Source organism: Triticum urartu, chromosome 2A (assembly GCF_056163025.1).
Source record: "Triticum urartu cultivar PI428250 chromosome 2A, HENAU_Tu73, whole genome shotgun sequence".
NCBI lineage: Eukaryota > Viridiplantae > Streptophyta > Magnoliopsida > Poales > Poaceae > Triticum > Triticum urartu.
The window spans coordinates 650,572,534-650,644,622 of NC_141874.1; positions in this window are offsets into that span (position 1 = coordinate 650,572,534).

Genomic DNA, 72,089 nt, shown 5'->3' on the forward strand with positions numbered 1-72,089 from the left:
TTTGCACCAGAAATTCTAAAATATTATATAAAAATTCATATCAAATTTTCAGGGTATTTGGAGAACTTTTATTTTCGGGACATTTTTTATTATACAGATAATTCAGAAAACAGACAGAACATACTATTTTTGCTTTATTTAATCTAAATAACAGAAAGTAAAAAGTGGGTACAGAGAGTTGTGCTTTCTAAATTCATCCATCTCATATTCATCAAAATAAATCCATTAACAAGGTTGATCAAGTCTTATTAACAAACTTCTTCCGAATGACATGAAACCGGAGAATTTTTTAATAACACTAGGTTACCTCAACGGGGATATGCACGTCCCCAACAATAAGAATACCATATTTGTTTATCACCGGTATGTTCCTTGCCCGAGATTCGATCGTCGGTATCATCATACCTAGTTCAATCTCGTCACCGGCAAGTCTCTTTACTCGTTCCGTAATGCATCATCCCGTGGCTAACTCATTAGACACATTGCTTGCAAGGCTCATAGTGATGTGCGTTACCGAGAGGGCCCAGAGATGCCTCTCCGATACACGGAGTGACAAATCCTAATCTCAATCTATGCCAACTCAACAAACACCATCGGAGACACCTGTAGAGCATCTTTATAATCACCCAATTATGTTGTGACGTTTGATAGCACACTAAATGTTCCTCCGGTATTCGAGAGTTGCATAATCTCATAGTCATAGGAACATGTATAAGTCATGAAAAAAGAAATAGCAATAAACTAAACGATCATAGTGCTAAGCTAACGGATGGGTCTAGTCCATCACATCATTCTCTAACGATGTGATCCCGTTTATCAAATGACAACACATGTCCATGGCTAGGAAACTTAACCATCTTTGATTAACAAGCTAGTCAAGTAGAGGCATACTAGGGACACTTTGTTTGTCTATGTATTCACACATGTACTAAGTTTCCGGTTAATACAATTCTAGCATGAATAATAAACATTTATCATGATATAAGGAAATATAAATAACAACTTTATTATTGCCTCTAGGGCATATTTCCTTCAAGTGACACTTCATTGGTCACTGCAACACCTTACTTTTGTATATTATTTTTATTGAGAGTGGGCTTATGTTGTTTATTAACCTTGTGATCAAGGGGGGGATTTTGGAATTGATCTCGAGTTATTGTTAACTGAGAGAAAATACGGGAGAGAAAGTATCTTCCCCTAATGATTGTGCTGTCAACTGAGGCACCCATAAATAACTTTGGTTTTGGTTCCTGCTCCACCTAGCACCACATATATAAAAAGGAGGTTGTGCCCTCTAGGGTAAGCAGAGACACGTATGGGTAAAACCCACAACTCCTAACAATTGGTCCTAAACGGGGGATAGGTGGGCTGAGAGTGTCGCTTCCACCGCCAGCCGCCGCAAGGCCAGTGCTGGCGGTGCTCCTCCTTCTAGCTATGAATTCCTTCTCATGACCTTCTTCCTCGACCATCTCCATGTTGTTGGAGCAAGGTGTAGCCATGGACCATGGGCTACACAAGGGATGCAGTGAGTAGGCAGAAAGCTATGCACCCGTAAGAAATACCAGTCCTTTTGTCATATGCACATTAGGTGTTCTAATGTTAGGATTAAGATCATGTGATGTTTATCCCTAAAGGCTGTTTCTAACACTCCTCATTCCCAGAAGCGAGAAAGCCACCCCAACTATTAAATAACAGTTTCTACAGTAGGCTACCCCTGCAATTTTACAAAACAACTCCTACATTGCCTTATGGATACTCATAATCGAATGATGGATTAATGTCTGTTGATGCGTCATTCGATTATGAGTATCTACAAGGCGTGTTGGTGGTGGTTCCACTTAGCATGGTTGGTAGATCATATTGAGAAGATTTTGGTCTTTGTAAAGCTCGATGCAAATCTGACCTTTCGTTTGAGGGTAAAGCAATCACCAAAATTTGATGTACATCAACGGTCTTGAAAGTTTGCGAGATTAACTATTCATCCCTCTTCCATGTGGATGGATCAATGAGATTGCAGACTTTAGAAAGCAATTGGTTACCATGTCTGGTTGCAACCTTTTTGTTTGCATATTTTGGGATCCGTCGTTATAAATACTAGATGATACCCCGCACATTGTTGCGGGAATATTATGCATAACATTTCAGTGTGATTCATTGTATGAAACATGAATATTTGAAGCAATGATATAAAAGGCTAGAACTAAAAATACATATAATTTATTATGTTTGATTACTATATAAATGTAAAATGTATAAATAGCATAATAGAATGAAAATTCTCATGTCTGTTTGCATGTTGAGATGTGTCTTTTTTCATGCATATTTCATGGTCAAAGTGGCATGCTTGCATGTTAAAAGACATATGGTAGTGGGGGTGGGTCTTTTCTCATGCATGTTGTGTGATAATGTGGCATGCTTGCATGTTGAGAGAAATAGTTAGTGGGGGCTAGCTATTTAGATATAGAAGATTTGTCTTTTGATGACCATCTCTTACTCCTCATACATCTCCACGTTTGATTATGCTCATCCATGCCATAATACTTTGCCAAGTGTATTAATGGTGCCTATTTCTTAAATGTTGCATTGAGCGAGTGCCAATCTAAAGAATATTTGGCTCTTAGAATTGTAGCCCAAAGGGAGCCAGGATAGTCTAGAAGCCACCAAGCATGTTGTTCTAATTAAACTTAGTTTCAGTTTGGCTGTCATGGCAGTGTTTCTTGTTTTGGTGCCACGGTAAGCATTTTCGGCTGCCATGGCGACGCTTTTAGCTCAATAACTTGTGCCATGGCAGAGGTTTGCATGCTCATTGCAGTAGCCCATAGCTAGTTGGTTAGGTGGCTTAGCGATCTATTCGAGCCAGCCTGGTCGTGGGATGGCGCGGCTAGGTAGGGAAACTGGTTTAGAGGGTGATGGCATAGTCCATGCCCGCACGATCTGCCTTGCAGGATGGCACGAGCCACAAGGACCACCACGGGCGTTCGCATCATCGTTAAGGCCTTCTCTCTATACTGAAGAACAAAATGAAGAAACTAGAAAGTTGTGCATGATTACTTAGCATAAAAAAAATTATCTCTTCCTCTCTCCGTGTGTGTGTTTCCTCTCTAGCGAGCCAACGGCGAGGTCCGTCTGACACATGTTTCTCCGTGTCCCTTCTGCATGTTTCTCCTCCATGCTTCTTTATTTCCTTGTATCGCTTTCGCATGTACTTTGTGGGCTATTTGCACTTTGCTATTCTCTTATCTTATTTTAGTTGATAGGAGGGTTCAGCTTTTTTTAATAAGATAGCTGCCCAAAGCTTGCGACATACCTACCCCCTAGGCGCAAATAGAGTTAAGTCAGATAAAAATAGACTGTACAGTCCAAAATTAAACCAATTCAATTTGTCTCCAAGAGACCAAATTTGCTCGAAAATAACTAAAATTTGAGACTGATAAATTTATTAGACTTAGTTTAATAGTTGTACAACTAAATTGAAATTTTGTTCGCATGTTGCAAAAAAGATGCTCACGTTTATACTTTCAAAAATATTAATAAATAATTATATTCCAAAAAACTAAATGTACCATTAATTTTTTCAATGCTCATCGCGAATTTGAAAAATGTTAACATAGTGCATTTTTTGTTAGTGTAATTTTGAAAAATGTTGATATGATTCAAACGAAATGATTGTGACACTTCAAAAATGTTCAGGCGTTTCAAGAAAACATATGTGGGATTAAAAAATTGTATGTGATGTAATAAAATATTTGTGTAATTCAACCAAATGTTTTGCACAATTCAGAAAAAAAAAATACTCCCTCTGTCCCATAATATAAGATGTTACTACATCTAATATGTGACTAAATTGGATGCAAAAAGATCTTATATTACGGGGCGGAGGGAGTACGTTACAATGTAAAAAATATATTCGCGTGTTCCAATAATATGTCTATGATTTTTTAATGTTTATACAATGTAAAGATTGTTTGCATAGTTTAACTAAATGCACTTTATCATTGAAAAAATCAATGTGACGAAAACTGATTAACATGTATTTGAAGAAATGTTTAAAACAAGTATTTGAATAAAATATTAATCATGTGTTTGTAAAAATGTTAAACATGTATAAAAGTGTTTTACATATACACAAAAAAATGTACAACATGTATGAAAAAAGTAGAAATCAAAACACATATATGAGAAACTTTTAATCATGTATTTGAATTTTTTTAAATGTGTATAAACAATGTTTATGATATATACGAAAAAAATGTAAATGCGTCTGAAAAAAGTTGACATGAATTTAAAAGGAAAAAATAAAAGTTCCCAAAGAAAAGAAGAAAAACTAAAATAAAAACACAAATTGAAGAAAACAGAAGAAAAGGCGAGCCAGCTATAATGCTAAGCCGGGCCATTAGCCTCGTACAAAAGGCGAGCCGGGAGCTACATATTGCTATTGCGTTGACCCACTGGGAGAAGCCCAATTACTCTACGCGAGGCTATGTACCAGCCCAGTAACAATGACAAAAGAACACATAGGGTGAGGCTATGTGCCGGCCTAGTAACGACGGTGCGGCTATGTGCCGCCTATAGCGCCTCCTAGCATCGGGTCGCCTGCAGGGCATCATTGCTGGGTCGGCTGAGTAACGACGTGGCCGTGCCAAGCTGTCGTGACTAATATTTATATTGTTTTTTCTTCCCTGTGTTTCACTTTTTTATTCTTCTTGCCTTATTTTAACTATTGTTTTCATTTATAAATATTTCTAATATGTATCTTACAAGAGGAGACTTTACATTAAGGTTTCAAAAATGTTAATAATGCACTTTAAAATGTTAACATGTATAGAAAATTGTTTCCGATGTAAATGAAAAGTATACAGATGAGAAAAAATAGTAGTAAATATAAATGATGTTCACAAAAAATATTTGTGAAATGTCACATGCTTAACAAAAATGAATGTGTTGAAAATATGTTTATAAAGATAAAAAAAGTGTTCACATGATCCAAGAAAAATGTTTTGTTAATTCACAAAAATGTGTGATATATTTACAAAAATGTTCAGTAGTTCCAAAAATGTGTTGGTGACATTTTCAAAAAATGTGTGTACCATATAATTTTTTTGCTTAATGCTAATAAAATGTTGTGTCATCCCATCAAAGTATTTATTTGGCAATTGGCATCTTAAAGTATTCCCTCTGTTGGGGATATTACTACCAGTATGACCCGCCCAGGAGGGGCCGGGTTAGCCCTAATGGCGGGTTACATAAGAAGCCCAATATACATTCAAGATGATAAGTTTATTAAACATATAGAAGGCCCAAAGGCCTGGGCCGGCTTAAGGCCCGATATTGTAAACCGCCGTATGTAAGGAAAGACTTGTAAAGAAAGGCATGTAAAGGAGTCACCGAGCCGGACACGATTATGAGCCGGCCGGGACTCTGTAGGCCACCAGGCGTCAACCCATGTATATAAGGGGACGACCCGGTGGCGGCTTAGGGCAAGAAACAACCAAATCGATAACCAAGCCGGCGAGTTGAGCCCCTTGGAGATTGAAACTTCAGCAATACCAATACCAACTAGACGTAGGCTTTTACCTTCATCGTAAGGGCCGAACTAGTATAAAAACTCTCTCGTGTGTCCTTTGTCCCGATTAACCTCTTTAAGCTTCCTAGTGCGATGGCCCTACGACTAAGTCCTTGCTCTAGGACATCTGCCGTGTCAACTCCACAACAGTTGGCGCCCACCATGGGGCCAGCGCGCGGTGGATTTGTGTTCTTGAAGGGCAACTTCGAAGGGCTCAAGGGATACGTTGTGGGCTGGATGACCAAGAGTCGTCGCGGCAAGCTTTACATCGACGACGAAGGCTGGGGCCCCGAGGCCGGCTCAGTCGAGTACGGGTACCGGATCCCCTTCGGCAGAATTCACGTCTTGATCGGCCGGATCGACGAGTCGGGCCCTGAGCCGGACGTCCACACCAACCTCATCGAAACAGCTCAACGCGCCAAGACCACCCGTGTTCAATCTATCATGAAGCATGCCTTCGTAGGCTGCATCCACGGCGGTGAACACTCCGAAGGATCGGTGGAAGGCGGGGAGACGGACATCTGCTCTGATACTGTATCATCAACCGGCGAGACGGACTCGTTGTACCAGCTGCAAGATGGCATGCTCGGGGGTTGTTCTGATGGCAGCAGTATTCCGGACCCCCTTGAACCGCCGAATTGGGCCGGAGTCTTCATGGCGGGGACGCAGCCCAGGCAGAACTCTACTACATCGGCAGCATCAGCTACTGGGTCGGCAGCAGCCGGGTCAGGAGACGTCGCGCGCCCCCCGGCTCAGATTCTAATGGACCTCATGGATCAGCTGACGACTCTGTTAACCGCTGTGGTAGAGCCGACGGATAAAGCCCAGCATGACGCAAAAGTGGCACGCGCGCGGGAGGAGATGGTGCAAGCTAAGGAAAATCTAGCCGCGGAGGAAACCCGGATGGCAGCAGAATGAGCAACTCTGGATGCTCATGCTCAGCAACTTCAAGCAGAAACTTTCCGGCTCTTGGTGGATCTTAACGCATCAAACGAGGTCATGAGGAGGAGGCATCAGAAAACTCAGTCGCGTCTGCCTCTAACGCTGGATCCGAGGAACCTGTTCCATACACCCGGGGCTGGGGGGAGCCACCCGGTGCACCAATTCAGCCACGCGCCATGAAGCCACCTCGTGTAAATACAGATCCTCCTTGTTATGTGTCAACACCTCCGGGTCACTTCTCCAACCCCCTGGAAAATCTCATCGCAGCGTAGGCTCGTTTGGCGGCTCTCCCAATGAAAGGCGACTCGCCAGCAGCAATTGAAACCCCGAGGGTAAGAGAACTACTTCAGACAGCTCTAGCCTAGCAGGATGCATACTCCTACAGTCGAGACAGGATTCATTCAACTCCTCGCCCAAGCCGGAGCCCGAGTTACAATAGGCACATGGAGTCCGCAGAGATGTCAAGTAATGCTCAACGCCACAGCCGGCCATATAGGCATGAGCCGGTGTGGGCTGGAGCCCTTAACTTGGCGGATCAAGAGAGGATTCGTCAAGAGGCGGAACGAGCGGCTCAAATAGCGGCAGAGCAGGCGGCTCATCAAACCTTTCCGGCTTATCCAGCAACCTCGGTTGAGGCAAGAGTGGCCACAAGAACCGGAGGTGTGCCTTGCTTGATACCGGCCATACACAATGAGCGGTTACCAAAGGATTTCAAGGGGCCTCGTAAGGTGCCTAATTACACGGCTGACCTACAGCCGGGGGCTTGGATTGAGAGTTATGAGATGGCTATAGAACTGTTGGAGGTTAGCGACACTGCAATGGCCAAGTATTTTACCATGATGTTGGATGGAACAGCTCGGACTTGGTTGAAGGGATTGCCACCCAATTCTATCGGCTCATGGGCAGAGTTGAAAGTGCGGTTCATCCAGAACTTTAAGGACACGTGTAAGCAGCCAATGTCGATTGTGGACCTGACCAATTGTAAGCAAGAGGATGGTGAATCTACAACCCATTGGGTGCGCCGGGTCAAGGAGATAATACATTCATCTAATAAGATGGATGCCGGCTCAACAGTTTTGATGTTGGAGAAAAATTGTCGTTTTGAACCTCTGAAGCAGAAGCTGGGGCGGCTTAAACGCGACTGTAATGACATGGGAACATTGATGGCGGCTCTTGTCAAGTATGCCGATTCTAATACCACCAAGGACCCGGTGTCTGACAAAGAAAAGGCAACGAAGGGAAAGAAGAATGGCAACGGCAAGGGTCACCAGCATAACCCGGCGAATCAGGGAGGTAATAAACATAAGGCTGATGAGTTTGTTGGTAATACTAATGCGCAGGGTGGTAATCAGCAGCGCAAGGGAAGACAACCCCCTCGATCGGGCGGGTCAGGCCCCACCCTTGAGCAGTTGTTGAATGAACCTTCACGATCATGAAAGCATTTAAAAATTCAAATGCATTTGATGGGGGTCACGGCCCAAGTGGCGGTTCAGGTGGAGGCGGCTTCCAGGGCCCGGGCGTCGGTTCAGGCGGAGGAGGTTTTCACGGTCATGGTTATCCTGGTCACCAAGGAGGATATAATCAGCAACCCGGCCAAGGGAATCGGCAGCAGCAATCCGGTTATCAGAGCAACCCGAAGAAGTTGAGTAGTGGACAGTATCATGTATTTGCTACTAGTTTATGTAAGAGGGACCAGAAACTTCACAAGAGGGCCGTCAATGCCGTTGAGCCGGCAATTCCACGTTATCTATGTTGGTCAGAGCAGCTTATTGTGTGGAGCAGAGAGGATCACCCGCCCCGGGTTGATAATCTGGGTCACTTGGCTTTCGTGGTAGCACCTCAGGTTGGTGGGTACAAATTTACTAAGGTGCTCATGGATGGAGGAAGCAACATCAACATCCTCTACTATGAGACGTTCCGCCGGATGAGATTGACGGATAAAAATCTCAAACAATCCAACACTGTTTTTCACAGTGTGGTACCTGGTAAGTCGTCATACCCAGTTGGTAAGATTGAGCTGGAAGTAGCCTTTGGGGATGAGTATGACTCCAGAGTGGAAAAATTAACCTTTGAGGTGGTTAAGATCAAGAGCCCATATCATGCTTTGTTTGGGCGGCCGGCTTATGCCAAGTTCATGGCTCGGCCGTGTTATGTATATTTGCAGCTCAAGATGCCGGGTCATAAAGGCACCATTACAGTACATGGGAGCCGGAAAATAGCCTTGGAATATGAAGAAGGTGATGCCGCATATGCTGAATCTGTTTGTGCAATAGAGGAGTTAAAATTTTACAAGGATCATGTTGACCCGGCGGACATGACGTCATTAAAGAAACCCACAATAGAGCATGAGCCGGAGTTAAAATTCAAATCAGCTGATGACACTAAGATGGTTGACTTTGTACCTGGCGACTCATCCAAACAGTTCATCATCAGCGCAAACTTGGATCTGAAATAGGAAAGCACGCTCATCGAGTTCATCCATGAGAACCGGGACATCTTTGCATGGAAATCTTCAGACATGCCGGGTGTCCCGAGGGAACTCGCTGAGCACACTCTTAATATCGATTCAAAATTCAAACATGTCAGACAGTTTCTCCGATGGTTCAATGAAGAAAGGCGCAAGGCCATTGGAGAAGAGGTGGCCCGGCTCTTGGCAGCCGGGTTCATTGTGGAGGTCTTTCACCCCGAATGGTTAGCTAACCCGGTGCTTGTACTCAAAAAGAATGGCACCTGGCGTATGTGTGTGGATTACACCGATCTGAACAAGGCTTGTCGGGCTGATCCTTTTGCTCTCCCCTGTATTGATCAGATCATTGATGCTACGGCGGGTTGGGCACATTTGAGTTCCTTGGATGCTTATTCCGGTTATCATCAGATTAAGATGGCGATCAAGGATCAGGAGAAGACCGCTTTCATTACTCCTTTTGGAGCTTTCTGCTATGTGTCTATGCCTTTTGGGTTTAAGAGTGCCTAGGCGACTTACCAGCGGTGTGTGCAGAATTGTCTTCATGATCAAATTGGGCGTAATGTTCATGCTTATGTGGATGATATAGTGGTAAAATCCAGGAAGGAGGAAACCTTGGTCACAGATTTGAAAGAGACTTTTGATAATCTCCGGGTCTACAAAATGATGCTTAACTCGGCGAAGTGTGTTTTTGGAGTTCCAGCCGGCAAACTCTTGGGGTTATTGGTGTCCAACCAAGGTATTGAAGCTAACCCGGAGAAGATCAAGGCAATTACATCCCTAGCCAAACCAACATGCATCAATGACGTTCAGCGGCTGGCGGGTCGTATTGCTGCTTTGAGCCGTTTCATAAGCCGGTTAGGAGAAAAGGCAATGCCTCTGTATCAGATGATGAAGAAAATAGATGTTTTTGTTTGGAGCGATGCTGCGAACGCTGCTTTTGAGGATCTGAAGGCACAGCTGGCTGAGACGCCGGTCCTGGCTGCTCCAATTGAGAAAGAGCCGCTATTATTATACGTGGATGCCAACTCATGAGTTGTTAGTGTGGCTATTGTGGTAGAGCGCAAGGAGGCTGGCAAAGAGCATCCGGTTCAACGGCCGGTTTATTATGTCAGTGAAGTGCTAATTGAGTCTAAGTAACAATATCCACATTGACAGAAGCTTGTTTATGGGGTGTTCATGGCGAGCCAGAAGCTTAAGCATTACTTTCAGGGACATCCAATCACCATGGTTAGCTCTGCTCCTTTGGAAGACATTATTCAAAACAGAGAAGCCACTAGGCGAGTCGCCAAGTGGGCAATTGAGCTTGGGTCTCATGGGTTGAAGTATGTTCCACGTACTGCAATTAAGTCTCAAGCCCTGGTTGACTTCATCAATGACTGGACAGAGATGCAGATGCCATAAGAGAAGCCAGACAACACGTATTGGACTATTCATTTTGATGGGTCCAGGCAGTTGGAAGGCTCGGGGGCTGGAGTCGTGCTAACTTCTCCACGAGGTGACAAATTTTGTTATGTGTTACGGTTGATACTTCCTTGCACTAACAACGCAGCAGAGTATGAAGCCTTGCTCCATGATCTTCGAGTGGCAAAAGAGATGAGCTTGAGCCGGGTCAGATGTCTTGGCGACTCGGATCTAGTGGCTCAACAGGTATCTGGCAAGTGGGATTCCAAGGACCCTCTCATGGCGGCTTATCGCCGAGAGGTTGATGCCGTTGCAGGACATTTTAAAGGTTATCAGGTGAAGCACATTGACCGTCAAAAGAACGAAGCAGCTGATGCTTTAAGCCGGCTGGGGTCTCAGCGTAAGCCGGTGCCACCTAACACCTTTTTGGATGTTTTGCATAACCCCTCTGTCAAGTTGCCCACAGAAGAAGATTTAGCTGTTCCTGACCCGGAGGCGCAGTTGGTAGCAGCTCTTCATGTCATCCCAGATTGGACGGTACCGTTCTTGGCTTACATGACCCGGGGAGAGTTGCCAGCGGATGAGACCCTGGCTCGATAGATAACCCGGCGATCTAAGTCCATGACGATTTCAGATGGAGAGTTATATCATCGCAGTGTTTCCAGAGCGTTTCAGCGGTGTGTTTCCCCCGAAGAAGGTCAAGAAATCCTTCGTGAGATCCATGAAGGCAATTGTGGTCATCATGCCGGGTCAAAATCTTTAGTGGCCAAGGCATTTCATCACGGCTTTTACTGGTTGACGGCTCACGCTGATGCAGAAGATCTGGTCAGTAGATGTGATGGATGTCAGAAATTTGCACGACGAGTGCATGTGCCGGCTCAAGAGCTCCGGATGATTCCAATCACTTGGCCGTTTGCGGTCTGGGGACTTGACATGGTGGGACCTTTCAAAAGGTCTAAGGATAAAAAGACACATCTCCTGGTGGCAGTTGATAAATTCACCAAGTGGGTTGAGTCGAAGCCTGTGAGTAAATGTGACGCAGCCACGGCGGTTCAGTTCATGAAAAAAGTGATTTTCCGTTTCGGTTTTCCACACAGTATTATCACTGACAATGGCACTAATCTGTCCAAAGGAGCTATGAAAGAATTTTGTCAACGAGAACACATCTGGCTCGATGTTTCTTCTGTAGCTCACCCTCAATCCAATGGTCAAGCTGAGAGAGCCAATCAGGAAATTTTGAAAGGGCTCAAACCCTGGCTTATGGTTCCTTTACAACGAACGCCGGGTTGTTGGGTAGAGGAATTACCTTCAATGTTATGGAGTATCAATACTACACCCAATAGGTCTACAGGTTACACACCTTTCTTCATGTTTTATGGAGCGGAAGCAGTGTTGACTAGTGACATCCGTCATGACCCGCCCCGTGTGGCGGCTTACGTTGAGGCTAACAACGAAAAAGCCAGACAGGACGCACTTGACTTGTTGGATGAAGAAAGAGACTTAGCAGCGGCCCGGTCAGCAATTTATCAACAAGACCTGCGTCGTTATCACAGCCGCCGGGTTAAGTCCAGGACTTTTCAGGAAGGCGACTTGGTGCTCCGGCTCATCCAGGATCTCTCAGATGCACACAAGTTATCCCCACCTTGGGAAGGACCCTTTGTGGTCAGTAAAAATTTAAACAACGGGTCATATTACCTCATTGACGTTCGAGAGCATGCAGACTCACGTAAGTCGGAAGAGGAGACCTGCCGGCCATGGAACATTGCTCAACTTCGGCCATATTACACCTGAGCCACCGGCTCTCATCATGTACATACGTTCATGTTGTATATACTATGATAAGCAATAAAGTAAGGCCATCGGTCTCTTTTCTTTTCAAAGACTATGCATTTTTATTTACAAATGACTATTAAGGAGCTGATCATATTTGAATCAAGTTTAACCTTTTTGGTCCAGCTTATGATCGTATCCGAATCTAGATGCAAATCTCATGGTCACTTGGGGGCTTCCTGTTCAAACATAGGTCGTATTCGAACCAAAGAGAACATAGCTGTCGTAACCCTCTTGATCGGCTCAAGGCCAAAACTCACTGGGGGGGCTTCTTGATCGTATCCAAATCATAGCTTAACCCCTTTGAGTCCGACTTGGATCGTATTCAAATCAGGGTCGTTAAAAACCTCTCAAGGTCATTTGGGGGCTTCCTGTTCAAACATAGGTCGTATTCGAACCAAAGAGAACATAGTTGTCGGTACCCTCTTGATCGGCGCAACGCCAAAGCCACTGGGGGCTATATGGTCGTATTCGAACCTTAGATTAACCCCTTTGGTCTAGTTTACTGGTCGTATTCGAATCAGAAACCCCCAACCTTTTGAATACAAGATTAAAATTATGCTTGTTATCTGCCGCTTGCCTTTTAGTTTGTTGTTGTTTCAATATTACAAATAAATTAGCCTGGTCTTCTTCACTGGCTCAATTATTGGACAACACAGCCGCCCGGGTCATTCAAGCCGATGGTTCAAGGATCAAAAGGTATGAGCTACTAAGGTATAATGATCATTGAGTATTCAAGAAGCATTAACTTTTCATAAACATTGAGTTATCAAATTCAATCACCCGGATTATTTAAACCGGCGATCTAAGGATCAAAAGGGACAAGGTATGGTCATTACTTATACACGCTTACCTGTTGCGTTAACTAAAAAGTTCATATTAGTCCTTATCCATTATTTATATTTGTCTCTGCTCTTATCAAGGTAAATATATTGGCTCTACATTAGGTGTTTAAACCTGTTTGGTTCTAAACCGCCATGCCAGTCTTTTCTTTGTATTTACAGGAACAGAGTTCAAACATTGCAGAGACAAGCATTAAACGATGCATAAGGAAGCATTAAACATTGGCATCTGGAAACACAGATTCACATATAAGTATTTTATGCGCGATGGCATAAGCAAACATGCGGTGTTTTAACAACTAAAGTTATTACAAGGCTTTATAAGCCCATGAAGATGATCATTGTCCCTCCCTCGCCGGTTCACCATCTTGAGTCTGCTGGAAGTTGGGTTTTGACCAATCAAAGCCGTTCACGGCAAAAAATTCGGCTTCATCGTCAATAAGGCCGACCGGGTCAACCTCCGGGGCAAGTGTATCTTCTCTCACTGGTGGGATCAAGTCTGTTACTTTATATGAGGGAGGGGCCATCTTCTTATTCTCACTATCAAAACCCGGCTGGTACTTGTCCACATTGGTGTCATCTCCAAGACTAGTCGCCCGAGGCCGGACTCCGCGGATGCAGGCTATGAAGTCATCCTGATCAAAAGGAGACCAGTCCTCCTTCACGGTAGGATAGCCCCTTGCTACATCCGTCGGGTCTAGGTCTGGCACCCAAGCCTTGGAGCGGCTTAGGGCAGTCAAAGCTTCGGCTCGTGCGCAGGAGTGTTTTACTTCTTGGAACCTGGCAGGAAGGATGGACAGCTTCTTCAGAATGTCGCTGAGTCGGTTGGGTCCTTGATTAGCAGGAGAGATGGCAGCCAGAGCCCGTTGTACGCCGATATACAATTGTTCAACCAGAGTGTATACTGCCTTCAGCTTAATCAACGGGTCTTGGCTCAGATTCTTACTTCGCGGACCTGCATAAATTTTTTACAGAGTCAGTTGGCGGATTATACTCCGGTTTGGCAGAAAATATACGAAAGGTCAAATCAGGCAGCTTACCAAAGATAGCAGTGACCATCTGAGACACCCGGCCCTTTAACCCGTTCAGCTCTGTTGAAATTCCTTTCAGAGCTGTTTTGGCTGTCTCAGCTCGTCGGGTCAGAAGTGTTTTCTCATTTTCCCAAGTCTTCTCCTTGGCAGCAAAGCTGATCTTCAAATTTTCCGTTGCAGAAAGGCTTATTTGCAGTTTGGAGGTGGAAGATTTGATTTCTGACTCCTGACTCGCTAGCTGGGTCTTTGCGTCAGTCAATTGAGAGTTCACTTCAGACAAGGCATTCTATGAAACATTCAAATAAGTCAAGACTTGGTTTCAAATTCAAATATCCAAATTCAAGATTCAAGTCTCAAGTACTTTACGAATAAACCACTTGACACTTGGGGGCTAATGTATGCCAAATCAAATTATTACGACTCTACAAACATATTTAAAGTCCCAAGTCCCTTACAAAGTAACAGCACTTGGCACTTGGGGGCTAATGTATGCAGTTCAGCGAGTTTATCAAGGTTAAGCCAGAGTGTTAAGTACTTTGAAGACGGTTTTAAATTCTAAAGTACCGATTCATTAATGATCAAAATGAACCGGTCCTTGAGGACTATAGGTGAAGTTTTGTTCTATCAATATCAGGCAAAGATTCAGAGGTAAAAGTCTTGGCCTATATTTTAAGTCTACAGGTTATTCCGTTTCTCTCATAATCTGAAGACTTGGGGCTGAAGGAATACTAGTAAACCGGAAACAACGTACCTCATACTTCAACTGAAGCTGCTTGACCATCTCGATCTCAGACTCACGACTGGAGTGTACATGACTGAGATAGCCGGATAAAATGTCACTGGCATTGAGACGGTCATAGTTGGCAACGTCAAAGCGAACCTTCTGCCTCTCCAATGCCTCTTGCTTTGTTGTGCACCGAGCCACCACCGTTGGGTTCCCCGGATCAACAAAGCGGCTCCCAGTAATTTGAACATCTTGAGCAGGTGGAGACGGCAGGTCGGTTGAGTTTGACGGTCCAGCTGTAGAAGGATTCATAGTGGCTTCGTCAAAAGACGGCTTCGGAGGATTTGCTTCATTGACAGTAGGCGGGTCTTCTGGAGCGTCAGTTAATGGAGAAGGCGGCCTAGCCGGGTCAGATGCCAGCACTGGCGGGTCTTCCGCCGGTTTTGCTGCCTTCACCTTCTTGGATTTAGCCTGGCCGCTAAGGAAAAATATTGCAGGATTGTCGGCATAAAGATACAATTGAGCAACCCGGAAGAAAGGAGGATTTATGATTACCCAGGAGCAGTCTTGAAAGCCGGAAATTGTGTTTGTGATGAGTCGCCTGAGGAACGAGACACCTCCTAAAAGGATAAAAGAAAAGAGTTAAAAGAAATACAAGGAGCAGGATTCATTAAAACGACTTAAAGACAGCAATAAGTAAACCTCGTTCGGGCGTTTCCGAGGGGTTTGTTGAAGGACGACAGCCGGTTCATCTTCAATCCCAACTTCACGGCGGCTTTCATGTTGCTGCTTTTTCAAATGAAAGTTGGGATCCAAGTGAGCTAAGGGGTTAGAAAACCTTACTTTACGGATCACTCGTCGAACTTTGTGTCTTGGTAAGGGCTCTGAGTCGGAGGAAATGATAGTTACCTCTGCTTCCCCGGCCTGACTGGCCCCAGTGTCATCCTGGTAAGGATCAGTGTCAATAAGATTGTTAAAAAATTGGCCAAGGGAATCAAGGGCTACCTCCGAGTCAGACGTGTCATCAAGTTTCATTAAATCTTCAGCAGTGGTCTTCTTTTTCTTCTTCAATCTCCGGGTCGATTTCTTGGCGTTCATGGCGGCGAGTTTCGCCTTCTTGGCAGCTTCGTGATCATATTTCACTTTCCAAAAATCAGAATTGGCCTACAAAGACAAGAGGAAGGATCAGTGATAAACAATACGGCTGGACAAAATACAAAGGAAAAAAGATCAGAATATCCTTACTTCTGGTACCGGGTTAAGTTTACAGAAGGGATTTAGCCCAACAATATTGCAATCTACATACTTCCCATTCACCAAAAGGTTTGACATTGAGACAATGTCTTCCTCGGTTAGTTGAACTGAGGTATGACGAAGAGAGTCGTCCGGGCCTCCACCATATTCATACATCAATTTTGAACGACGGCTTAACGAAATAACCCGCCATGAGATCCAGCAGCGGGTCAGATCAACTCCGGTTAAAAAGTTCCCCAACAAAGCGTTGATTCTTCTGATAGATGGAAGCAGCTTCTTCCGTTCAGCAACGGTAAGTTTATCTGGCAATGCGAACTTGGAGTCAAGACGATCTGGGCGGTAACCCGACAGTGGCTTCTCGTTGGCGGGTGAGATGTCCTGACAGTAAAACCCAGTTTGGTTCCAGTCCTTTGGGTGACTTGGTAAAACTATGAGAGGGAAGACAGCACCCTGCCGGCGCTGAATTGAGATGCCTCCAAGCTCTAAGCTAAGGTCGTTGGTGCACTCGTTCTGCCGGTTCAGATAGAAGTATTCTCTAAATAGTTCCACAGTCGGCTCTTACTGAAGATATACCTCACAGAGCACTTGGAAGTTACAAATATTAGATATGGAATTGGGCCCAATGTCCTGAGGATGGAGTTTGAAAAAGTGAAGAACTTCTCTGAAAAACTTTGAACCGGGCGATGAGAAGCCACGGTTCATGTGGTCAGTAAAGACGATCACTTTGTCGTCTTTTGGATTGGGTCGTTATTCTTCCGGGTCAGGAGCACGATAAGACATGATGCTTTTTAAGGGCAGAAACCCGATGAGGAAGAACTCTTTTAAACGATCCTCAGTTATGGTTGAGGGGACCCAATTGCAGATGGTGGGTGTCTTTGACGGCATGATGTGCAAGGAACTGAAAAAGAAAAAAAAAACATGCCGGTTCAGTTTACGGCAAAATTAACAGTTAAAGGTTGAAGATGTAAAACAAGTAACGGCGGCTTAACTAAGGGCTAATGACATATAAGGAAAAGAAAGCCGAAGCGGTAAGCCGCCATGACTACAGATTCTTTCAGAAAGCGAATCCAGCTAAGTCTTGGCGTAAACAAGTTACACCAAGCTATCATTATTATTTTGGATCAAATGGCTGTCCCAAAAAGAAAATATTCTAGACCTAAAAATCCAGTATAGATGAGTTCGTCGGCTATAACGAAGCATCTATACAGGAAAAAGGGATCTACTGCTATCAAAAATGGACGCAAAACAACTACCACGCGAGTTATAGCTCCTTTTTGGATCAAGAGAGGCTGCGAAGGAAGAACTACCAGAAAGGTTCATGAGGAACAGCGAAGAACACCGATGAACTCGCAAGCCCTAATGCAGATCTAAAAAGTTTGAGAAGGCAAGACTTACGGATGCGGATTTGTTGCGGAGGGTCGTCGTTGTTTATCTCGACAGTTTAGGGTGATGTAGCGGCCAAGCTCGAGGACGACGATGAGCGTTGCGGCGGCGGCGGAGCTCGAGCAGCAGCGGAGATTGCGAGAGGAAGAAGATGAAGAAGAGGGGAGAATGAGAAAAACCAGCCGCGTGCCTATTTATAAGGGCAGATGCGAACAGACGGGCATGAAAATCAAGGGAGAACCAAATAATGGTTATCCAGCTATATAGACGCCTCGATTCTCGGGAAGCATTAAAGATAAAAGGTCCGTCGGAAGATGACGTCATGAATTTTTTTGTGTTTTCAAAAGATGACGTCACGGCGGGTTACAGAGTTTTTCAGACAGAAGATGGATTTCATCTAAGTATTGAAGATTGACAAAGAACAAAGTTCAAAATCAACCTGGGGCCTAATGTTGGGGATATTACTACCAGTATGACCCACCCAGGAGGGGCCGGGTCAGCCCTAATGGCGGGTTACATAAGAAGCCCAATATACATTCAAGATGATAAGTTTATTAAGCATATAGAAGGCCCAAAGGCCTGGGGCCGGCTTAAGGCCCGATATTGTAAATCGTCGTATGTAAGGAAAGACTTGTAAAGAAAGGCATGTAAAGGAAGTCACCGAGCCGGACACGATTATGAGCCGGCCGGGACTCTGTAGGCCACCAGGCGTCAACCCATGTATATAAGGGGACGATCCAGTGGCGGCTTAGGGCAAGAAACAACCAAATCGATAACCAAGCCGACGAGTTGAGCCCATTGGAGATCGAAACTTCAGCAATACCAATCCCAACTAGACGTAGACTTTTACCTTCATCGTAAGGGGCCGAACTAGTATAAAAACTCTCTCGTGTGTCCTTTGTCCCGATTAACCCCTTTAAGCTTCCTAGTGCGATGGCCCTACGACTAAGTCCTCGCTCTAGGACATCTGCCGTGTCAACTCCACGACACCCTCATTTCAAAAAAAATTGTTCATGACATTTCAAAAATGTGTATAAAATGCTACCGTAGGTTAAAAAATGAATGTTTCATTTTAGAAAATGATGAATCATTTTAAAGACATATTTACGTGTTTCCTAAAAATGGTGTGAAATTCTAAAAATGTTTGTACAATTTAAGAAAGGTTCATGTAATCCAATAATATGTTTATTGCCACTAGAAAATTGTACAGCATTTATATATAAAATGTTACAGTGTATTCTAAAAAGTGTTAAAAACATATATTTTGGAAAAATACATCATGAATTTGAAAATTCCCAACATGTATCAAAAATAATGTTTTACATGTGCTCTAAAAATATACATTGTGTAATTAAAAAAATAGACACATGTTAAGAAAGAAAGCCAGTAAAAACAGACAAAAACTAAAGAAAAACAAATAAGAAGGAAACCGAGGCGGAGCGAACCTAGACACGGGCGGCAATGAGTAACCTGCACTAGTGGGTCTGCCCGATAGTCGCTCGTCCGTAGGTGATACCTAATAGGTATTGGTAGATGCAAGACAGAGAGCTCCTATTTGATGCTCGAGTGCGTCCAATAGGTGAGCTTTCGTGCAGAAGCAGGCAGACTGGGCCGGCTCATTCAAATTTAAAATTTGGAAAAAACCCGAAAGATGGATGCTCGAGCGTGCATGAATAACCATTCGAGCTGATGGTGTTTCATGACTAAGGGCCTGTTCTGAAACTTCCTAGCTTCTCTAAAACTTTCCATAGCTGGCTTCTAACGTGGCTTCTCGCTTCTCCAGCGATCTAGAAAACGTTCTGCACGCAGGCAACTTCCCCTAGCGCCTGGTTGAGCTGGAAGCCCAGCTGGGGTGCTAAAGGCCTGCTTGTTGCCTCCTTGGGCTGGCTGGAAGAAGCCCATTTCGGGCCAAACAGCACACAGAACGAATCAAAACAGAAACAAGCACGGTCATATCTGAACTTTTTTTGCAGCTTCCACTGACAGTACGAACAGCCATGGTTACACCATCGGGAGGTAGAAGGATGGAGGAGATCACCTTGCAGTTGGGGCCATGGGGCTTGGTCGTTGGGAGGGGGTGTTCTCAGGCGTCAATAGCTTGGGGGTGACCTCCTCCTTCCTATGGTGGCGCTACTCCTCGCTGACGGCAGTACTTGCGGCGGTGAGGACGGGAACCGACGGGGAACTCTCTGGGAAGGCCGCATCTGTTGGCCTAGGATAGGAATCGGCCGGGGACGGGGTGTGCTGGGCGTGGCGGCGGGACGGCGGTGCTAGCGACTCGAGAGGGAGAGGGGACCTGGTTGTTCATGCATGTCTGTTGAGAGGGAGAGGGAGACGAGAGATCGAACCGTTTTCTTAAGCGGTGGCAATCTACTTGTAAATAAAAGGAACTTCGGATTCTTGAAAACGTGGAGCTGGGAAACCCTTGCTTCACAAAATTGCACTGCCAGCCCATCTTAGCTTCGTGAATTTAGCTTATAGGAGCTAAATTGTTCGGGATGGATTCTCTTTGGTAATTTGTTTAGTCAGGAGCTGGAGAGATTCAGAACAGACCCTAAATGGCAGCACAGGATACTAAGAACTACTCCCTCCCTCCTATCATATAAGAGCGTTTTAAACATTACGTGAGTGTAAGAAATGCTATTATATTATGGGACGGGGGGAGTAGCAACAAAAGTAACAAAATTAAAAAATTCCAAAATTGAAAAAAAAATGAATTTAAAAATACACTTATTTTTTTAGTAAACAATGAATATTTTTCAAATACACAATGAACATTTTTTAATATATTGTGACTTTTTCCAAATGCATACTGAACAATATTCCTATGCACGATGAACATTTTGTTATATACACGGCACATTTTTTTCAAATATATAGTAAACATTGTTTTTCTATATGGTGATCTTTTTTATAACAAGAACAAAAAATTTAAATGTGAATAATTTTTCAAGACATGAACAAATCTTGGAATGTTGGAATTTTATAAAAAAAAATAAGGAAATATTTTCTAGAAAACTGAGAAAATTCTAAAATTCAGAACATTAAAAAAATGAATTTGTGAAGAACAAAAAAATGCTAAGAAACAAAGAAAACGCAAAAAACAAAAGGAGGATGGAGAAAATGAAACGATACAAAATAGCAGAAAAAGGCAGGCCAGTCTAAAGGTTTCCATGAGTGAACCCACGACGTTTGGGTGCTTACTAGCGTCAAATAGGATCTGCCGGGGAGACATAGCTCTCGCGCATAGGAAACACCAATTTGTTGAACATCAGATATTGTTGAGCTCCTCCCCAACAAATAAGGATATTCGTTGGTTCAAACACGACCTTTTACAAAATCCACGCCGCTCACCGCAACCAGAAGAACCGCATCTTCAGCCTGCAGACCCGCAACGGCACTATCACCGACGGCGATGCCATGTCCCTGGCCGCCTTCGAGCACTTCTCTGCCATCCTCGGCTCTGCGCCTACGCGCGCCCACTCCTTGCGGCTTGATCTCATCGACCCTAGGCACTTTGATCTGTCGGAGCTCGAGGTTCCTTTCACGGAGCAGAAAATCTAGGCTGCGATCAAGCACCTTCCATCTGGCAAGGCGCCCGGCCCCGATGGCTTTACCTCCGAGTTTCTCCGCGCATGCTGGCCTATCATCAAGGCTGAAATTTGTACTGCGTTCGACAAGCTCTTCAGCATGAACGGCCGCGGATTCCACAAGCTCAATGAAGCCCTTCTCACCTTGCTGCCCAAGACACCTGATGCGGCTGCGCTCTCTGACTACCGACCCATCAGTTTGATTCACATCTTCGCCAAGCTCTTTGCCAAGGTTCTTGCTCTGCGGCTTGCCCCTCGAATGCGAGACATCGTTTCAATGAACCAGAGCGCATTCATCGCTGGCAGATGTGTGCACGATAACTTCCTTCTCGTGCAGCAGACGGCAAGGCTACTCCACAACATCAAGGCACCGCGCGTTCTCCTCAAGCTTGACATCACGAAAGCATTCGATACCATTGCCTGGCCCTTCTTGCTTGAGACCCTGACTCACTTGGGCTTTGGCCATCACTGGTGTGAGTGGATCTCCATCCTGACATCCACGGCCTCCACGCGCGTCCTCATCAACGGCAACCCCAGGCCGCCTGTGGATCATGCTTGCGGGCTTCGTCAAGGCGATCCCATCTCCCCCATGCTCTTCGCTATCGTCATCGACTCGCTCAACTCATTGCTACAGCACGCCGTTTCCATGGGCATTCTGCAGCGGCTCACCACCCGGCATGTCGCGTCAAGCATCTCTCTCTTTGCTGATGATGTCATCATCTTCTGTCACCCCGACCCCCCTGAGCTTGCCTCGATCCGGGAGTTGCTCCGCATCTTTGGGGATGCCTCCGGCTTGCGCACTAACTTCTCCAAGTGCTCCGTTGTCACCATCCAATGCGGCAATGAGGTTGATGCCGCGATCACCAATGAGCTCTCGTGTACTGTCGCCGCTTTCCCCATCACATACCTCAGGTTGCCGCTTTCCATCTGCAAGTGCCACGCGTCTGCTCTCATGCCCCTGGTTGAGCGGCTGGCCAAGAGACTTGCAACTTGGAAGGCCACCCTTCTCTCTCGCGGCGAGCGACTCGCCCTGGTGCGCCATGTGCTTACGGCCATGCCGGTGCACTTACTCCTCGCCCGAGTCTTCATTCCTCCATCCTCAAGAAGATCACCAAGATTATCCGCGATTTCCTCTGGTTTGGCCGCAAGGACGCCAACTCTGGCTGCTGCTTCGTCAGCTGGCCTAAGCTGTCGCGGCCACTTGAGCTTGGGGGCCTCGCCGTGCGCGACATACACCGCACTGGCATCGCTCTCCGCACCCGATGGATGTGGTTGCAGGCCACAGACCCATCGCGTCCCTGGAGCCACCTCCAGCTCCCGCACGACGAGGAGGTCCAGCAGTTCTTTCAGGCATCTACTTTCTGGACCGTTGGGGACGGCAAATCTTGCCGCTTCTGGTGTGATCATTGGATCGAGGGATCATCCATCAGCGAGATTGCCCCGACACTACTCCCGCTCGTCCTGTGCAGGCGACGGCGCTCGCGGATCGTCTCTGGCGCGCTCCATGACAACCTCTGGATCCGCGACATCCACGGCTCCTTAAGCCATGCCGCTGTCGTCGAGTATGTCGATTTGTGGCGACGACTACAGCGAGTACATTTGACCGCCGACCCTGACAAGATCACCTGGAAATGGACGGCTAACGGCACCTACAGCGCTGGCTCGGCCTACAAAGCCTTGTTCGCCGGATCGATTGGCTCTCCGTTCTGGCGCCTCATTTGGCGCTGCTGGGCTCCCACTAATGCCAAATTCTTCCTCTAGCTCGCCTCCATGGACCGTTGCTGGACCGCCGAGAGGCGCGCTCGCCATGGACTCCCACACAACCTGCTATGCAAGTTCTGCTGCCAGGAGCCTGAGACCATCGACCACATCTTGGTCCAATGCGCCTTCTCTCGAATCACATGGCACGAGGTTCTCTCATGGTGCAGGCTGCCGACCTCCGCCCCCACTGCCTCGGCGACCTTCTATGCCTAGTGGGCTGCCATCTCTAGCACCGCTCCGGCTAGCCTCCGCAGGGGTGCAAACTCCCTCATTGCCCTCGTGGCTTGGTCCCTCTGGAAGCACCGTAACGCTGCGGTTTTTGACAATGCCCGGCCTTCATGCGATGATCTACAGCGCACCATCCGCGACGAGGCTCGACTTTGGGCTCGCGCAGGTGCCATAGGCTTAGGGTTTATTATCCCCGCATTGTAATATCTTGTAGCGAGGCTGAGCATCCTCCTCCCCCTGCTCAATTGCACCTCATGGGACGCCTGTTAGCGCACGTCCCACAGGGCCGCACCCTGTAACCCTCTCTTCTGCCTATCAATACAAAGATACACATCAATGCGTATTCGCAAAAAAAAAAACGCTCTGGTTGGAGTGTGTGTGTCTTGGTCTCAGGGAGACAAGGGGACCTCTTGTTCAGTGCTCTGTCCGCCACTTAGCGTTGCTGGCGCCAACATGCGACGCCCAGCAGGCCGACCCATTAAATGTGAAAAAATGGCTGGTTGTCCCGCTCGTTCGCCAACGATTGTTGCATTCCTGTATAAAAAAATGGTCGTTGTGCTCACTCGGGTGATGTCCTGGTTAACTTGTTAATCTGCTGACCAGTTAACTGTTGATTTGAGGAAAATATTCATAAATACTTGAAAAAGAATACTCCCTCCGTTCACTTTTGTAAATTGTTTTAGACAACTCAAAATGGGTTGTTTTGCACATTATCTGAAATGTTTTTAAGGTCTTATAAAAGTGAACGGAGGGAGTAGTAAAGTTGCAGATAATTCACAAAAAAAGAGAAAAAAAATCCGAATATAAAACATGTTCATGAATTTGAAAAAAAACATAAAAATTGAGATGAGTTCATGAAAATGAGGAAAGTGAACGAATTAGAAAAAAAATGTTCATCAATTTTGAAAAAGTTCATTGATTGTTTTAAAATTCACAAATCTGAAAAAAGGTCATCGATTTTGAAGAAGTCCATCAATTTGGAGAAAAGTTCACTAAATTTGGAAAAAGTTCATCAATTTTGATTAAAAAAGTTCATGAATTAGAAGAAAGTTCATCAGTCTCAGTGGAATTCGGAAAGGGCCTAAATTGAACAAAAGGCTAGAACGAATAAGAGAACAAAAAGAATGAGGGTCTCTTTGATTCAAAGGATTTTCATAGAATCTTTGAAGGATTAGAATCCTTAGGAATTTTTCTTACGTTGGTTGTTTGATTCGTAGGATTGAATCTTGTAGGATTTTTTCTTAAGGATTCATTTGTACTACATTTTACAGGAATTCCAACATCCATTCCAACCTCTTGGAAGAAATCCTTTGTTTTTTCCGTGACACAATCGAACAAACTCAAATCCTATAAGGATCCAATGGACATGCCATTTCAATCCTACGTTTTCCCTATTCCTGTGTTTTTGTAATCCTATGAATTAAAGAGGCCCTGAACTGCGCAGAACAAGTTGTGTTGTCTCGGTGGTTATCACCGATGCTACTGATCCGGGACTCCCTCACGCATTCAAATTTTTGCAGGTTAGAAGGAAGAAAAAAAAGGATAATGGGCCGAGCCCAAAACGACGGGTGGTTGTGCCCCAAATTGCAAACACACCGTATCGGGCGCTTGCGGGGCCGAGACAAGGTATACCTCGCCTCGAGCAGCCTCCGTAAATTGGCCATCACTGTAGCGGCTGTCTTGTTTGTTTTTTCTTATTTCGTTCTTTTGTTCTCTTTTATTTAGTATTTTTATTATTACTTTCATTTAGATTTTGGAATAATCTAAATACGTGTATTCCAATAGTTATTTTACCTAAATAAATTTTTTAATCCATTTATCACGTATTAAAGTAATGTTTATGCAGTGCAAATTCTGTTCATGCGATATTTAAAATACTGTATTATTTAAATAAATATTCATGAATATTAAAAAATGTTTTTATGATATTTCTAAAATATGTGAAAGAAACTCACATATTTTTGAAAAAGTGTTCATATCATTTGAACAATTGCTCCTGACACTTCAGAAATATTCAGACATCTCAAAAATATCTCCGTGACATCTAATTCTGGTAATTATAAAAAATATTTAGGAAATTTATAAAAACATGTTTCATACCATTCCAAAATATGTTCTTGACATTTTTTTTAAAACAATTCTCTAAGTACTAAACAAATTAACAAATTACAGCAAAAACGAGGAAAAAGGTTGATATCATTTATATATTTTTATTTCGTGTTAAAAAGGCCACTATGTATTACGAAAATGTTCAATTTCCATTTCAGAAATGTTTACCATATACAACCTAGGTTCGTAAATACTTCCTCGGTCCCAAAATAAGTGACTCAACTTTATACTAAGTGACTGAAAGTTAGTACTCCCTCCGTACGGAAATACTTGTCCAAGGAATGGATGTATCTAGATGTAATTTAGTTATAGATACATCAATTTCTATGACAAGTATTTCCGGACGGAGGGAGTACAAAGTTGAGTCACTTATTTTGGGATGGAGGAAGTATAAGTTTTTTTTAGATATTTCAATATGAACTACATACAGAGCCAAATGAGTGAATCTACACTCTAAAATTTCTACGTGCCTTATTTGGCCAATCAACTAAAAAAAAAGCGCCTCCCCTAAAAAAACTAAAAAAAGTGCCTTGTTTGCCAGAGTGAAAAACTATAGAGGAGTTTTTTTTTGACAAATAACAATAGCGGAGTAAAATGTACTCCCTTGGTCCCATAATATAAAAACGTTTTTGACACTAGTGTTGTGTCAAAAACGTTTTTATATTATGGGACGGAGGGAGTAGTATTCTTTGTTGTTCCTTCAATTTTTAATGTTGCATTATCTGCAACCCCAAGCTAGATGAAAAGTTGTGGAACTTCACGGATAGGCATTTTTGACTCTCGAGTGTATGTACAACATATGTGTAAGAAAACAGTAATTAAATAGAAGTCAAAAAACTGAAAATGTTTTTGGAATAAACTTGATCTTCTATTGTGTTCGTAAAAAACGCGAAAAAAAAACCCATTTATATCCGAAAAAACAAAAAATTAAGGCCAAAAATGGTGTGAATAGTATCTTGTACTATATAGCAATAAAAAGTGCCCAGAAGTCAACAGGGGTTTTTCCTTCGCCAAAATTTATATACTGCTGCAAAAGAAATTCAAATTTATTCCAAAATAAGTTCTTTCTTTGTCTTTTTGGTAATTATTTAAAAAATCTCATATGAGGTACTCCCTCTGTAAACTAATATAAGAGTGTTCAGATCACTATTTTAGTATTCTAAACGCTCTTATATTAGTTTACGGAGGGAGTATATACGCCCGAGAACCCAAGGGCATTTCCCGAAACTTCGCATCTTTCTCGTCAACTAATCTTCTCCACTACCCCCTGTCCTCTCACCCCTAGACATGTTACGTGCATGCATGTATATGCACTCTGTTGCTTGTGACTTTTGGCAACGTATTCCATGTGTTGCGTACAAGCTCTGACGTTTTAACACAGCGCAAAGGTCAGACGTGTAGCGACATTCACAGTGCGCGCCAAGCTTTATCTGTGGCGACAGGTTGGTAGAAGAATCTTCCTTTTCCTCTCCGTTTCCCCATCTTATCTCCAATTCTTCCTCTCCTCGCTCCTCATCGATTCTCACGTGGTACGCCCCGTCTGCGTGCAGCCTTTGCTCACTCACTCATGTTAGTAGTTGTTACGTGTGATGGCATAATTGCAGTGGTTACGCCGGGCGCTCCTGGTGTCCTAGTGAAGGGCGACGCGTCGATCGGAAAAGCCGCCGCACTTTGGAGGGCATCATTCGTGTTTGACACTTCGAGCGATTCTAGAAATGCCCGGTTGTAGGTTACAGCAACGTGTGTGTGTGATGTCCACTGCTCTCGGCCCCTTTGTCTTTCCTTGCCAAAGTTTAGTCGACGGATGGGCATTGTTCGGTTCTAGAGTTGATAGACAAAAAGTGTAACTCAAGTTACAACAAAAGCGCATCTTGCAACTACAAAAAATATGATTTGGATTAAGGGATAAGTTGCACATTTTACTCAACTAAAGTTGCAATTTTTGTAACGACTGCGACATAAGAAACTCTATGTTAAGCCGGAAAGAAAAAACTCTCTCTTAACTTAGAATTAGCCAAACCGATAACATGGCCTTATGGGCTACATCTTGAGGAGCTTGTTTCTTCTTATTCTGAAAATTAAGTCAACTTTACCCTCTTCGATCACATGTATGTGAACTACAAGGTGCGATGATCGGCCAATAGAAGAGGGAAGCAAAGGAAGACCTCACTAAAGTAATTAGATGATACCCTGCGTGTTGCGTCGGGAATCGGTTGCAGTGTAAGTTCATGATATTTGACTGCTTGGAACAAAATAAAAAAGCATATGAGTTATTGTATTTAATTATTAAGGTGTGCATGTTGAGATAAACAGGTTAATGGATGCTAGTTATTTAGATTTGGAAGAGTAGAGTACCAAAAAAGAGTTGTAGGCGCCGTTCAGGTGGAGGCTGTTCACCGAAGCCGAGAGTGTTTGGTGGAACACTTAATCCGACGGCAAATTTTAACATGGTCCCTCTTACCTCCTTTTTTTACATGTGAGGTAAGAAGGTAAGAGTCAATCAAGCCATTCATTGATGAGATCAACGGCTAAGATCTATTTATATTCTTACCTCTTATATGAAAAGAGGGGGTAAGAGGGACCATGTTAAAACTCTAGAACAAATGCAGCAAATGAATAGATCAGTATGCTTTTATTGCGGGAAAAGCTTCTGATCTATTCATCGACTGTCAAGGTAGTACAAAGAATACTGAAAGTTGAAATTACATCCGGATCCGTAGATTACCTAGCGACGACTACGAGCACTGGAGCGAGCTGAAGACGCGTTGCCGTCATCTCCCCTCCCTCGTCCGAGCCGTGGCAAACTTGTGGTAGTAAACTATCAAGCAGTTGTCGTGCTAAGGTCTCACAGGCCCAGTGCAACAGATCAACAACCTGCGCCGGTGAAGAGAAGCATAGAACGAAAGGATCGAACCTCTAAACACATAAACATAGACGAACGAAGACCAGATCCAATAGGATCCGCCAAAGACAAACGCCGACAAAATCATGTGAGATGTGACGGAGACACACCTTTACATGCCCTCCGACAACGATTACGGTAGACACACCGCCGGGACAGAGGCTAAGCGGGGCTTATTTCATCTTCAGAAAACCACCGCCACCTCGCTTTTCTGAACGGGACACAAACCTTAACGAAACTCATTAAAACACTTTAAAATGGAGTCCTCCCAACGGCAAGGGTGTGGATCCATCATGCCCCACGGCCTTAAGGCCACAGGAGACTAGGCAGCACAACGGCGCCACTGATGGGAAGCGAAAAAAACCCTAAATACGTGTATTGCGTCCCAAGCTACGGGGTTTTGCATTAACGTTGTTCAGCGTTTTTTTTAGATTTCAAGGAAGCAACTTGTCTAAAAGCTTTACAAGGAAGAGACGTATATGTGTTTGTGCAGCATCGTACACACGTGACACGCACACACCCACACAGTCACAGCAGTGCGCCCCTCATCAAACTTATTACAAGAACTCATCCTGGCTAGTCTGGAGCATCAAATCCTACAGTAGCAACAATAATAGTACCACACGTAGTACTATGCCAAGTTGTCCATCCATTATCTAAAGGAACACCCCCAAGAGAAAAAGGAAAACCCAAGCTTTTGATTTCTGTATCTAGTTGACTAAACATGTGTAAAGGCAGACGGCTAGATACTCTAGCCTCTAGGGCCCTCTCCAAAGTTCAAAAGAGCAGCATCCTCTATTTCAAAAGAGCAGCGTCCTCTGTTCCCGGAGGACGCCGGAGCAGTGCGACGCAATGCTTTTCCCAAATCCAGTGCACCACGTGGACGTGGTCCGGGCGGGAAGACACGCGCTCTCGTGCACGTAATTAAGCGTGGACTGTGGTGCGGGCCGCGCCCTCCTCTCCTCGTCTGACCCGTCGCAGGTGCCCCAACCACCTCGACCGACCGTCCCCAGAACAAAGGGTGTGAACCGTTCTTGCCCCTCACTAGCTGACGACGAGCCTCGCCGTCCCTACCCTAGCCTCGGACACCAATGCTTATCACGAGACGAGATGACCTCGCGACGACAGTGTCGCATACTACATGCATGGCCTTGGTAACCACCGGCTGGCGGCTGGTCATGCCACACGCTCTACGTCCTGTCGCACGGAACGCCTTCCATCACCCGGCGGTTGCCCGTGCGCGCGCGCGAGCTAGAGCTGTCCGTGTCCATCGCGGCGCACGCGGTAGGCGTGCCGGGTCGTGGCGGGCCTGGGTTCCACGCACCCGCCTCCCCGCTCCTCCATCTCGCGCACGCAACCGCGGGCGGACGCGACAGCGGAAGCGGAACACGCTCGATTCCGGGGAAGCGAGCACGATCCCTGCACTGCACCGCGCGATGGCCCCGGGGGACCGGGAGGGCGCGCCGGCTCTTGATCGCCGCGGCGCGACATGTCCGATCCCATCCCAATAAATACTCCTCCTCCGCCCGTGTACGCCAATTATTTGCGGGGTGGCTGAGCCAGGCCACGGTTAAAACGTGTGAACGGGACTGGCCGCTTGTGCATGCACGTCCGCGTCCAAGTCCCGGGCGCGCGATGGTGCTGGCGGTGGCGTGGGGCGTCCCTCCGCCGGTCCGGCCGGCAAGTTACTTAACACGGGCGGCCAGGCCTGCCGGCCCTGCGGCGCGCGCGTTGCCGGCAACGGCACATGCTGGCCGGACGCGTGCTTCGTGCCAAGCTTACCAGTGTGCGTACTTCAGTAGGGCACCGTGGCCGGGCTCCTCTGCCGCGCAACTGTGTGGCGGTGCGTCCGCTTATTAGTTGGCTCGCTGCAGCCACGTGCACGCGAATGCATCATGCGTAGCACGTCATGCATGTGTTATGTGTATGCTACTGTCAGGGATTACTCGGAGGAATTCGCACGACGAGACCGGATGCATCGAACTGTCACGGAGTCGTAGGACGTGCCAGTTCCGACGCGGACAACCAACCGACGCCTTGGGTTCACCGGAAATGCTGCACTTTCTTTTAAGGGAACCCAAAAACTGTACTGGTCGTGTGGAATGCGACCCGCCACATGTGCCTCGGCCCACATCGGATTCAAGTGGCCTTGGGCTGGCATTGCTCTCCCGGCCCTATCTTTGGTCTCACAATGCACTAGTGCCGCTGTTACCCCTAAAAAAAAGTAGTGCCGCTGTTACCCCTAAAAAAAAGTAGTGCCGCTGTTCCAAAAGAAGAAGAAAGATTTTGCTCAAAAAAAGAAGAAGAAAGATTTATCCAGAATTTGGTAAATTCCCCTGGTCCTTCTCAGCATGTTTCCTTTTACAGGCACGTCTGTTCCACTACGTCAATGTTGATGCTGTATTTTTTTTCTTGAAAAGGAGGTTAAACCCCCCGCCTCTGCATCAATCGATGCATGCAGTCATATTTATTAAGGATCTGTTTAGGACACATCTATATGTGACATAGTTATGTCACATCTAACTTGATGTCCACTATATTTGTGGTCTTTTTTTTGTTTCAGTTTTTTTTGTTCCTTGTTGCTGTGTTATTTGTGGGAGCTTAGATGTGACATCTTTAGAAAATATCTATATGTGAATTAGACAAACTGGTTTATTAATTATTTAACAAAGGTCTGACAAGAACATACCTCAATCCACTCGAAGCCACCACTCATATCTACAAACTCGATAACGTGGCGTTCACACTTCTCATATCTAAAATCGGTGTCGTCGCCGATACATCCACATAACGTATGAATTCAATAGCCGATGTATCAGACCTAAAACGCACACACATGCACATATTTTAGAAACGGTTATCATCGTCGAACCACTGAACCAACAGCCGGTGATTGAGCCCCGCAAAAAAAAAACAGCCGGTGATTGAAAAAAAATGATATAAAAGGTGTTGTTGCGGTCGTGGTAAAAAATGATGTAAAAGGCTAGTTCATCGATGCTTCGTCGGTCATTTTTGATGGATTTACATATCATGAGATACTTAAGGCGATCGCATGGGGAGGCTCTAGCTATAGCCATAGCCAATGACATTTTACTACGCAATTTAGCCATCGCCTCAGATTGTTTATGACTGATCAAGGCTCTAGCAATAACGAACGACGTTTTACTGCGCAATTTGGTCATTGCTTCACATTGTTTATGCGCGATCAAGTCGCCGGAAGATTGCACGGAAGGAGCTTATGCGCAAATTATTCATTCATCATGAGATTAAAATCGCCAGTGCATCTTTCGAGCCGCTGTCCTTTGTTCATGGAAAAACGACATCGGATATGGAAACTCACCATAGATTAGCTCTTGGCGCTGTTAGCGATGATCTCTCTCTCTCTCTCTCTCTCTCTCTCTCTCTCTCTCTCCGAGGGCCAATGCTCGTGGAACTCGCACGGCCACTCCTCCCACCAACTGAACGCCAGTTCGTGCACCGAACCTCAGTTTAAAGCCGCCATTGATACACACACACGCGATTCACGTGGCTTCCACCAGAGAATGTGCCGCCGCCCGTACACGGGGGCGGGCAGCCGGATGCTGTTTGGAATCTGGCATCAGGACCGCAAACAGTCCCACACGTAGGACTACCAGTACGGCTTGGATGGTCCAGGTTGGGGTCGATCAAAGGTATCCAACATACCCGACCGAGATGTATTTCCCGACCCCAAACAGTACAGACAGCATCACACATAACACGACGTGTAAATCATACTTATTCGGTCCCTCCTCCAGCCGTGGGAGCACCGGCACTCCAGCAGTAAGTTTACAGCGGGGCCCGAGCACTCGTACCGTTTTCTGATGAACCGTGACAAGCGCCCCCCCTCACACACACACACACACACACACACACACACACACACACACATTTGTCTCTTTCTGATTTTTGCCTAGGCAGGTCCGTGCCTTACGGGCTAGGCGATTTATCAGTTATATATATATATATATATATATATATATATATATCTTGACTTTGTTGGCCGGTTGCACCCCGGCTTTCGCCCTTGTTTATGCTGATTTGAAAGAACAGCCTTATAATACCACCGCGCCATGCAAGTTGCAACCACAATCTCATTGCGGGTACACATGTAGTGTAGAGTAGCACATTTCCTCTTCTTTATGCGCATGGAACCAACGTCCCGTCGCCTAAAGGAAAGGAAAGGGCGAAAAGGATCGTCGACAGAGAGAGAGAGAGAGAGCAAAGGCGTGGCTGTAGGTCGACCCCTACGTGACAAAACTTCCCTTGTCGTGCTACCCGTCAGTCGGCCAGTAGACGGACTAGCAGTAGTGATAGTATGGTACAAAACCTCCCTCAGGCCTGAGCTAGCTTAGCCGTGCCTGTGCGTAATCATGCCTGCGTGGACCCGGGTTTGTAGATGAGAGCCCGGCAAGCGTCGCAGCGGGGCAGGATCCTCCATATCACCCCAAGTACCATGTTGTTCCCTCTCGTGGATCATCTTTTCGTGAAGTTTCATCCATCTTTCACACGGGCCCTTTTCCTCTTTCACTTCAGTCCGCACGATCTGAAGCTCGTCACCTGGCGCGGCACCCATTGGCCGCGCAATCCGATGGATGCTAGCGCCTGCACGTAGGCCTTCGCTGTTTGCTCCACGACCCACTGTCCATCGGCCCCCCTAATTATTCACCTTGTCTCTGTAGTTGCCGCCCGCTCGCCCGCCCGGTCAGCAAACCCTCGACTCGGGCGGGGCGGTGGGTGGCAAGTTCCTGTCCCGCCTCTCCGCACTGTTACATGTTACACGTACGTGCATAGGATCACACGATCTCCTCCCAAACATGACTGTCGTCGACGGTAATAATTAAGATGGATCGACCGACCTGCCCACGTACGCGGAACACTCCCATCCACCCACTTGATCATTTCACTCTCTGCCCCCTCCCTCTCCCGGTTGCTGCATGAGCCCCCGTCGACAATCTGTCGGTAAAAAGGACCCCTAACTTACCACGATTCGATGGCGACGGCCTAATTGTCTCTCTGTTAATTTCTTCCCATTCATCGATCGAGATGTTTCGGTTTACCATGAGCTATCAGTATATAGAAATGATACAGTGTATATAGTCTTCTCGCGTGTTATATATACGATCGAGTCGTCTCATGATTATGAATAACGCCAACCATACACGTCCAGTTGGCGGCTTCGTACTGCACGCATGCGACCATGCATTACGCGCGCATGCGCATGGCCAAGTGGAGACGTTGAGTTGCTGGACTGCGACCTGCCCCGCTGCCGCGGACGTATGTGTACGAAGCGTAGCAAATATTCTACGTGCCGCCGGACACCTGTCCGACTAATCACATTGTTTTCACGCATGGTGACTATACTAGTGTATGTGTTTTGGTGAAAATTAAGGAACCTGCCCTCCCTCGGATAACATACTTATACCACGGCCTGCAAATTACAAACTTTGTCGCTTAGTCCACTAGCCTATCCGTGTCTCTCTCTCTGTGTGTGTGTGGTACTGATCCGAGGAGGGCACAAACGATCAGGTCAATCATTTGAAGACTTCACTAACAAGATGAGTGTCCGGCTGTTAATTAACTCGGCCTTAACTAGGACCTCATTTGGCTGTCCTTCACGTACGAACTCAGCTGCCAGACTTGATTGTGGTACTACGTACTCCAGTCCGAGGCTCGATCCAGCTGTAGACGTCAATTGGCAATCAAGAGCGTTCCGACCTGACGTGCATGTAAAGTAGTTTTCGCTTGACTTTGCGCGGGAACGCAAAACACACATCACCGTCGGAAAACGATCGCATCGGAAAGGGAGACGCCGATCGATGCCCGCCTGCCTGCATGAGCAGCTCACACTGCTGCTCCGATCGACGTCCAACTGTGCGGCCCCTACAGAATCCACGGCTCGATCGCTAGCTAGGTCACCGCGGCGTGTCTTTTCGGTGGCGGCCGAATATTAAACTCGGCGGAGATGTTGGTCGCCGGTGGCCATCGGCGTGACAGTCGCCCCCGGCCCGGGTGAAACAGCGTCCGTGCATGGGAGACAAAAATTTTATTCAGGCGATGGCGCGCTTTGGCGTCGACATGGCAACAGCAGTCGGCGACCACGACCGGCGATAAAAAAGAATTCGTCCTTGTCCATTCCAGCCAGGGCTGGCATTATTTTTCCGTGTGCAGCACTTCACGGATCGACAGGGTGAAAACGTGAGTGCCCGAAGAAGAAGCGGGCAGAAAGGGTGGACACGCCATGGGAGCCTAGTTGGCGTGACGGCGATGCGCCGAGGAAATAATGGGGATCCTGAAATTAACGCATAGTACATCTTTAGTTGGAGGTTGGAGGCTTAAGCCTCGCTATATCACCATTTTGCGAATATCGGTACGTTGGCAGTTCGGACGAGGACACGTACCAGTACCGGTCTAGTGTTACGATACGTCGTTGGCAACTTTTTCCTTTTGGGAAACATCGTTAGCAACTTGATGCGTGGACGTGGGGCGCTGGGGCGGGCTTGGGCGCAAAGGAAGAACGAGAGAACGGGACGGACGGCTGTGGGAAGACGATTGTGATAATGAATGATGGTCTGGTCCCCCGTGATGAGATGGATACATACGGTTAGGTTAGGTAGGAGGAACACGGACCGAATGGAGTACTATGCGGAGAGCGCAAGGTTTCTACTCTCGTGCGTAGTCTGGATGGATGGATGAGGTGGTGGTTGGATACGTCGACGACCGCGGTGCCCAAACTTAATATCTGGTCAAGCGGCCAGTTATATTATTATTAGACTATAAGAAATCCTACTACTATACAGATCGGTTCAAACAGGGGCACGCGCCAACGAACAGGAGCAACCTCTTGCGTGTCACGTACGTACATGAATTCCTTCAGTGTGCTACGCAGTCGTACGACCCCGGGCCATGGATGGGCGCGTAGCCATTGGTGTTACTCCCGCCTGCCATCCATTGCACTAGGCATGCACCGCGGATGACAGCCGGGTGGTCAGCTTTCCGCTCTGGCGACGCGCGGCCTGGGGCCAAATATCAGTTCTGCCTCTGCAGTCGCCCGGGCGGCAGCAGCGGCGTTGCTCCCTGGCCACCCATCACTCCCGGCCGCCATTAATATCCGTCCGTCGTGCGCCGCTCCCGGCGCGCCCGTACGGCGCGACGTAGCCCGTACCCGGCTGTACCCTTTGGCCTCATTCGCCAGCTTGCCATTGCCATAGATGCAAATGCAGCGGCTGGCTGGCTGGCTGGCGGCGACTTCGACCGCAGGCAAAGCTGCTCCTGCTATTATCTCATCGCCACCCAGGCCGGAGTAACTTGACCGGGGCACGCGTACCGCCCGGCGTTGTACGACCTGTCCACGCATCTGGTGTGATGGAGAAGAGCATGTCCAATGTTTGCTTGGCAGGCATCCTCGTCGCCCCAGCGTGAGCAGGGCGACGTGGTACGTACCAATGAGGGGAGCAGGCGGCATAGTGATGGGAACGGCCGCATGGTTTGTTCAAACCACACTATGCGATATAATGAGTGCTTTGACCGCTCTGTGCGTGGCGGCAATGCCATCCGTCTTCAATAATTGGCACAACTTGGAGTGGAGCAGCGTACACCAAGATTTGTCGTGACCGTGTCCAGGGCGTCGGAGGAAATGTTTGTACGGGCGTCACGCGCGCATTTCTACCGTTCCAGCTGTGTACTACGCTACTGCACTCTACTACTCTAACAATGGCCAGTACAGTACATAGGCACTGGGTGTAGCCGTGTAGGAGAAGAGGACTGTGCACCAACCGATCCAGCAGGCAATAAAAGAGGCGACTGGGCAGCGGCGCCCTGTCGACCATATCCACACCCCGATCCTCAGCCTCGACGGCTGGTCAAAGGCCACCCGGCTCCCGAGAATCTGAAGAGAGACGTCGACGCTCCAAGGAAAAGGAGGCGCGTGCGACCATGCAGCTGTAGCCCGGGGCTCTATCCGGCTGTCTTCACATCACAGGCGACGGACGCGTACCAGCATTTTTACGTAGCTGTTCGGGTGTTCCCATGGAGCGAGCCGTACTCTGTGGCTACTGTTGCGTGCGGATGAGCTCACTGCCGCTCGCTCGACTTGACAGCCTGTGAGCGTCGACCATCTGGTCTGCTCCTGCGCTCTCTTGCTCTTGCCAGCTGCACCCGCGACGAGCCTGTCGTGACATGGGACACCTGCCGACCTCCTACCGCTTCGCCTAGGGGGGCGCCAGATTACTGTATTGCGAGACCGTACGGCGTCGTGGAGCCAGCACGTGTGTGGAAGGGTTGTCCAAGGAAGAGAAAACACGTACGAGTATGTGGAATGGTAGTACTACTCGGAGCAAGAGTAGAAAATAGCAGAATATTTGAAGGTGCATGCAGAACTTTGTTAAACTTATCGTCATTCCAAGTCAGGGACGCTCACGCCAACGTCACCACGCGACCTTAAACGGAGTCTGGTTTGTCCGAATTCTGTCAGTTTGGATAGGACAATAAAATCATGTCCGAGCGTGTTCTGAGATGGAGTGGCCATACGCCCAGCGTGCGGCCGCATCCGTTTACCCCATTTTGTCCGCCTCCATTTTAAAAAGAGAGCAACGTTTCAAATGTCAAGCCCTAGTTCATCAGGCCAGCGGCCTTAGTTCACGCCGGCAACAGAGCCAGCGGCCTACACGTCCATCGCCGGCAACACAGCGAGCCTCTAAAATGAATAGTTATCCTCGCCGACAACACAACCGGCCTAAAAAATGAATGTTTTTCTCGCCAGCACACAACCAGCAGCCCAGCGGGCGGGCGACACCCATACCAATACCAGCCTTTAAAAAGAACGGCCACGGCCGATCGGACGACCTATTTCAAGTCCACGCTCTTCTGCCTGGCCTCGAACCAGGCCCTCGTCTTCTCGCTCTTGGACAAGTCCACGCTCATGATTGCAAGGGCCACCTCCTTTGCTTTGGCTGCGGCATTGGTGGCCTCGATGTCGAGCTGCCTCTGCCTGGCCGAGACATTGGCGGCCTCGATGTCGAGCTGTCTTTGCCGGGACGCCTCCTTCATGTCAATCTTCCTTCTCTTGGCCGCCTCCTCCATCTCAAGCTTCTTCCTTTGAAGCTCTAGGTATTACTTCATTTGCTCGTCCTTGCTTTGGCGCTTCATCTCGTCCCTCATATCCTTTTGAGACATCATGCCATGCAAAGTGTCATGTAAGGCCATGGATGAGGCATCACGTATGTCGTTCACCTTGGAGTTGGTCTTACCCCTCGGCCTCTTCAACGCCTCGCCATCTCCACCTCCGGCGAACTTGGTCGTCTTCTTGCCTCTCTTCCTTTGAAGTTCACGGTATTGATCCTTGAACTTAGGGCAATTGTTGATGATCGTCCAACAATGCGTAAGACCGAATGGCTTGTCATTGTGCTGGGCCTTGAATGCTTCCAAAGATTGAAATGCCTACACCACATGATCAACAACAATTGAACATGCAAACATATACAAGGCTGAAGTCTCACATGGCCGTAGCAAGGAAAAGGACAGGATAAGGAGATCATACCATGTCCCCAATGCCGAGACCACTCACGGGCCGTGCTTCAACGCTCTCAAATGCGGCGCAATACTTGTTACACTCTTGTTGGATGAACAACCACATCTTTTGAATCGAGGTGATGCCACGGTTGCTTGTCATTTGGTAGGGCTCAAACATCTTCCTTTCATGGAATGTTTTGTGGACTCTCGTCCAAAAAACAAGGCCCTCTTGTTGCGTGTCGGTCTTCGGATCTTGGCTAATCTCCATCCAACATTGGCAAATCAATTTGTCCTCATCTTGTGTATATGAACCCGTGCGGATGCTCTTCCTCCTCTTTTGTGCTTTCGCTCTTTGGGTGAGCTCGTCGATGAACAATGGCTCGCCACCAATATCAATGTCATTGTTTTCTTCTTCATCACCATCACCTTCGCAATAGATGTCATCATCTTCATGCCACGAGTCACCATGGTCGTAGTCAGCACGGTCATCAGCCTCTTCATCGGGAACGTACTGGGCGTGGCCAGCCTGACTTTGGGTCTCGCCGGGGTCGTAGGCACGGCCCTGCCCACCCTCGTAGATCACATCTTCCATGAACTGGTTATAGAAGGGGTCATCGACCGGTGGCGTTGGTGTTGGCATTTCGTCGAACAATATGCGGGGGGACGACATGGTGCCCGTGAACGGTGCCCGCGCTTGCTTTCTTTGCATCTCGACGGACGGCCGACCGGCGCTGCTGGACCCAGGCATGACGTTGAGGTCGATGACGGCCGAGGGGCGCGGTGTGGACGGCGCGATCACGCCAACGTCCGGTGACCCCGAGAAACGGGTCTGGCCGTCCTGCCTTGGCGGGGGAAAGCCGGGCGACATGGGCGTGGTCCACGACGTCAGCGAATGGCAGTGCGGAGGCCGGGCGACCGACGAGCCTGTGCTCGCCGGGCCGACGGCCGCAGTAGGGAAACCGGCTGGACGGCACATGCCAAGCATGAGGAGGGCGTGCGCTTTGTTGACGATGTCCTCCTTCTCGTCGACTGCGGCCTTGCGCCGCGCGGCCTCCATCGCATCACGCTCGGCGGCGAACTTGGCCGCGGCAGCATTGCCCTTGACGACCGCCCTCCGGTTCCTCCTCTTCGCCGATTCCGCGTCCAACTTGGCGATCTCCTCTGGCATGCACTACGACCACATCTTCCTTGGTGTCTTGGCCGCCTTCTTCTTCACCTTTCTGGGCGGGTCGACGGCCAGGCCACCGGAATTCAGTTGGGCGTCGGCCATGGACGGGGGAGGGAGGGGGTGGCGGGAGGGACGTGGGTGGGTTTGGGGAAAATTGCGCCAAATGGGGCGGGCGGGGGGTTTTGCTTTGTGCCATCGACAGGCGGGCCAGGGGAGGAACAAGCGCGTGTGTCCCGCCCGTCAGTGCGCTGTCTGTTTCACCACAAAATTGGCGCAAATTTGGGCCGGGGATGGGTCGAAAGCAGACACAAACGGACAAAAGTCCGTTTGCTCCCGCGCGCTGGGTCGTCTGGTTTGTCCCTTTTACCCCAAACGGACGGGGCCGGACATGATAGGGTCGCGCGGTGGAGTTGGCCTCAGAGCGTCCACAACCGGGCTCCTCAACCCTCATTTGTCTAGAAGGAAGGCCCAATCACTAACCGATAAAAAAGACGATCCAGACGAACTTCTCGTACCGACCCTGAACGTCCAAATTGACCGACATTCCTCACATCTTGTCCAAATCTTACACGGATATACGGTGTGCCCACGCGCGTCCACCATGTCGGACCCAATAGGCAGGACCCACCACAACTTGCACCACAACCCCCGCCCCCTATATATCCTACTGGACGAGCCAATTTCCTCTCCTCTCTTCTTTCTCGTCCGTGCCGGCCTCCCCAAGCTTTGTCGCCATACCAAGCTTTCAGAATCGCCACAACACTCAAATCCCTCCACTCTTGCCGCCATAGACACGATCGTATCCCGGCCGCCGCCACGGTATGTTTGGCTCCTCTCAAACAACATCTTGCCCTCTATGTGTTCAACACATTGACCGGCCAATTTTTTTAAATATATTTTTGTGTAGGCAATACGATGGATTTGGATGGTTTGTTGGATGACGAGTATGGACCCATGGAGCTTGATGAATTAGTTCAAAAGAAGTTCTTTGATTTATTAGGTTCCGACGAAGAAGCTGAGATGATGCTCAGCATGAGGATCCAACATGAATTGGACCGATAGGTGGATCAAATTCTGAACTTCAAGAGTTTGACCAAAGGAACAACTGTCGTTTTGTGCTAAGCAAGAATGGATGTCCGCTATGAGGATGCTTGCACTTGGTACCGCCACATATGTTGTTGCACTACAAAAAAAGACACATCCGTGACATTTTGGGCCGAACGAAAATCTTTTCTGCCATACTTATGACACTTCTATGACGATAATTGTGACAAAACCCGGTATCATCATAGATGTGGTGGGGTCCTACTTCTATGACAAAAAATCATGACAAAAAATGGGATTTTCATCCTGGGAGGGCCGGAGACGCAGCTGCATGACATTCTTTGGGCAGTCCATGACAAAAAAAACCGTGGTAGAAGCGAGGGAGAGGAAAATATCGGGGTGTTCCCGGTTAGGGTGGGTAGTCGGGGCCGAGCGATGCGCGTTTCTCTCGTACACGCACGCGCATGGGTGAGAGGCATTGGGCTCTAGCTGAACCCGAGCGAGGCGTTGGGCTCTAACTGAACCCGAGCGATTGCACTGCAGGCTACGCGTTACTGAACCCGAGGGATCGATCGATGGCTGTTAACTGAACCCGATCGAGCGATTCCTTCGCTACTTCTGCTAACTAAAGCCGATTGATGTTGCCTCTGGATGAACAGTGAGAGTTGCTGGGGGGTTTGGATGAACAGTTCTCGGTGGGGGTGGATGAATAGGACCCCGTGGTGTTGCCTCCGGATGAACAGGACCCCGATCGATCGAGCAGGTTGGGGCTGGATGAACAGGACTCTGTGGAGGGCAGGATGAACAGGACCACCCCGTGGAGGGCAGGATGAACAGTAGACGGTGGAGGGCTGGATGAACAGTAGCCCGTGGAGGGGTGGTTGAACAGGAGCCCATGGAGAGGGTTGGTTGAACAGTAGCCGGTGGAGTAGCGCGCGGTGGAGGCTTGATGAACAGGAGCCCGTGGATGAACAGTCACAGGTGGAGGCTGGAGGAGGTCGACGGTGGATGAACAGTAGCCCGTGGAGGCTGGAAGGGGTCGACGGTGGAGATGAATAGTATCCCGTGGAGTCCCGTTTTGCGGTACGCCACACCCCTCCTGATGAACAGGACCCCCGTTTTGACCGTAGCGTTCCAACACAAGTCCGTTTCCTCCGTTTTGCGGTACGCCACACCCCTCCCGATGAACAGGACCCCCGTTTCGACCGTAGGAGGTCCGTTTCCTTCGTTTTGCGGTACGCCAGCCCGATGAACAAGATCCCGTTTCGAAAATGGCCGGTCCAACACAAGGCCGTTTCCTCCGTTCTACGGTACGCCAGGCCTTGTTTCTATCGGCTGTTCCGTCCAAGCCCTCCCGATGAACACGACGACGCATTCCGTTCCGACCCAGCCGGTTGGCTCCCATGAACACGACGATGACGCTGCTTCTCTGTTCCGACCCAGCCATGTACACGAGCCCTGGCTTACCAACTTGTAACACCCTCGATGCGGCTATATCTCCTACGTGTCGAAGCACGACTTAGAGGCATAACCGCATTGAAAGCAATGTCGCAAGTAAGGTAATCTTCACAACAACCCATGTAAATGGATAATAGGGGAAAAGGTACATAGTTGGCTTACACTCGCCATGTCACACAAATACATAAATAACATTACAATCATCCAATACACTCATGGTCCGACTACGGCACCAAAATAAAAGATCAACCCCAACAAGCGACATGGTCTCCGATCGCCCCAACTGGGCACCACTACTGATCATCTGGGAAAGACACATAGTAACAACGAGAGGCTTCAACGAACTCCCACTTGAGCTCAAGCGCATCATCTGGAACGGTATCATCGGTCCCTGCATCTGGTTTGGAAGTAAATTTGTGAGCCACGGGGACTCAGCAATATCGCACCCTCGCGATCAAGACTATTTAAGCTTATAGGTAAGGCAAGGTAATATGTGGAGCTGCAGCAAGCGACTAGCATATATGGTGGCTAACCTGTTCGCAAAAGAGAGCGAGAAGAGAAGGCAAAGCACGAACGAAGAACTATAGAACAACCTACGTCAAACATTACTCCAACACCGTGTTCACTTCCCGGACTCCGCCGAGAAGAGACCATCACGGTTACACACACGGTTGATTCATTTTAATTAAGTTAAGTTTCAGTTATCTACAACCAGACATTAACAAATTCCCATCTGCCCATAACCGCGTGCACGGCTTTCGAAAGTTCAAATCCCTGCAGGGGAGTCCCAACTTAGCCCATCACAAGCTCTCACGGTCAAGAAGGATATTCCTTCTCCCGAGACTTTCCGATCAGACTCGGCATCCCGGTTCTACAAGACATCCTCGACAAGGGTAAAACTAAACCAGCAACACCACCCAGATGTGCCGACAAATCCCGATAGGAGCTGCACATATCTCGTTCTCAGGGCACACCGGATGAGCAAGACGTCGGGTAGGCCAGCCCAGAGTTGCCCCTGGTAGCCCCGGACATCACTCAGTTGGACCAACACGTAGAGAAGCACTGGCCCGGGGGGGGGGGGGTTAAAATAAAGATGACCCTTGAGTCCGCGAAACCCAAGGGAAAAAAGGCTAGGTGGCAAATGGTAAAACCAATGTTGGGCATTGCTGGAAGAGTTTTATTCAAGGCGAACTGTCAAGGGGTTCCCATTATAACCCAACCACGTAAGGAACGCAAAATCCGGGAACATAACACTGATATGACGGAAACTAGGGCGGCAAGAGTGGAACAAAACACTAGGCAAAAGGCCGAGCCTTCCACCCTTTACCAAGTATATAGATGCATTAAGATAACAAGGTAATATGGTGATATCCCAACAATAAACAATGTTCCAAAAAGGAACGATCTCCAAACTTCTCCTGCAACTAGCAACGCTATAAGAGGGGCTGAGCAAAGCGGTAACATAACCAATCAACGGTTTGCTAGGGCATGGTGGGTTAGAGGTTTGACATGGCAATTTGGGAGGCATGATAAGCAAGTGGTAGGCATCGTAGCATAGGCATAGCAAAAGAGCGAGCATCTAGCAAGCAAAGATAGAAGTGATTTCAAGGGTATGATCATCTTGCCTGCAAATTTATCAGAGTTGACTTGATCCTCGAAAGCAAACTCAACGGGCTCCTCATTAGTGAACTCGTCTCCCGTCTCTATCCAAACAAGACAAACAAGCAAAAGGAACACAATCAAACACGTGCAACGCTCAACAAACATGATGCAAACATGGTATGCTATACGGGATGCGGTATGTGATGCATATGCGAGATTTGACAAGGAATGATTGAATCTGGCCTCAAATTGGAAAGAAAAGAGTGCCACTGGAAAGGTCAGGTGATTTCGGTTGAAATTGATATAAAGATCACCGGAATCGGATGCACGGTTTGGAAATGGCAAGCAAAACACATATGGCGCCGGTCTGCGATAATCAGCAAGTAGCCATCTAAATGCATCAAGATAATTATGCTACAGCACTCAAACATGACAACAAAATACATGGCAGGGATCCACGCATGATGCTTGACAAAAGATGAACACTGAGCTACGGCCAATTTATCCATTAACAGGTTCAAACAAGCATGGCAAAAGTGCAAATGATAAACAGGTTTCAGACTTAGTGAAATTAACACAAGTCTGGAATTTAACATCAGGTACCACACTTTGGAGCATGAAAACTATAAGCTACAGGAACTTAACATGGTAAAGAAAGGCATGGCATGGAGCTACTCAAAGCACTTAACAAAAGCCCCTTAGTGACCTTGAGCCAAAAGGGATCATAAAATACAATTGCAAGCATGTGAACATGGCAAAAACATAATCAGATTACAGACTTTGTGAAAAACTGGAGCATGCAAATCTGTTAACGAGTAGGCATGTTTACGAGCTCGATGCACTCACTACAGAGCAAGGCATGACAAACTAAGAATACACCCATCAAGAATACATGGCATAAAAGCTAGACATGGCAAGAACAACAACATAGCATGCACGGATCAATAACAACATCCTCGGCAAAATCGCTAACAAGTCAACAATCTGCCAGGATTCACGAAATAGCAAAAGTAGAGCTCGATTGACTCAAGTTAGGGTGCTCCATAAATGCAAACAAAGACATGGATGGATAGAGCACCACAATTTTAACAAAACATCCTTACTGATCATCCTCAAAAGAGGCACGGATTGCTAGGAAACAACATGAACATATGGCATATTGACAAAATCAGGACAAAAAGTCCCTTAAATCAGCATTAACGAATGCACTACTTTGCAAGCTTGTGCTAGTAACCACACATATCACAAAAATACATGATAAGCACCTCTGTAAATATGGCATGACATGTAACAAAACACATGTAGAGCTCAGGAGCATATCATGCACACATTAATCATGACAAAAATGACAAATAGCTATTTGATGCAGCAGATCTGACAACTTAACCACATAGCCCTCTTTCAACAACATTTCGGGCATCAAGATGAACTCAGATGTAAATGATGCAATGAGATGAAATGATGTACTCTCTGAGGCGAACATTTTTATATGCTACACGCTCAAATCGGAGCTACGAATGCGGAGTTACGATGAGATGAACAACGCAAAAGAATATGCAGACTTAGGAAAAAAAAAGAGGTCAACCCCTAGGGTTACTGTAGCAGATCTGGATCGCGTTCACTGTAGCGGATCGGGGTCGCCGGAACCTTCGCCGGAGTTGAAGGCCGCGGTGGCCGGAGACGATGAAGATCGCCGGCGGATGGCGAGGGAGAGGACGGAGATGGAGGCGGCGGCTCCCTGGCACGGCGACCGAAGCTTCGGGGCGGCGCGGGCGCGCTTGGCGAGGTGAGGCGGAGCGGCAACCGGAGCGGCGCGGTCGCCGGCGATGGCGGTGCGGTGGCGCTGGGCGGCTCGGGCGGCCGGAGATGGAGGAGAGGGGCGGCGCGGGCGTCGGGCAGCTCGGGCGGCTCGCCACGTGGCGGCATGCTATTGGCGCGGGGCGGCGGGGGCAGCTTTGTCCGGCCGGACCAGACGTGTCCGGCGCGACGGATGTGCGGGGAGCTAGGGTTAGGGTGCGAATGACCCGGGATTTTCGGGGAAGAGACATTTTTATAGGTAGGAGGAGCTAGGAGAGTCCAAATGAGGTGTGGTTTTCGGCCACGTGATCGTGATCGAACGCTCTAGATGATGGAGAGGGTTTTTGTGGGTTTTGGGCCAAATTGGAAGGGTGTTGGGCTGCAACACTCACGAGGCCTTCTCGGTCCCTCGGTTAAACGTTGGAGTATCAAACGAAGTCCAACAGGCACGAAACTTGACATGCGGTCTACCGGTAGTAAACCAAGGCCGCATGGCAAGTCTCGGTCCAATCCGGAAATGTTTAACCCCCACACACGAAAAGAGGTAGAAAGGGGCACCGGAGGAGATAGGAGCGCCGGAATGCAAAACGGACAATGGGGAAAATGCTCGGATCCATGAGACGAACACGTCTGCAAATGCAATGCACATGATATGAGATGCATGACAACGGCACCAACACACAGAGACAAAAACCCGAACCCAAGGAAAATAAAATAACTTAGTGTCGGAAACGACAAGAGTTGGGATACATATAAGGTAAATTACATCCGGGGTGTTACAACACTCCACCACTATGAAAGGATCTCGTCCCGAGATCTAGGACTGGAAAAACGCCGGGTACTCAGAACGGAGGTGATCCTCGCATTCCCAGGTGGCTTCACGGTCGGAATGGTGTGACCACTTGACTTTGAGGAATTTAATTGATTTATTGCGAGTCTTGCGTTCAGTCTCTTCAAGAATAGCAACTGGGTGCTCACGATAAGAGAGGTCTTCTTGGAGATCAATGTCTTCGAAGTTGACGGTGCGGTCAGGGGTCTTGAAGCACTTGCGGAGCTGAGAGACATGGAACACGTCGTGCACATTTGCAAAGTTGGAAGGAAGCTCGAGTTGATAGGCGAGATCGCCTCTCTTGCTGAGGATCTTGAAAGGACCCACGTATCTAGGGGCTAGCTTCCCTTTGATACCGAAGCGACGAGTACCTTTCATTGGAGAGACGCGGAGGTACACATGATCTCCGATCTCGGAAGCCAAATCACGATGCTTACTATCATAGTAGCTCTTCTGGCGCGATTGCGCTGCTTTGAGGTTATCACAAATGACTTGGCACATTTCCTCTGCCTCTGTGATCAAGTCATTTCCAAGAAGTTGACGTTCACCGGTCTCTGACCAGTTAAGAGGAGTACGACACTTCCTGCCATAGAGAATTTCAAATGGGGCCTTGCTCGAACTTGCTTGAAAACTGTTGTTGCAGGAGAATTCGGCATATGGAAGACAATCTTCCCACTTCATACCGAAAGAGATAACGCAAGCCCTAAGCATATCTTCAAGAATCTGATTGACACGCTCAACTTGACCGCTAGTTTGAGGATGAAAAGCTGTGCTGAAGCAGATGTTGGTACCCATGGCCTTCTGAAAAGAATCCCAAAACTTGAAGGTAAAGATGCTGCCACGGTCTGAAGAGATCAACTATGGAATGCCGTGCAGAGAGACAATCCGAGAGGTATAAAGCTCTGCCAATTGTGCTGCAGTGATAGACTCTTTGATAGGCAGGAAATGAGCCACTTTAGTGAGTTTGTCCATGACAACGAATATAGCATCATTGCCACGCTTGGACTTTGGAAACCTTGTCACGAAGTCCATCTCAATGTGGTCAAACTTCCATTCTGGAATGGCAAGAGGTTGGAGGAGACCAGCTGGTCTTTGGTGTTCTGCCTTCACTCTTCTGCAAACATCACATTCATTCATGAACTAAGCAATCTCGCGCTTCATTCGAGTCCACCAATAAGCCTGCTTGAGGTCCTGATACATCTTCGTACTCCCAGGGTGGATGGAGAGGAGTGAATTGTGAGCCTCATTCATAATAACTTTACGAAGGTCACCTTTGGGCACAACAATGCGATCCTCGAAGGAGAGAGTATCCTTGTCATCAAGGCGATAGCACTTGTTCTTGGGTTGACTCTTGGCAATCCCAATCTTCACCTTCTTCACCATAGCATCAAGAAGTTGAGCCTCGTGAATCTGATCTTCCAAAGTAGGAGAGACTTGAAGGTTGGCGAGGAAGCCTTGAGGAACAACTTGCAGATTGAGTTTGCGGAAAGCTTCACAAAGCTCGGGTTGATAAGGCTTGAGAATCAGACTGTTGCAGTAAGCCTTCCTGCTCAAAGCGTCAGCAATCACATTGGCCCTGCCTGGAGTATACTCGATGCTCAGATTATACTCTTGAATCATTTCGACCCAACGAGTCTGCCTGAGGTTGAGATTAGGCTGAGTGAAGATGTACTTGAGACTCTTGTGGTCAGTGAAGATGTCCACTTTTCTTCCCAATAAGAGATGTCTCCAAGTCAAAAGAGCATGCACAACTGCCGCCAACTCGAGGTCATGAGTGGGGTAGTTCTTCTCGTTGGGCTTCAACTGGCGAGAGGTATAAGCCACAACTTTCTTATCTTGCATCAACACTGCACCAAGACCTTGAAGAGAGGCATCGCAGAAGACCTCGAACGGTTTGGATTCATCAGGAGGAGTCAGAACTGGAGCAGTGACCAATTTCTCTTTCAGGGTGTTGAAAGCGATGTCACATTCCGGAGACCAAACGTACTTGACGTGCTTCTGGAGAAGGTTTGAAAGAGGCTTCGCGATCTTTGAAAAGTTCTCAATGAACCTTCGACAATAGCTTGCGAGACCAAGGAAGCTGCGGAGTTGCTTCACGTTCTGAGGTGGTTCCCAATTCACAATTGCAGACACCTTCTCAGGATTCACCGCTATGCCCTTGGCAGAGATGATATGCCCAAGATAGAGAACCTCATCGAGCCAAAACTCGCACTTTGAGAACTTGGCGTAGAACTGATGTTCCCTGAGCTTATCGAGCACCAAACGCAAGTGCTTGGCATGATCTTCCTTGTTCTTTGAAAAGACCAGAATGTCGTCGAGGTAGACCAAGACGAACTCATTTGTGTAGGCGTTGAAGATGAAGTTCATCATGCGAGAGAAAGTCGGAGGAGCGTTGACGAGGCCAAAAGACATGACAGTGTATTCATATGAACCATAGCTTGTTCTGAAAGCCGTCTTGGGAATATCGTGCTCACGGTTTCGAATCTGGTGATAACCCATACGGAGATCAAGCTTGGAGAATACTTGGGCACCTTTGAGTTGTTCGAATAGCTCATTGATGTTGGGAAGTGGGTACTTGTTCTTGATAGTCTTCTTGTTCAATGGACGGTAGTCAACACAAAGTCGGTCCATTCCATCCTTCTTCTTCACAAAAAGAACTCCACAACCCCACGAAGAAGAACTTGGTCGAATGAGACCCATTCGCTCTTGAATATCGAGTTGCTTCTTCAGCTCCTTCAACTCTTCAGGTCCAAGCTTGTAAGGATGTTTGCAAACAGGTTCCGTGCCAGGATCAAGATCAATGACGAATTCAACTGGCCGGTGCGGAGGCATTCCTGGAAGCTCTTCTGGAAAGACGTCTTGATATTCGCAAACGACTGAAATTTGAGAGATGGCATCCAGTTCACCCTTCTCGTTGAGAGAAAACAGACGGATGGTATCATCACGAGCGGCAAAGAGAATTACATCCTCAGACGAATGAGTCAATTGAATCTGCCTGGCAGCACAATCAGGATGAGCCTTGTGCTTAGAAAGCCAATCCATTCCGAGAATAAGATCAATGTCCGAGTTACCAAGGACCATTGGAGAAGAAAGAAACTTGTAATCACCCAACGTGATAGTAACATCCGGAGCCATCATTTCGGTGTTCATGAACAAACCCGGAGAACAAACCGCTATCGGCTTAGGCAAATCAATAGTATGCACATGATGACATGATATGAGATGCATGACAACGACACCAACACACGGAGACAAAAACCCGAACCCGAGGAAAATAAAATAACTTAGTGCTAGAAACGGCAAGATTGGGATACATATAAGGTAAATTACATCCGGAGTGTTACACGTATGTACGCGTGAGTAGGCGTTCGAGACCCCGCCCGTATGTACGTATGTGGTCGTATTTACTTTCTTGCACCCTGGCCATTGTACGTACGTGTACATGCTACATGCGCGCCTCTACTATGACACATGCGCGCCTCTACATCGACTAGTATATACGTACATGTTCGTGACCAGCATGACAACGCTACGTACGCTTCGACCAGGTGGGTCCCGACCGTCAGGCACTTCCTTGCGTGCGAAGATGTAACTGATGGGTCCCAGCAGTCAGGGGGGTGAATCGTTTTTTTTGACCGGACGCACTTTCTTGCGTGCGAAGATGTAGCTGGTGGGTTCCAGCAGCCAGGGGGATACGTTTTTTTTGCGAAATACGGTGGCCCGTCCGGTGGGTCCCCGCTGTCAGGTGGAGGAATAATTATTTTGCACGTAATAACGAGGCACTTCATTGCTGTGAACGTGGACCCAACTGTCAGCCTCTTCACGTACAGTCCACGTCCGATGGAAGCCGTTCCTTGACCACGTTGACCACGCCGCGCCGAGAGCACCAGGGCGGTGGACGACGGCGAGGCCTAGGAAGGGGACGACATGGAGCCGGGGAAAACGCGACAGTGGATGCCCACGCGTTGAGGAGTACGAGGGTTCACTGGTTCGCTGCGGTGTGAGGCTGCCGTCGCCGCAGAATAACAGGGGGTGTGGGTGAGTAGAGGATGTCCTGGCCAACTGTGGGAATAATAGGGGGCGGTGAGGCATCCGTGGCAGCACAGCCGACCACGGGAGGTAGGAGCATGCGGCAGGACCGGCGCTGCTTTGGGCGGGTGGAGCAACAAGACCAGAGGTTGAAGAAGCACTACGGTCGTTGGATGGACATCATAGGGTCACTGGAGCTAGAATCATTCATATTGACTAAGTTGACAAAGCACTCCGTCCCCATCAACTTAGTAGGCCTACAAGTCAGCCTCCCACCAAGGTGGGTCCCAACTAGTAGGGGAGTATTTTTTTTTGTGCGTACTAAGGACGCACTTCCTTCCTTGCGAAGATATAGCTGGTGGGTCCGACCTGTCAGCGGTGGGAATGTTTTTTCGCGAAATACAAAGGCCCTTCCGGTGGGTCCCAGCTGTCAGGTGGAGGAATCATTATTTTGCATGTAATAAGGAGGCATTTCCTTGCGTGTGGTCGTGGACCGAGCTGTCCGCCTCTCCACCCATAGTCTATTTTCGATGGTGTCGTTCGTTGACCATGTTGACCACTCCGCGCCGAGCGCATCCAAGGTGGTGGACGACAGTGAGGCCCCGGACATCAATGAGTCGGAGATGGGAAGACGCGGGAGTAGAGTCGCAGATGAAGAAGTGTACGAGGGTTAACTGGTTCTGGTGCGGTGTGGTTCGGCAGTCGGTGGAGAAGAACAGGAGGTGTGGAGGGGTGGAGGATGGTGTGGCCAACGATGGAGTAGCGCTTCACAGCGAGGCGTTCTAAGCAGAGCTGCTAGCAGCAGGAGGCGGGAGCAGGTGGTCCCGGCGGCGCTGGAGGAAGAAGACGAGAGATTGAGGATGAATGCCGGTCGTTGGATGTAAATCCAACGGCTAACGATGTCAGAATCATTTGTTGACTGAGTTGACAACGACTTGCATTGGCTTCGGCCTATTGGCCCACATTTCATCCTAAAAAATGTGGCACGTATTCAACCCATTTTTTCAGAATTTACAGTCTTTTTTTGCGGGGTAGAATTTACAGTCCATTTGATCTTTTTTTGAATTATAGTATATTAGCTGGGCTGGGTGAACAAATAATGTAGCGTCTATACGGTCCATTTATGTTTTTTTTTAAAAATTACAGGGCATTTGCACTTTCTCGAAATACACGATTTTGCTGAACTGATTCTAATTATAATGTTAGGGTGGACACAACAATGTTATTAAAAAATAAACAGGGGATAAGCATTTTGTTATATATATATATTTAAATTATAAGTGATTTATTATTACATTGGTCCTTAAATCTTACCAAGATTTTGTACACAATCACCATGATTTTTGTTGCCAAAAAAATCCAAGATTTTATTGTTAAGAAATTATTTTTATAAGTTAACAAGATGTGGAATATTGTTTGTTACATATGTAAGTATCTATTAAATATATGATGAAAATAACAATAATATAAAATAACATATAAAATAATTTAAATATATATAATATAGTTAGAAGAGAAACATAAGTTGGACCAGGCGTTTCTATTTTTATATAAAAAAATAGAACTGGCCTCTATGTTTTCTTCAAAAAATACATAAATTGGGCTACCGATGTTTCAGGAAAAATAAAACCTCGGATGGGAGGTCCATAGGCCGGTCGATACATGACGGCCCTCAAGAAAATACAAACAACCTTATGAACCTCCCATCCGAGGTCATGGGCTGCGCATGTTAAAAAAGAAAGCCTAGACGGGGCAGCCCAAAACCCAGCTGATACTGGCTACCCCAGTGATAATAAATGATACCTGCAAGCTCCCCGGCTTCCTTGTGAATTTATCTCTTATAGTAACTACGTTGAAGCACCTAAAAAAATGTAACTATGTTGAAAAACCCGTGGGCCCCAACGTCAGTATAGCATTAGGAGGAAGTATTTTTTCGATGAGGCACTTGCTTGCGTACGGCCATAGACCTGGTGGATCTCGACTGTCCGCCTCTCCACGTACAGTCCTCTCCTGATTCCTCTCGTTTGTTCAGCATGTTCACAACAGCAGACAGCGGCATCGCGGTGAGCGCACAAAGGCGCAGGAGGAGATCCGACAACCTGAGGAAGTGCCTTATTAGTAACGAAACAACTGAACTAGCCCAATGGCCGAGTGACACTACCCGACAGCTGTTTCGCCCGGGTTCAATTCCACCTGTGTAGAGAAAATATCTCCAAATTTTTTGCCTCAGCCTTTATTGACATGTGGGTCCCAATTTTCATCTACGCACACCACGTCCTACACTTGCCAAAACTTCGTCCCTTGTTTTTTCTATTTTTCGCACACTAGACATTGTGTGGGCATTTTGAAAATAGCATATATTTTTGACTATGCATCATATGAAGATGTGCTATGCATGAATGTTGATCAACATGATGTTAACTGTCTGGTAGTTCCAGTTTCGACCATGAATAAAACTTCCAGTATGATGTTAACACTGTTGAAAAGGCCGTGTTAATATAAATGCTTTACCTCTGAAAGTTGTAGTTTCTTATCTAAAACTGAACTTGGAGTTTCTTATCTGAAACTGAAACTTGCAGTTTCTTCTCTGAGAATCGCATTGTCTGCACTTTTATACTCCTATGAAACTACATTTTTAAGTGCTAAAAATAGATCTCTAGAATTCATAAAATACTTCATATGCTCAATACTTCAAATCTGAAATTCAAAAGACATTCATATCAGAAAGTACTCTCAAAATACACAACACAAAACACAATTCACAACCTGCAAATACTAACAACCCTAAGCTCCTCCTGACAATTCACAACCTGCCCGACTATTCGTCGGGGGGGGGGGGGGAATGCCTCCTATTCCTCGGTGGCAGACAGCCGCCCCGTGAGACGATGTGAATGGCGAGGGAGAGGATGGCAGGGAAGCGTCGTCGGGCCAACTGTTTTTCTCCTCTTGCAGTTGGGTTCGGTCGACGAACACTCCACCGGCTCGCTCTGGCACGTCACCCTCACAAACGGCACCCTATAGATGCTCGATCCTTCAATCTCTGGTGGATGCTCCATCTGGGATCGATACTCCCACCACCTCTCCCTCACGATCGGATTCGGTGAATCTGTTTGCTCCATGGCCCAGAGGAGCAGCTCTATGTACTCCCGCGCGACTCCCTCTGGGAGTATCACCACCTTTTCGCTCTGTTGCAGATATTTGGCCATGGATGTCACCGTCACCGCTAGTTGGTCCTTGTTGTCAAACCAAAACTGTATCTCCAACATCCTAACTAGCTTCACAAGGTCGACGTCTACGATCCTCACGTATCAGTTGTACTCCTCCATCAATCTACTTCTCCATAACACCTTCAATCGTCGGCAGTGGTTTTTAAATGGAAGAGGAGAGGAGCAGCGCTGGTTTTGGTTTAGAACGGGAGAGGAGCGACGCTGGTTTTGGATTGGAAGAGGAGAGGAGGGGCGGTGGTTTTGAAATGGAAGAGGAGAGGAGCGGCGGTGGTTTAAGAGGACAAGAGCGGAAGAGCGGCGCTGGTCTTGGAAGTATTTTTTTTGTTTTGCGTATTTTGGGTCAAGGTTTGACCATGTACTGTATTTGACAAGGAAAATGTGAATGCATGTCACCAAAAATTGTATTGATTGGTTCATATCTGAATGTACTTTCAAATTATATTATTTTGCAACGTATAACATATATTTTATTTGTGAAAATCATGGTCAATTATGACCCAGAATAAAAGGGAGACTAGTTAATCTGGGGTCGCTTTCTTAATTGAAGGGTAAATTGATTTTGATTTTGATCCAGTCACAGCGCATCGGCCCTCTCGTCCAATCCTAAATCGCTGCTGCACGCTCCTCTCCTTCTTCTCCATTGCAAAACCACCTCCTCTCCTCTCCATCATCTCCATTCCAAAACCACCGTCTCGCCTCTCCCTCTTCTCCATTACAAAACCACCTCCTCTCTCCTCGGACGAGGATCCCCTGACGTAGCCCATCCTGCCATTGAGACACTGACACATGGGTCCCACCAAGCGCGGGGCCCACCTGTCAGCAACTGAAAGGTAGGGGAACCTCTCCTCTCCATCATCTCCATTCCAAAACCACTGAGGGAGTCCTGGATTAGGGGGTCTCCGGACATCCGGACTATATCCTTTGGCCGGACTGTTGGGCAATGAAGATACAAGATTGAAGACTTCGTCCCGTATCCGGATGGGACTCTACTTGGCGTGGAAGGCAAGCTAGGCAATACGAATATGTATATCTCCTCCTTTGTAACCGACCTTGTGTAACCCTAGCCCCCTCCGGTGTCTATATAAACCGGAGGGTTTTAGTCCGTAGGACAACATACAATCATACCATAGGCTAGCTTCTAGGGTTTAGCCTCTCTGATCTCGTGGTAGATCAACTCTTGTACTACTCATACTATCAAGAATAAACAAGCAGGACGTAGGGTTTTACCTCCATCAAGAGGGCCCGAACCTGGGTAGAATATCGTGTCCCCTGCCTCCTGTTACCATCTGCCTTAGACGCACAGTTCGGGACCCCCTACCCGAGATCTGCCGGTTTTGACACCGACATTGGTGCTTTGATTGAGAGTTTCTCTGTGTCGTCGCCATTAGGATTAATGGCTCCTTCAATCATCGATAGCGATGCAGTCCAGGGTGAGACTTTTCTCCCCGGACAAATCTTTGTATTCGGCGGTTTCGCACTGCGGGCCAACTCGCCTGGCCATCTAGAGCAGATCGAAAGTTACGCCCATAGACATCAGGTCAGGTTTGGAAGCTTAAACTACACGGCCGATATCCGCGCAGACTTGATCTTCGACGGATTCGAGCCCCTGCCGAGTGCGCCACACGGACTCGATGAGCATGATTTAGCTCTACCATCGGACAGTGTTCAGGAGATCGCACCGGCAACTACTCCAACCCTTAATTCGGAGCCAATCGCGCCATCCATGGACGGGTGGATAGACCCCGCCATGGAGTCTGAACTCTCAGCGGCGATCAAGCCGAGGATCGACCTTACCCTTCACGGGAGCCGTGACGCCGAACTACTGGACTCTTTCCCGGCCACGGACTCCGAACCTCCTGCACCCGTGCCTATCGAATCCAATTGGGCGCTGATCATGGAGTTTACCTCCGCGAATATCTTTCAGCACTCGCCCTTCGGCGACATACTGAACTCATTAAAGTCTCTCTCCTTATCAGGAGAGTCCTAGCCGAACTATGTCCGGAAGGATTGGGATGCGGATGACGAAGAAATTCGCCGCCCACCCACCACCCATTTAGTAGCCACTGTCGACAATTTGACCGACATGCTCGACTTCGACTCCAAAGACATCGACGGCATGGACGATGAAGCAGGAGGTGAAGAGGAACCACTACCCACAGGGCACTGGACAACCACCTCATCATATGATATATACATGGTGGACACACCAAAAGAAGGCAATGGCGACGAGACAGCGGAGGACGACCCCTCCAAGAAGCAACCCAAGCGCCGACGTCAGCGGCGCTGCTCTAAGTCCCGCCAAGGCAAAAGCGGTGATACCGGCACCGGAGATAATAGCACCCCGAACAGTGCCGAAGACAACAACAATCCCCTCCAGCAAGATTTAGAGCATGAGGATGGAGAAGCCAACCCTCCCGAGAGAGCGGCAGATGGAGAGGCAGAGGATGATAATTACATGCCTCCCTCCGAAGACGAGGCAAGCCTCGATGATGACGAATTCGTCGTGCCAGAAGATCCCGTCGAACAAGAGTGCTTCAAGCGCCGGCTTATAGCCACGCCAAATAGCCTTAAGAAAAAGCAATAGCAGCTTCAAGCTGATCAAGATTTGCTAGCTGATAGATGGACCAAAGTCCTTGTGGCCGAGGAATATAAACTCGAACGCCCCTCCAGGAGTTACCCAAAGCGTAAGTTGCTACCCCGACTGGAGGAGGAAGCACTCAAACCCACATCTCCAGCATATGATGCGGCCGACCGGCCACCTCGTGGCCGTGACAGAGAGGCATTTCAGCCAAAAGCTCAGCCCGCACTCCGACGCCACTCACATAAAAATGTCAAGGCGTGGGGAAATACACCAGACCTGCGAGATGTATTGGAGGACAAAGCAAAACATGCAAGATAGATCTACAGATCACGAGGGCGCGCCACTATGCGAGACGATAATCGTCACGCCGAATAAAGTAAAAGTAAGTCCGGCCGGGCCGAACACACCAGGCAAGACTCATTCGAGCCGCGTCGCGATATAGCCCAGTACAGAGGCGCCGCAACCCCTATGCTTCACAGACGAAGTAATGGATCATCAAATCCCAGAGGGTTTCAAATTTGTAAATATAGAATCATACGACGGCACAACAGATCCTGCGGTATGGATCAAGGATTTCCTTCTGCACATCCACATGGCCTGCGGTGATGACCTACACGCCATCAAATATCTCCCACTTAAACTCAAAGGACCAGCTCGACATTGGCTCAACAGCTTGCCAACAGAGTCCATTGGCTGTTGGGAAGATCTGGAAGCCGCATTCCTCGACAACTTCCAGGGCACTTATGTGCGACCACCAGATGCCGTTGACTTGAGCCACATAATTCAGCAGCCAGAGGAATCGGCCAGGCAATTCTGGACATGGTTCCTCACAAAGAAAAATCAAATCGCCGACTGTCCGGATGCAGCGGCCCTAGCAGCTTTTAAGCACAACATCCGCGACGAATGGCTCGCCCGGCACCTTGGCCAGGAAAAGCCGAAATCTATGGCAGCCCTCACGACACTCATGACCCGCTTTTGTGCGGGAGAGGACAGCTGGCTAGCTTGCAGCAATAACATATCAAAGAACCATGGTACTTCGGATACCAAGGACGGCAATGGCAGGTCACGTCGCAACAAACATAAGCGTCGCATTAACAACGACAATACCGAGGATACGACAGCCAATGCCGGATTCAAAGGCTCTAAACACGGCCAGCGAAAAAAGCCATTCAAAAGAAGCACTCCGGGCCCGTCCAGTTTGGACCGTATACTCGATCGCTCGTGTCAAATACACGGCACCCCTGACAAGCCAGCCAACCACACCAACAGGGATTGTTGGGTGTTCAAGCAGGCCGGCAAGTTAAATGCCAAAAACAAAGATAAGGGGTCACATAGTGATGACGAGGAGGAGCCTTCCGAATACTAGGGGCTTCGCCAAAATTTAAAATTATAGAATTCTATGGCTAAGTGAGAGTGATAAAGCATTATAGTCTGATTGACTTGTTCGTTGTGCTGAGCACCTCCCTCGAAGGACCCAAAAATGGGAACAAGAGTGCTCAGGTTTATCCCGAACACCCCAGCACTCGTGGCATGGGGGCTGAAGCCGACGACTAGCCATCTCTCAGATTTGATAAACAGCCGAACAGAAGGTAATATTTTAAATTCAAACAAGCGTTGCATAGAGCATATGAACAAGTTTTCATCATACAGGATCACACGAGCAAGTTCATTCAAATATTACATCTTTCGCACACTCGTCCGCTACAAGACGGGCACCCTTCAGGACACCCTCATAATACATTTCGGGGTGGCGATGCTCCTTGCCCTGCGGCGGCCCTGCCTTCACCAGCTTCACGGCGTCCATCTTGGCCCAGTGCACCTTCGCACGGGCGAAAGCCCGGCGTGCACCTTCGATGCAGACGGACCGCTTGAAGACTTCCAGCCGTGGGCAAGCATCCACCAGCCTCCTCACCAGGCCGAAGTAGCTGTTGGGAAGGGCGTCGCCAGGCTACATCCGGACTATAAAGCCCTTCATGGCTCGTTCGGCCGCCTTGTGCAGCTCGACCAGTTGCTTCAGCTGGTGGCTCATAGGCATCGGATGTTCGGTCCCAGTATACTGAGACCAGAACATCTTCTCCGTCAAACTTCCCTCCTCGGCCTGGTAAAACTTTGCGGCATCCGACATGCTACGGGGCAAATCTGCGAATGCTCCTGGAGAGCTCCGGACTCGGGTAAGTAACAAGTAATTTATTTTCACATGCTTGCTTTGCATATTGAATGCCTTACCCGCCGCTATCTTCCTCATCGCCTCAATCTCTTGAAGGGCCTTTTGGGCTTCAGCCTTGGCACTCTTTGCGCTCTCAAGCGCCGCGGCAAGCTCAGACTCTCGCGTCTTCGAGTCAAGCTCCAATGCCTCGTGCTTCGTCACGAGAGCTTGGAGCTCTTGCTGCACCTCGCCCACCCGCGCCTCTTGTTTTTCCCGCTCGGTGCGCTCCCGGGCCTTTTTGTTTTTGGCCTAGGACATCGCTTGCTTCAGGGTCGCCACTTCGGTCGTGGCCCCTGGCAAATTCATGATGATCCTATCATTTCGCAATCGCATCTTTTTGTATATATATTTCTATAGACAAGGTATTACTTACCTTTGTTCTCCTCAAGCTGCCTCTTGGCAAGGCCGAGCTCTTTCTCGGACCCTTCGAGGTCCTGCTTCAGTGCGGCGACCTCCGCAGTCAGTGCGGCAGAGGTCAGCAGTGAAGCCTGCATATGCATATAGACATACTTATATTAGACTCCTGCAGATATTATTTGATCCTCTATTCGGCTTTTCTTTGTGAACACCAAACAGAGCATCAGGGGCTACTGTCTATGCGGTAATATTTTTCCTATATTTTGAATACTTACCTCAAAGCCTGTTAGAAGGCTGGAACAGGCTTCAGTCAGTCCGCTCTTGGTGGACTGAACCTTCTTGATCAGCTCACTCATAATAGTGCGGTGCTCTTCGTCGATGGAAGCGTCGCGAAGCGCTCCCAGCAGGTTGTCCGGTGCCTCTGGATGGACAGAGGTCACCGGCACGGGCGTCTTGCCTCTTCTGGAAAGAGGCCGCCTGCCCGAGTCTGAAACCACTGGAGGTTCCGGCGCGGTGTTCGGCTGAGGGCCAAACTCGGAGCCCTCGGGAGCCTTACTCCCTTTGCTCCTGGAATCCGGAAGGTCGCCTTGAGGAGCCTCTGGGATTGTCTCCCTCGACCCGGTGCCTCTTGAGACAATACCTTGGCATTGTCCGTAGGGCAAGGGGAGGAGGCGGTCGGAAGTGGATCGCTATCCATATCCGACGAGTCCAAGGAGCCGTCCGACGAGGATACGTCGATACGGGCTTGGGGCGGTCTGCATAATCATATTCGGCGTTAGGAGAAGCAGTGCGACAAAGGTATGCTATGAGTTACTCTGGTATCTGAATACTTACGACTTCGCCAGGGGCTTGGCCCTGAGCAGCCACTCGTCTTCGTCTTCGGCAGCGGTGGTGGAGCAGTCCGGAAGGAGAGTCCTTCCCTTCTTGGACCCTTCGCCCCCCCGGTTGGGGCGGCCTTCCTTTTCTTGTCTCCGCCGGCTGGAGGGGGAGCATCTTCATCTTCCTCCTCGTCTTCGTGGGAGGAGTGCGTCGTGGAGTCATCGGACGATGAGTCCGATACCACCTGGCGCCGAGAACTCTTTCGGGTTCCCTTGGCCTTCTTATTGGTCATCTTCGGCACCTTGTACGGATCTGGAGTCAGCATCTCCGTCAGGAGAGCATCCGCAGTGTCTTCGGGCAGAGGGGCCGGACAGTTGATCTGCTCCGATGCCTCCACCCAGTCCTGTCAAAGGCATGGGAGCTCAGACCCCGCACGTGGTTAAGCAATGGGAAGTAAATATCCTACCAGATGTACAGAACTTACTGGATTCGCAGGGCGCTTCGCGCTTAGCCTTCGGTCCTCGGTGAGAAAGGGAGGGACCTCGGCGCCCTTGAACATCACTCGCTAGGCGTCTTTGTGCGTCGTGTCGAAGAGCTCGCTTAGAGTCTAGTGCCGGGCCGGGTCGAACTCCCATAAGTTGAAATCCCGTTGTTGACACGTGAGGATCCGGCGGAAGAGCATGACCTGGACTATGTTGACAAGCTTAAGTTTCTTGCTTGCCATGTTCCGGATACACTTCTGGAGTCCGTCCAGCTCCACCGACGAACCCTAGGACAGGCCCTTCTCCTTCCAGGAAGTGAGCCGTGTGGGGATTCCGGATCGAAACTCGGGGGCCGCTACCCAGTTGGTGTTGCGCGGCTCGGTGATGTAGAACCACGCCGATTGCCACCCCTTTATGGTCTCCACGAACGAGCCCTCAAGCCATATAACATTGGGCATCTTGCCCACCATGGCTCCGCCGCATTCCGCTTGTTGGCCGCCCACCACCTTCGGCTTGATATTGAAGGTCTTCAGCCACAGACCGAAGTGGGGCCGGATGCGGAGGAAAGCCTCGCACACGACGATGAACGCCGAAATGTTGAGGATGAAATTCGGGGCCAGATCATGGAAGGCCAGCCTGTAGTAGAACATAAGGCCGTGGACGAATGGATGGAGGGGAAACCCCAGTCCGCGGAGGAAGTGATGGAGGAAAACTACCCTCTCGTGAGGTTCCGGGGTAGGGACGATCTGCCCCGCAGCTGGCAGCCGATGCGCGATATCCGTGGGGAAGTATCCGGCTCCGCGCAGCTTTTTGATGTGTCCCTCCGTAATGGAGGAAGCCATCCACTTGCCTCCCGCTCCGGACATGTTTGGAGAAGGTTGAGGAGAAGGATGTGGACTTGGGCGTTGGAGCTCGAGTGCGCGAGAATGGATGAGCAAGGAGAAAGAAGGCGTGGGTAGAAGAAGGTTAAACCTTATCCCTTTATAAGGGCGGACGAAACTATGCGCCCCCACTAGCCTGGTAAAACTCGCTTATCCCCCAAGCGCCGTAATTAACGACGCGGTTGGGTTACCCACGCCCGTATTGATGAGAATCCCGTAATAAGGGGGACACAATCTCTGCTTTGGCAATACGTGTCAAGAAACCGCCTCGCGTTATGTGCAGAGCTGGTTAAAGAAAAACGGTTCGAATAATCACCGGGCCATGGCATGATGTCATGTTGCCAAAACATGTCAGCAGATTAGATTTCTGGAAATATTATTCTCTCTACGGTGGTATGTGGAACTTATTTTGCAGGGTCGTACACTATCCTTGTATTCAAACTCATTCTGTGGAGTGTTCGGAGGAGGAACCCGCCTTGCAATGCCAAAAATAATAACTGCGCGCCGGACTCATCGTCATTGAAGCCTGGTTCAGGGGCTACCGAGGGAGTCTTGGATTAGGGGGTCTCCAGACAGCTGGACTATATCCTTTGGCCGGACTGTTGGACTATGAAGACACAAGATTGAAGACTTCGTCCCGTGTCCGGATGGAACTCTACTTGGCGTGGAATGCAAGCTAGGCAATATGTATATGTATGTCTCCTCCTTTATAACCAACCTTGTGTAACCCTAGCCCCCTCCGGTGTCTATATAAACCGGAGGGTTTTAGTCTGTAGGACAACATACAATCATACCATAGGCTAGCTTCTAGGGTTTAGCCTCTCTGATCTCGTGGTAGATCAACTCTTGTACTACTCATACTATCAAGAATAAACAAGCAGGACGTAGGGTTTTACCTCCATCAAGAGGGCCTGAACCTGGGTAAAACATCGTGTCCCCTGCCTCCTGTTACCATCCGCCTTAGACGCACAGTTCGGGACCCCCTACCCGAGGTCCGCCGGTTTTGACACCGACAACCACCGTCTCACCTCTCCCTCTTCTCTATTACAAGACAACCGACTCTCCTTCCATCTTCCAAAGCTAGCACCGGACCACTCAGAAGGACATCTATGGAGGGGATGCAACTGCAAATCTGGGAGATCACCGCCGGTGACTAGACAAAGTTAGCTAGGTTGAAGGAGATCCTTGATACGTCTCCAACGTATCTATAATTTTTGATTGTTCCATGCTATATTATATCCTGGTTTGGACATTATTGGGCTTTTTTATACACTTCTATATTATTTTTGGGACTAACCTATTAACCGAAGGCCCAACCCAGAATTGCTGTTTTTTGCCTATTTCAGAGTTTCAGAGAAAAACAATATCGAATGGAATGAAACCTTCGGGAACGTGATTTTCGGAACAAACGTGATCCAGAGGACTTGGACCCTACGTCAAGATATCAACCAGGAAGGCACGAGGTAGGGGGGCGCGCCTAACCCCCAGGCGCGCCCTCCACCCTTGTGGGGCCCATGTTGCTCCACCGACGTACTCCTTCCTCCTATATATACCTACGTACCCTAAACTACCAGATACGGACCCAAAACCCTAATTCCACCGCCGTAACTTTCTGTATCCACAAGATCCCATCTTGGGGCCTTTTTCGGAGCTCCGCCGGAGTGGGTATCGATCACGGAGGGCTTCTACATCAACACCATAGCCTCTCCGATGAAGTGTGGGTAGTTTACTTCAGTCCTTCAGGTCCATAGTTATTAGCTAGATGGCTTCTTCTCTCTTTTTGGATCTCAATACAAAGTTCTCCGTAGGTCTGACTTTGTATTGAGATCCAAAAAGAAGATTACATCGAATAGATCTCCACAAGAGAGGGGGAGAACTTTGTATTGAGATCCAAAAAGAGAGAAGAAGCCATCTAGCTAATAACTATGGACCCGTAGGTCTGAGGTAAACTACTCACACTTCATCGGAGAGGCTATGGTGTTGATGTAGAAGCCCTCCGTGATCGATGCCCCCTTCGGCGGAGCTCCGGAACAGGCCCCAAGATGGGATCTCATGGATACAGAAAGTTACAGCGGTGGAATTAGGGTTTTGGCTCCGTCACTGATCGTTTGGGGGTACGTAGGTATATATAGGAGGAAGAAGTACGTTGGTGGAGCAACAGGGGCCCACGAGGGTGGAGGGTGCTCCTGGGGGGGGGGGTAGGCGCGCCCCCTACCTCGTGGCCTCCCTGTTGGTTGCTTGACGTAGGGTCCAAGTCTCCTGGATCATGTTCGGTGAGAAAATCACGTTCCTAAAGGTTTCATTCCGTTTGGACTCCGTTTGATATTCCTTTTCTTCGAAACCCTAAAATAGGCAAAAAAACAGCAATTCTGGGTTGGGCCTCTGGTTAATAGGTTAGTCCCAAAAATAATATAAAAGTGGAAAATAAAGCCCAATAATGTCCAAAACAGTAGATAATATAGCATGGAGCAATCAAAAATTATAGATACGTTGGAGACGTATCAATGGAGCAGACAGATTCGCCCAAGGCAAAAGTCAGGCGGAGGTTGTGGGCGTACAGGTCGAAGGTCGAGCACCCAGAGGATAACGAATCGATCGAGTACGGTGTGCCGTTCGTGAGGGTGCAGAGCCAGCCGGAGCCACATAAGTATTAGTTCTCCCACCGCAAGAGGAGGCCGGATGGCGCGATGTCGCTTCCCCGCCGTTCTCCACGGTTCCCTCGACGCTCGCCTCATTTCAACGGCGTCGGTAGGGTTTAAGGTAAGCTTCGCACTATCCTAATCCTCCATCTGCTCATGCTTACAATCAGTGTGACAACTGATAAAAATCATGCTTACAATCAGTCTCCGAGTACTACACCAATCACCCTAAAATAGCTCTGGGCCTTTGGGTCAAAGTTGTGGCTCTGTGTAAAAATAAATAAAAATAGTTTGGTGCTTCTTTCACAAAAGAGTACACCCCTAGAAAATTGCCAATATAAGCTACTATTATTTTTAAGTCTAAGCTACTAGTATTTGGTTAGAGGATTTTCTGCCGAGAAAGATCCATCCACAGTGAGCGCCACACATCCCACTGATGGTGGTGGATGCCAATGCTTAGATGGAGCAGGGTTGGTGTTGGTAATTTTTACTTGGCACCTCGCACTCTGCATATATGTCGGTTCCATTCGTACATTTGTGCAGTTCCACCAAAATGCAGCTGAATAACCCTGTTTGCACAGATAATTAAAAGACGTTATTATATTATAGTGGCACTAGTTGATGAAACATACACTAATAAACAGAAGAAAATATTACATCATACTGGAAATCGACCCAAGTCTCCCCGATGCACCTTCTGCCAGTGATGAACATCAGTGTACAATGGTAGTACAAGGAGAGGCCTTGAGACATTCAAATCTCTATTTTTGTGCAGATTAACTAAAATTAAGCACCCCAGTTTGCAGAAACGCTTAAACATTAACAATGGGACTAGTTGATGAAACATACATTAATAAAGAGAAGCACTTTCTTTATCTACATTGGAAATGAAATGATAGAGGGGACACTCGCTCTATTTTAACTGTATTATTACTTCATTTTATCAGTGACACTAGGGTCGAGCAGGTGGCAAACGAGGTGTACCATGCGTCGCAAGGATGAAGGCCAGGGGTGCTTAGACTGGGATGCTGAAGCTGGCTCTTTCAGTCCCTATCTTCCCCCTGATGTTTCTATGGTAGCATTTGGGTTGTAATCCAAACTTGGTCGAGCTGGTGCTGTGTCCCCCTACCTACCTAGCTTATGTGGCGAACTTGTCTCCTGCTGGTACTCAGTCCGTTCTAGTAGTAGTTGCATAACTACCCGTTTACACAGAGATGTTGTCGGATAATGGTTCTCTATGGTTGGGTTTCTTTAATGAAATCGGAGGGAACCCCCTCTTTCGATATATAAAAAGAACAGTGGCACTAGCGGTGCCAAACCATTGGCTCAAATTAATTGTGCCACTAGATTAAGGTGCAAAATAATAACATTACCGCTTTATCATGGCAGTGCCAAAATAGTAGCACAAGAGTAGGATCAACATGCAGGATCTTTGGCAAATGGTCAGACCAAAAAGGAACATACCACGTGATGGGAACCATATCTGCAGTTAATGCCATCGTAGAAGGGATGACACCAGTCACCAACATGGATGATTCAATTCATGGGACCTTTTCGTGCAGTTCACCTAAAATGAAGCAATGTCCCATGAGCTAGCAGCTTCTTCTTCTATTTTTAAGAAAAGGGCTCCAGCCCCGGTTCCATTTCCATCAGAAAACGAAACCCACAGAGCTTCTTCATTAGTTGCAATAAATTGAGCAACATCAAGGTTGGTCGTGAAGCTCCTGGAGAGTAGGCGGACTAGGACAGTTGCATCTCTAACGAAAAGAAGCAACTTATCTTAATGGGAAATTTAGCAGGAGATGAAAAAAGTGCCATTGATTCGTATTACTGGAGGCATTACATTGAAAACAACATTGGTTTAACGTGTCCTTACTTTTAATAGTGCGACTGCTACATTTTACCAGTGGCATTACATAAGAGTGGCTCGGGGAAACAAATATCAGAAGAGGATATCTAGGTTGGTCCCATTTTCATTCGGTATATAGCCACCTTATACTGTGCGAGGCTAGCAAATCTAGTGCTAGACTTACTCTGTTGACTTGTCCCTCGGTCCCCACTTTCTTTCCTTTTTCAACCAATAGATCGGGTTTATATTGAGTTTGTACTGCGTTTCCTTTATTTCCCTATTAGACCTAGAGAGCAGTTGGATAGCCAGTCTCTGCTACTTTTCGCCCCCATTATTTCCTCTTTCGACCAAGTCCTAGATTCAGGTAACAAATCTTCCCCACCCACCCCTTTCTTCCTTGTTTGAACCAAGTGCTACTAGATTCGATTGCATGAACTAGTTTTACCTCTTAACAGTAAAAATTTAGGTGGTTTTCAAACAACCGATTGATCCTATCTACACGACGGGCCCTAAGAAATAGTAAAAGATACAAATGCAGCGACGTCAGGAGCTCGGGAAGTAGAGCAAGGCCGGTTTCGAAGGAAGTTTTACCCGAGGGTCGTCGGGATGTCGCTAGGTGGGCGGCGGGAGGCCGGATCTGCCCACACTACGACATCGAGGAAGAAGGGGTGGGAGGCCCTTCCTCACCCGTGATGCTTGGGAGAGAACGGCAAGGCATGCTCATCGGGAAACACCGGCAGTGGGTAAGAGCCATCGCCGAGGACGACCGCGTGAACGTTGCACCTTCTCACCTTCCCCGACGGAGAGGATCCGGCTGGATCTGTGACCAGTGGTGAGTAGAGAGAGAGAGAGTGTGTGTGTGGCCACCGCTGTCGTGTTTAGATCCGGAGAAGACGAGACAGTGTGAAGAGAGCAACACTAGCAAGCAAGTGCGGAGGCTCCTGCCTATATAGTGGAGTACTAGTTTTCTTTTGTCTACCGGCCGGAGTCGGCTTGACCTCGGCAATGACTGTCGAGAAGTCTTCATGCAGGTGCCCCGGAGGCGCAGTTGTTGTCATTTTGATCTGAAGCACCAGATTATAACATATAACACGAAAAAAATGCCACATGACAAGAAATCATAACCTCACTGCCCAAAGGAGACAAGATGAATCCCAACGGACAAACTAGACGAGGATCAAAGCTCAAATTAAAGATAAACTCGTAGAAAAGGGGTCTGTTGATAGATGTCCTAATTAACATAGCCGGCTTGACCTAGATGGCAGCCGAGTAGTCTTCGTGCATGTACCCTCAATGATTAGCCAACTCAGTTGTCGCTGTTTAACCCTCGCAGTGATCCGAAGCACATGACACCTAATTTAGCGAGATGACAAGAAACCTTTTTTAGATTTCTCACCAGAACTACATCCCTGTACAACACAGCATGCACGATATGTAGACGATAGCCAATCCAGGCGTGTCTGCTGGAGTCTGGTCACATGCGTGGACAAACTGGTCTTCTGTGTCTTGTAGGGATCGTCCAAGTACCAATGTGGAGTATGTGCTTCTATTAACTCAGCCGACTTGCGGGGCCGGGGAGTGTGCCTATGGTCGATTCTCAATTGCGATCCCACATGTGTGTGCAAACACAATATGACGCGCGTTCCATTCGGAGTGCGGCGTGCCAGACCGACCGACCGACTATCTGGGGTGCGACGCGAACGCGACGGGCGTGCTGTATACTCCGTACATGTGTACCGCCCTTTTCTTGAGGCTTTGCGCCATGGCGCAATCCATGGATACAAAATTAGTATATTGTACTATTTAAAAGTCGAGGGCGGGGCTTTTCCCGCGCGGTAGGCGGGGCAGTTCCGCCTAGTCGGTTCGACAGAGACGTGAGAAGATGAGGGAGTAGGCTGCCGCAAATGTAGGGCTATTAGATTTGACAGTGAGTTACTGCTGCACAGGTGGGGCCCGGTGATTTGACTTGCCATTATCATTTTAACTGCGGCGCTACGACCGACTTGAGTCTCACGATTCCTGATCACCTCCATACAGGTGCCTCTCCCGATGCTCCACCATGTAGAGGCTGGCTCTTGCTTGAGAGCCCACTCCTCCACTTTTTCCTTGCCTCTTTCCCCCACATATGCAAAAATGCCATGTAAAGCGGGCTTATAGCCCACTATTGTACTTGATCCTACAGGTGCTAAGCTTGCCACATAGGCATAAAGTCTGATGTGGAAAGTTAATTAAGAAGATAAAGACTAGTTTGGTGACCCCAGGAAGAAACGGTGCTAAGCGCATGTACCTAGATGAAGCAAACTTAGCAATAAAAAACTAAGCACCTATGCATTGGGGACTTGAGTTGCTAAGCCATTTAATGCCCATAGCACCTCATCTAAGCACCATTTCATTGGAGGAGGTCACTCATTGGCAAATGCAATAAATACTACGAAGAAAGAGATAGAGAGAAGTAAACAAAAAAATACTCTTATAGCCAACCTTATAGCCAACCTTGTTGTATGAGTGACTAAGTGATGACTATGTATGACATGCCAACATCAGATAGCCTAACGCACCATGTTAAATCTCGAAGGGTGCGACCGCGCGAGCGAGGCGACGGTCGTGGTAGGCGCGACCATGATACGGGCTGCTGGCAGCCCTTGGATCTGAGATCGAACGGTCGCATGCTAAGTTGCTGAAAATTTGCAAAATAATCCTCCAGGAAAGGATATTCACCCATAGGTCTAGAATCACGCCATGCAACCGTTCGATCTCAGATCCAAGGGCTCTAAGAAGCCCGTATCATGGGAGAATGGAAACTTCGCACCACCTGTAATTTTCCCGACGCTTGACATGACATCGAAAGCCATTTAATTGGGCGTCGAGTAGACATGACATCTAATTGGGCCCCCATAGTATTGTGCATGAATCCATTTATCCACCAGGCAAGCCACTACCCTGCCATTCGCACGCGCCCCCCACTCGACATTTTCACAATCGATAAACCGCTCCTAGTCGTCCGACAGTTCCACTAATCCTAACCCTCCTCCCAAATCCATGGCGTCCCAAATCTCCATGATCGGCGGTGAGTACAAGGTTAGAACCATCACCGGCGATGAGTTCGACGTCATCTACACCCGTTCTTCCGCAATGGTGAAAGAATGCCTTGCTCGCTTCAAACGCATGTTCAAAAACTCAAATGATGAGTGGGTCACTGGGCTAGATGTTGAGTACACCACAGTCCTGGGAAGCGAGAAGAAACTAAAGGAGGCAGAGAAGAAGAAGCCCGCCGTGATCCAGGTTTGCGTGCATGACTTATGCTTGGTCTACCACATATGCCATGCCGACGTTGAGTGCGAGGAATTTAAGAAGTTCCTCAAGGGCGACCGAGTCAAATTCGTTATTGTAGACTTTAGGAACGACAAGGAAATCCTGGGTCGGATAGGCCTCGTTGTAGGCAACCCCTTCGACCTCCAGAAGGAAGGGCTGGTGCCTTCCCTTGATTAGCCTTCAATGCTGACCTTGGCAGGAGCCATGGTTCATCCTTCGTACAGTAAACTAGAGAAACCTCCATACACGTTTCTTCGTCATGCATGGCAGTGCAATGTACTAGATATTGACCACATCCACTATGCTGCAATGGATGGCTACCTTTGTTTCAATATCTACAAGGGTTGGATGAAGAGCAAGAGCCAAGTGTGCGGTTCAAGCAAAGAAGTATCGCCCAAGAGGAAGAGGGACAAGGACGAAGTCGAGGACATGGACGAGGACTCCGAGTAAGGTGGCGGTGTTGTTGCTCATGGTGGTTCTAATGCAGTGTCTACCGGATTAGTTGCTTAGTTTAATTTCTGGTGTGCTTAGTTTTATTTGAGGGGTGTGTTGTGCTAAGCCCCCAGCAGAACTATGTTATGTTTCTTCTTGTTATATTTCATGCATTTCATCTTTTAGTTGGTATAGTACTACCACTCGTTTCTTGACATTATATACGTACAATATATATGGCCAACATCATATAGCCAGCAGTTTAGTTGTCAAAGAATTTCAGGGTGCTTAGTTTTGTCAAAGAATTCCAGGGTGCTCAGTTTTATTTGAGGGGTGTGTTGTGCTGGACACCATTAACTTATCATTGTGAGAATCGGCTTATTTTTGTCATGTAACATGGTCAACGGGGTTTGACGTGAAAATAACAATGTCTAATGACATTTCTGAGCAAACATCTAACTTAACGGTGGCATTTTTAGATATATAATTGCATTTTTGAGCAGGCATCTCATGGATCGATGGCATTTTTTGAGTAGTTGTAACTTCTAATGGCAAAACTGAGTAGTGATACACAACTAGTGGCATAAATAATAAAAACCCAAGAATTAAATAGGGCTAATTTCTTTATTTCTTTATACCTTTGTGTGCGAAACAATATACGCTGCCTACCACCAGATTTTCTTTACAGAGGGAACATAGAACTATATGAGTGCCCTGTTAAATTTTGGAATTATTCCGGGTTCGTTTGGCCTTTTTATACATTAATTGAGTTTCTGTTCATTTAATGTGCATAATTCAAATTTGAACTACAAGCACATCCTCCCGTGCACCAAAGTTGACTGGAAAATCACATGTGTGTCCTCGGGTGAATTTCTAGGTCCCATGCAAGAAATGGGAATGAAATTCAAACATCTGGGCGTCGTGGTTCGGCCGAGAACATTGAGAAGCTTGGTTTTAAAATTCTTGTTAATCCAAAACACACCTGAAAATCATGAAACTTGGCATGGTGTCATGTCATGGTACTACCTTGCTGTGGTAAAAAAATGCAGAATAGGAACAAGTTTTGGTATAAGTTTCTTGCAAACTGGAGCTTCTCTCAAGAAGGCTCGTGGTTCTGAGAGGGAACGTGTCACCTTTGTGTGCATAATTCAAATTTTAAATACAAGAACATGCTCCAGTGCACCAAAGTCGCTTGAAAAATCACATGTGCGTCCTCAGGTAAATTTCTAGGTCCCATGTCAGAAATGGGAATGAAATTCAAACATCTGGGCATCATGGCTCGGCTGGAAACATTGAGAAACTTTGTTTTTAATTCCTGTAAATTCGAAACACGCATGAAAATCATGAAAGTTGGCTTGGTGCCATGACATGGCACCAACATGATGTGGTAATTTTGCTGTCCGATTTGCGAAGGCGCACACATTAACAATCAACAAAGTCATTTTGGAACAAGTGCTGTCACGTTACAATCGGAAACACAAGTATTATTGAAACCATGGGCGTTTTATTTACCATTTACGTGCCGCCAGACGTCCCCTTTTTTATTAGCTAGGAGGCGCCGTGCAGGGTAGCTATTTGAGTACGGGAGGCGTGTGATCAGACCCCTGTGCGTGCTTATCAGGAGGAGAGCCCTTTGACCTCCATCTGTCGTCCACCTCTCTCCCAAGGTACCATTAATGGCGCCCGAGCCTCTGTTTAATGGCGTGGCAATGTCTCACTCGACTGAGATTTAAGAGAGAAAAAAGAAAATCTGAGAAGAAAATTTTGCAGGGATCTTGATGTAAGATCCGACGGACATATATAGCATCTACTGCGACTTATAGCAAGACTGATGAATATATATAAGGACAACGAGAGTGATAATAATTGTCTTACATAATTAGGAAGATAATTAAAACAGCCACATGCGGCTACGCCCGAAATACACAAGGGCAAAAGAAGAAGGAAGACGCATACAACGATCTGGCTTGCCGATCTCTACTTTCTTTATGCGTTGCAGGTCGCGGAGACTAGTTCTCGCGACGGGCGATGATCTCTTTCATCGGTTTCATGTCCTTAATACGCTGCTTGGCAGCATCCATGGATTCCTCCACCAGCCTGTTGTGCTCGATGCGGAGCATGGCATTCTCGTCCATAAGTTTCTTGATGATGACACCCGTCCTCTGCAACACGGCAGTGGTCTCCACCTCTTGCTTCGCCCTTTCGGCAATCTTCGCCCTCAGCAGGTCGCACTCGCCCCAGAGCTTCGCATTACCCTCCCCGAGTTACCGGATGACGCTGGTAGCCTCGTCCTACATACTCGCCCAGCCGGAGATCTGATCCATCTAGCTATGGACTATCGCATGCATGCGCCTATAAGAGTCCTCGCCTGCCCGCGAGAAATTTTCCCAGGACGCCGCGGCACGGCTGGACATCTCTGCTGCTTCTGCGGCGTGGCCGGACTAGTCTGCTACATCGACGGTGCGGCGAGACCTCCGTGCTGCTTCGGCGGCGCGGCGGGACCTCTGTGCTGCTACTGCTGCGTGGCTAGACATGTCGGCTGCTTTCGCGGCGAGGCAGGACATCTCTCGTGCTTCCTCTTCCATGCTCACCTCTCCCTGGTGGAAATCTCTCGACCCAGAACTCACGCTGGCTATGGCTTGATTGTTTCTTGTGGATGAGGAGTCGAGGAGGAATGTGCAGTCATCTTAGCATAGTAGTATTTATAACCGAGTACTAATAATACTCTCCTAAGTGGGAAACCGTTTAGTTTGTGATCGGTGTGAACATGTTTGCAATTAAATATAGCGTGGTAGTAGTAGTAATTTGGAATGTGACGAGACACGCTCAAGATTTATTGACGGTTCTAGTTTCGAAGTGCAGCACTATTCCCGGATGGCGTAACATCGGCATGTTTTCTTGGCCTTGGTGTAGCATATGCCATGATACTACTAGTTCTTTTTCTACTGCTGTGTACGTGCAAAATCTGGCACCGTCGGATACATATCTTATGCTTGGTGTTCGACAGGAATAGCCTCGTGGCGAGCTATAGAGTAGTCTTTTTGTCAGACGCATTACACCTATCTCTCGGGACTTCTCGCACGCATCATCACTGCTCCCTAGGCCGATGCCACCCACATACAATTGTACTCTGAGAAGAGGTGCACGCACGCACTCGTCCTCTCTCACACACGCATCTGTAGCTACGAATTGTAGTGTTCTCAACCATCCAATTGGCTCTATCATAGGTATCACGTTGCTCCTTGGCCTTGAGATTGAGATGTTTTAAATGCAGAGGCTAAGATGGAGGCGTGAGGTTTTGGTTAATGTGCGGGCCGCACACGGCACCAACACGACACGAACTTCGTCTGCCTAGTGTGCATGCAGTCGGGTGAGTCGTCCAAGTACAGACACAACCAGGCCCTCGTTGGTATCCGCGCCTCGACTTTGGCTGGTCATAGTGGAGAGTAACATAGACCAGTTACTAGTCTATGTTACTAGTACCTTCATAGTGGGTAGTGTCATATAGTATATGCATAGTTTTGCTCCATGGCGCAATCCATTGATACTACTACTGTACAAATGTATACATTTTTTAAAAGGCTAGAGGGCGGGGCAGTCTAGCTTGGTCCTTTTCACGAGAGGCGAGGGCCTTTGTGATTTGATGGCTCATTACTGCTGGAAGGCGGGGCCTTGTGATTTGACTGCTCGTATAAATGTGCCGATGACTTGAGGAGGAGCAAAGAACCGTGCGGTATACTCAAGTTTTCCACTGGAGTAGTACGACGGAGGAGCACGAAACACGGAAGCCCAGTGCCATATCCTCTACTCTCTACTCTTATT